This window comes from Bidens hawaiensis, unplaced genomic scaffold (assembly GCF_021521415.1).
Source record: "Bidens hawaiensis isolate Kalapana, Puna unplaced genomic scaffold, B.hawaiensis_p1.1 tig00015564_1, whole genome shotgun sequence".
Lineage (NCBI taxonomy): Eukaryota > Viridiplantae > Streptophyta > Magnoliopsida > Asterales > Asteraceae > Bidens > Bidens hawaiensis.
The window spans coordinates 19398-91486 of NW_027492395.1; the positions used below are offsets into that span (position 1 = coordinate 19398).

General features: G+C 36.0%; 2 protein-coding genes and 1 pseudogene across 2 annotated transcripts; all 3 read right to left on the reverse strand.

The window, feature by feature from the left end:
* Positions 1-9581: 9581 nt before the first annotated feature.
* Positions 9582-10453, reverse strand: LOC143549429 (large ribosomal subunit protein P2-like). Its single transcript, XM_077040328.1, has 3 exons — positions 10337-10453; positions 9879-10114; positions 9582-9778 (listed from the first exon to the last, which is right to left on the reverse strand). Exons 1-3 carry the CDS (start codon positions 10422-10424, stop codon positions 9752-9754), a joined length of 351 nt encoding a protein of 116 aa, XP_076896443.1. The 5' UTR covers positions 10425-10453; the 3' UTR covers positions 9582-9751.
* Positions 10454-13404: 2951 nt separating this feature from the next.
* On the reverse strand, positions 13405-14969 carry LOC143549430 (cytochrome P450 94C1 pseudogene; annotated as a pseudogene).
* Positions 14970-29177: 14208 nt separating this feature from the next.
* On the reverse strand, positions 29178-34877 carry LOC143549454 (fatty acyl-CoA reductase 3-like). Its single transcript, XM_077040350.1, has 10 exons — positions 34781-34877; positions 34594-34697; positions 34006-34208; positions 32452-32552; positions 31364-31559; positions 31100-31261; positions 30942-31023; positions 30196-30465; positions 29628-29755; positions 29178-29542 (listed from the first exon to the last, which is right to left on the reverse strand). The coding sequence occupies exons 1-10, from the start codon at positions 34860-34862 to the stop codon at positions 29392-29394; spliced, it is 1479 nt and encodes a 492-aa protein (XP_076896465.1). The 5' UTR covers positions 34863-34877; the 3' UTR covers positions 29178-29391.
* Positions 34878-72089: the final 37212 nt, after the last annotated feature.

Genomic DNA, 72089 nt, shown 5'->3' on the forward strand with positions numbered 1-72089 from the left:
GGGCTGAGGGGGTTTTGTGGAGGTAACCCTAATTGGGCTAGGCCCATTAGGGTACCATGATGGTGGCCATGAGACTCTCTATATAAGGAGGTCTCCACCTCCTTATTAAGGGTCATGCTCAATAAGAGCCACCACCACTTTTTGTGTCTGTGAACAAGAAATCCTCAGGATATCTTAGCAGTCACCTCCACGCCCCCGAAAACCATTGCAGGTCACTGGCGCAGCTGAAGAAGAAGATCAAGACGTGGTTCGTTCATCTCGAAAATCCGTGGAAACATCGTCATGGATCAGGTAAGATTCATTTCATGCTTCGACAAAGATATATTCCATTATATCATAATAGTCTAAAAGCCACTTCAAATGTGACGAACCTTTAAAGTGACATGTGGCGAAAGTACCAAATAGATAATAGTTAGCAACGATAAATCCTCAATAACATAAGTGTTGATTCAAACAAAGATAAACTGAACAACATATAATGATCCAACTAAAACCTCTTTATTGAACGTAGAGGTGGAGAAGACGGGTAAAAAGTACATCTACCAGGATTAGGAAGAGTGCATAGCAAATCATTGTAAACCCGACAACTCCTACATTCAATCCGTGTGCCCCTTAGAGAAGAAAGATTCGAGCCCAAGAAGGCCCAAATATGTGGTGGTGATGAAAATACATACGACAAACAACCTGCAGCACAAACGAGACATGTTAACTCAAGAACATGAATTCGTGAAAGTGAGAACTTTAAATAAAATGGCTACCGTATCGCGCTGCTTCTAAAGCTGTGTCACCAACAGGTGGTTGGACTTGCGCTTCAACCTGCATTGTTTGATATTACAGAGATGATCAGAGGTGTGAGTAGAAAACTAAATAGTCATATATATATATATATATATATATATATATATATATACTTAACATAATATGGTGTCAATAAATACAAAATTAAGTATCATGCAAAAGTAGAAAGACAACTAATGAAACCTTCGCTCTGAATTTTCTGAATTTGTCTGATTCGTTGAACCTTTTTTTAAAGAAAACACGGTGTTAGATTAAAAGCACCGCTCTTAAGGTTTTATTCGTTGTCCTCGTTAAAATAAAAAAAAATCGAGATAAGATTCTAATGAATTTCTTGAATTCCTTCACATTTTGGAAGGATTTGAAATCCCTCTATTTGAAGGAATTTGAAGAAATTGAATTCCAATTCCAATTCCAATTCTTTGAACCGAACACACCAAAATGAAACTAAGATTCCAATTCCAACGAAATGAACACGCCATATCATGGAATTTTAATTCTGATTCATTTGAATTCCCATGAATTCTGTGATACGAATACGCCCTAAATCTCACCCCTGCTGATTTCAACGCACATAAGCCCAGGGAAGTCGGGTCAAGGGCAGGGTGGACGGCCGAATGTGGCCAAACAATTTAAATATTTCGACAATGTAGTATGAATACTTGGTTCAATACACGTATGAATACTATTACTATAGTTGTAGTCACTGGAAACTTTTAAAGAAAACAATTTATATGAAAACAGTAAACATGAAATTAATCTCCCCCATTTTTTTATTAACTTTTATATTTTGTTATGTTTAAATGCTCTTGATTTACTTTAGTTAATTGTGTTAGCAAATAGCTTGAAAGTTTTACGATTTTTAGAAATTTAGAAATTAATGTCTCCTAAACAACTATATGATATTCAAAAACATAAAAAGAGAATAGATGAATAACATAAGTTTTATTCAAACAAAGATAAACTGAACAACATATAATGTTTCAACTAAAACCTCTTTATTGAACGTAGAGGTGGAGAAGACGGGTAAAAAGTACATCTGCCAGGATAAGGAAGAGTACAGAGAAAATCATTGTAAACCTGGCAACTCCCACATTCACAACGAAATTGATGTCTCTCATAATAACATAAGTTTTATTCAAACAAAGATAAACTGAACAACATATAATGTTTCAACTAAAACCTCTTTATTGAACGTAGAGGTGGAGAAGACGGGTAAAAAGTACATCTGCCAGGATAAGGAAGAGTACTGAGAAAATCATTGTAAACCTGGCAACTCCCACATTCACAACGAAATTGATGTCTCTCATAACAACTTCTCTCTCTTTTTATGTTTTTGAATATCATATAGTTGTTTAGAAGACATTAATTTCTAAATTTCTAAAAATCGTAAAACTTTCAAGCTATTTGCTAACACAATTAACTAAAGTAAATCAAGAGCATTTAAACATAACAAAATATAAAAGTTAATAAAAAAATGGGGGAGATTAATTTCATGTTTACTGTTTTCATATAAATTGTTTTCTTTAAAAGTTTCCAGTGACTACAACTATAGTAATAGTATTCGTACGTGTATTGAACCAAGTATTCATACTACATTGTCGAAATATTTAAATTGTTTGGCCACATTCGGTCGTCCACCCTGCCCTTGACCCGACTTCCCTGGGCTTATGTGCGTTGAAATCAGTAGGGGTGAGATTTAGGGGGTGTTCGTTTCACAGAATGCATGGGAATTCAAATGAATCGGAATTAAAATTCCATGATATGGCGTGTTCGTTTCGTTGGAATTGGAATCTTAGTTTCATTTTGGTGTGTTCGGTTCAAATAATTGGAATTCAATTCCTTCAAATAGAGGGATTTCAAATCCTTCCAAAATGTGAAGGAATTCAAGAAAATTCATTAGAATCTTATCTCGATTTTTTTTATTTTAACGAGGACAATGAATAAAACTTTTTAGCTCTTTTAGATTTTTTGTTTTTAATTTACATTTTAAGTTATGAATTTATTTTTAAATATTTTTTTGAGGGGTTTTTGATCTTAATAGAAAACCCATAAAAAAAATCATAACGCAAAATATAAATAAAAACAAAAATCTAAAAAAATTAAAATGCTTTCGCCGTTATCATTGTTAAAAAAACCTCTTTGATTCATATTCATTTGTCAAACGAACACATTAAGAATGTATTTGGATTTCAAATCCCCTCAATTCCAATTCCTATTGGAATGTTCAGATTCCAAATCCAATTCCTTCAAAATCCAATCCTATGCAAATTCCAATTCCAATTCCATTCCGTGAAACGAACGCGCTAGAAATAAAATAACAAAGGAAAAGAAAAACATATGAAATCATTAAAAGACATAATCCTCCTTCCATTGTTTTGAAATTACAAAGAAGAAATAAATGAAACCCATTTAGAAGATGTCATAAGTTACATAACATTTATTAGCAAACAATAAACACAACACAAAAAAACACATTTAACAAAAAGAAACAAAAAGAATTTAAGATCTGCTCTGATCACTATCACATGGTAGAAAGCAGCCAGTGCAGCTCCAATAAATGGACCAACCCAGAAGATCCACTGCAAACACAAGATAAAAAAAGTCAAATTTTGACCAATGTTTCATACATGTTGACTTTAAAAGTCAACCAAAACTTACATGGTCATTCCAAGCATGGCCCTTTTTGTAGATGATTGCAGCTCCAAGACTTCTTGCAGGGTTGATACCGGTTCCGGTAATGGGGATAGTCAAATGGACCAAGAAAACCGCGAACCCGGTTGGGAGAGGGGCCAAAATCTACAAAATAAAAAGTCAAAGTCAACATAAAGATTTGACCTTTTTAACTATGTTAATTTACAAAGGGGGGTTTAACCATACAGGAACATGAGAGTCTGTTGCGCTTCTTTATTTAATGTAAGATTGATTCTTAATTAATATGGTTGCCAAGATCAACGTGAAGTTCACGTATGTACATTTGACAATATGCGTTAACTAATTAATTAATGCTGATTTCTTTAACACTTCATTTGTTTTAAACAATAAAAATAACATGATTATTCTATATATTTGTCCAATTTAATGATCTTGTAAAACTCAAAACGTTAAGCTTCGACCCAAATAAGCAATAGCTCCTCGTCTTCTCTCCCATTTCAAGCTCACTATCGACTTAACCACACGGTCGCACGACGTTGTGAATAGAATAGAATTGTATCTGAATCTATTATTTATTTATTTAAAAAAAAGGTATTTATTTAAATTCAAACTAGCAATTAGAACCCGTGTTTCACGGAGGGACTGTTAAACCGAACAAAACACATACGTAAAAATGTCAAACACATTGCGACATGTAACTCGTAAAATTTAGACCGAGACGTAAAACATTATCGTTGAAATGAATAAGTCGAAACATCCATGTGACTATGAATTATTAAAGTTTTATTTTGTATTCTTAAATATTAGTTTTGACTTTATGGTACAGATTATTTAAGATGCAAGTTAAAAATAAAGCATGATACATAAACTCTAGAATATTATAGGGGCAAATCTGAAAATTGTGTTGAAAAATAGGTATGTATGAGGAATGAAAAGAAAATTAAATTGCACTAAGTGTAAGGTTTCTAGAATCTATATGGTAATTGAGAACTATCAAATTTATCTAAAATCGGAAAGACGCATTGATAAATGCTATGCATTTCTAATTTCTAATTGTCCATTATTGCAAATGATATTTAACGAGTGATAAGATTAGAATGTTCATTTAATTTTCAGATCAGATAATTTATGAATTTGAAATCAAGATAAGAGTAACTTTTTCTTTTTCTAAATGAAAGCAAGCTTAGAGCATCCACAACAACAAACTCCTACAAATCGCCACATCATCGCCACATCATATTCCAAACTTTTCTCAAAATCTCAATTTTTTTTCCACAACAACAAGCCTTTACAAACCAACACATCATAACCTACTACTTTATATTTAATCAATTTAAAATACTTTACAACATATTGATTTTTATAGCTAATCAATTAATATTAATATTATATCAATATATCATTACCCAACAACCAGAGTATGTGGACCACAATATATCAGTTTTATTTTACCATTTTTTTTTTATCTGAACCACCCTTCTCATTAAACACAATATGCCGGAGAATCAAATTGTTGGTTGCATACAATCGCCGGCGAATATAAATTGATCTCCCCGTAAATCGAATCGTAGTGGAGACGGTGCAGTTACCGCACCCAATTGAAGATGAACGCTCTGCAACTTCATATCGATCAGATGTGAAACCATGGCGATTGAAATAGATTTTGGTGAGGTTTCCGTCGATCGATGGTAAGAAATCAAGAATATTTTTTATATAGTAGATCTAAAGGGCCCACATCTACTCGTTCGTCTCACGTTTGTAGAACCAAACTTTGTCAGCAGACTTGGGCGCCACAACGGCAACTATCCCCGTTGTGGATGCTCTTACGAGTGCAAACGAATGAATGAGAAAAGATTGGGGGTATTGGGCCTAGGGATGTACCTTAACGTCCAAACTGAGTTGACAAAGTTAACGAGCGGTTCCGGTAATGGGGATAGTCGCCAAATGGACCAAGAAAACCGCGAACCCGATTGGGAGGGGCCAAAATCTACAAAATAAAAAGTCAAAGTCAACATAAAAATTTGACCTTTTTAACTATGTTAATTTATAAAGGGGGAAAGTTTAACCATACAAGAACATGAGAGTCTCTTGCGCTTCTTTATTTAATGTAAGATTGATTCTTAATTGATATGGTTGCGTGTTTAGAGGATTTTAAAGCCCACTAATATTTAAACCCACTTTAACATCCCTTAACCTATAAAGGGAGTGTTGTGCCACTCGTTAACTTTGTCAACTCAGCTTTAAAGTCATGGGCGTTAAGCTATATCCCTAGGCCCAATACCCCAATCTTTTCTCATTTATTCGTTTGCACTCGTAAGCTTGCTTTCATTTAAAAAAAGAATATGTTAATTGAACATTCATAATCTTATCACTCATTAAATATCATTTGCAATAATGGACAATTAAAAATTAGAAATGCATAGCATTTATCAATGCGTCTTTCTGATTTTAGATAAATGGATTTTGATGGTTCTCAATTACCATATAGATTCTAGAAATCTTACACTTAGTGCAATTTAATTTTCTTTTCATTCCTCACACATACCTAATTTTCAACACAATTTTCAGATTTGCCCCTACAATATTCTAGAATTTATGTATCATGCTTTATGTTTAACTTGCATCTTAAATAATCCGTACCTTAAAATCAAAACTAATATTTAAGAATACAAAATAAAACTTTAATAATTCATAGTCACATGGATTTTTCGACTTATTCATTTCAACGGTAATGTTTTACGTCTCGGTCTAAATTTTACGAGTTAACATGTCTCAATGTGTTTGACATTTTTACATTTTTTATGTATGTGTTTAGTTCGGTTTAACAAAAATAACATGGTTATTCTATATATTTGTCCAATATTTGTACGTTATCTTGTAAAACTTAAAACGTTAAGCATCGACCCAAATAAGCAATAGCCCTCGCCTTCTCTCCCCTTTCAAGCTCGCTATCGACTTAACCACACGGTCGCACGACGTTGTGAATAGAATAGAATTGTATCTGAATCTATTATTTATTTATTTATTTATAAAAAAAGGGTATTTATTTAAACTCAAACTAGCAATTAGAACCCGCGTTTCACGGCGGGACTGTTAAACCTCCACTGTGATTTTGGTGGGGTAAACGACAATGAGGACGCACAGATCACAAATGAAGGGCAAGTGGTTCAGCAGGTAACGAAGTTCAAGTATCTAGGATCATTTGTTCGGAGCGATGTTCTTGATTTTTAACATGTCTTGTTTGTGCTGCAGGCTATTTGCCGTATGTCTTTTCGTTAACACCACGTATCTGGGCCTTCTTGGACTAGAATCGTTCTTCTCTAAGCGGCACACTGACTGGATATAGGTAGCTTCATTTGTTTTCCACTCTGCCGGGATGGTGGTATATGTTGTGTCGCTCGTGGTTGAAGTTGTCATGAGAGACATGAACTTCGCTATGAATGTGGGAGTTGTAGGGATTACAGTGATCTGCTCCGCACTCTTCCTTATCCTGGCAGATGTGCTTTTTACCCGTCTTCTCCACCTCTACGTCCAATAAAGAGGTTTTAGTTGGATCATCATCATCATCATCATCATCATCATCATCGTACTCAGTATATCCCACCAATAGCAAAGCTATGGTAGGGTCTGAGGAGGGTGAGATGTAGGCAGCCTTACCTCTACCCCATAGGGATAGAGAGGCTGCTTCCGGTGAGACCCCCGGCTCGATAGTAGTTTTGCATCAAGCCTTGGACATAAGGCACATAGCACTCAATCATCGGGACACCGGCTGATCGGTGCATGTACCCTTATCTTTCAGCTATCAACGCCACTACATGATGCCTGATTAACCGTCCGTCACTTATGTTATCTTTGTTTGAATCAACACTTATGTTATATAGGATTTATCATTGCTGACTATTATATATTTGGTACTTTCACCACAGGTCACTTTGAAGGTTCATCACATTTGGAAAATAGATTCAAGAATAAGTGATGCTTTGGATTTCGTATGTATTGAAGTGTCTTTCAGACTATTATGATATAATGGAATATATCTTTTATTGAATAATTGTTACTGTTATCTTAGATTTTGAAACGTATATTCCATTATAACATAATAGTAAAACGTCGCATACGTTTCAAAATTTAAGATAACAATAACAATTATTCAATAAAAGATATATTCCATTATATCATAATAGTTTGAAAGACACTTCAATACATATGAAATCCAAAGCATCACTTATTATTGAATCTATTTTCCAAATGTGACGAACTTTTAAAGTGACATGTGGTGAAAGTACCAAATATATAATAGTCAGCAACGATAAATCTTATATAACATAAGTGTTGATTCAAACAAAGATAAATTGAACAATACATAATGATCCAACTAAAACCTCTTTATTGGACGTAGAGGTGGAGAAGACGGGTAAAAAGCACATCTGCCAGGATAAGGAAGAGTGCGGTGCAGATCATGGTAATTCCCACATTCATAGCGAAGTTCATGTCTCTAATGACAACTACAACTATGAGCGACACAACATATACCACCATCCCGGCAGAGTAGACTACAAATGAAGCTACCAATATCCAGTCACTGTGCCGCTTCGAGAAAAATGACTAGTCCAAAAAGGCCCAAATACGTGGTGTTGACGAAAAGACATACGACAAATAGCCTGCAGCACAAACAAGACGTACATGTTAAAGCTGCTTCTAAACAAACAAGATATACGGCAAAGTGAGTCGGTGCCACAAGATGGATTCCGAGGTGGTTTTTTTTTTTTATTTCACTTTTTTATTGTAGTTTCTTTTCGGCAACAAGATGAATTTTAAGTTTTTATTATTTTGTTTTTTGTAAGTTAACTTTTTAATTGATTTTTTATACCGATCGATGTCACGTAAACTAACTATCTTAACGTCCGGGCCTGATAATGCTCGGGTTTCACCAACACCTTTTTTTTAGTTTGGCACTGCAGCTAACGTAATGGCAACCGACAATGTCGTGTAGCCTCATCGCGCGCCTTAATGCCCAGGCCAGACAATGATAGGGTTTTACCAACTCCCGAGTTTCATCAACTGAGAGCCAGTTAGTGCCACATTTCAACTTCTTTTTTCTTTTTGTTTTTTTTTGCAATTTGACTTTTTTATTGTAGTTTCTTTTCTTTACTGCAACAAGATGAATTTTAAGTTTTTTTTATTATTTATTATTTTGTTTTTTGTAAGTTAACTTTTTAGTTGTTTTTTTTAAACCGACCGATGTCACGTAAATTACGTGTCTTAACGTCCGGGCCTGATAATGCTCGGATTTCACCAATACCCTTTTTTTAGTTTATTAGTTCAGGCACTAACTAACGTAATGGCAACCAACCAATGTCACGTAGACTCATCGCGCGCCTTAATGCCCGGGCTCGACAATGATAAGGTTTTACCAACACCCGAGTTTCATCGACTGATGTCACCCCATTGAGCCACCTCAATTGTTTCGATATTTTTCTATTTTAGTTTTCAAACCATAACAAACGTGATCGGAATCGACCGGATTCACATTGACTCACCATGTCAGCGCCCAAGAACCACAAAGCTTTATTTTACCAACGCGTCAATACCACACGGCCCACGCCCGGGTTTTACCGTTCGAAAAATAATCATCTATTAAAAAGTTTTATTTTTTATAAGTTAATTTGACGATTTTTTGGGGTTTTAGCGTTCGGGTTTAAACCAGCATTGCTTATACTGTAAAGAACGTAACTGATACCGACCGAATTCTCGCCGACTAGCCGTCATAACGCTTGGGTTTTACCAACGATGCCGTTTTACCAATGATTGAGTTTCAACGCTTGGGTTTTATCGACTGCAATGCTTAGGTTTTAACGCTGATTTCGCGGTAATAACTAGTTTTCTTGAACTAGAAAACCACCTGTGCGCCAGAGGTGCACAAACCGGGTATTTTGTAGGAACGGTTAACTGGTTTCGGGTATTTGATCGGGTGTTTTGTAAATAAACTACACAACGGAATCCAAATATCAGATATAAAATAGATCAACCGGATTACAACACGATCCCTCAGCTCGCTTATATAATCGGGTTATATAGGTCGGGATCGGGATCGGGTTCAGGTTTAATGATAAAATATACCAACACTGTAACAAGAAACCAACTTTCATTATAATAATATCTCAAATCTTAAACTAAACCTTACATTAGTCTTACACATTCATTGATTCAACAGTAAAACTAAAAAAACAAGACAAAATCAGCAGCAAAAGATGAAACCTTGATAATATGCTCCAAAAGAAGAGATATCGGGCTGTTCCGTCTAGTCAAACAAGCTGAATCCCATATCCTGCAAATCAATAACAATAAAACACATAAACACATATAAAAAACGCAATTAAATTTAATAATAATAACAATAACAATAATAGAAATATTAGAAATCTTACATCATCGGACTCCTCTTTCTCTTCAACTTTCTCTTCTTTCTTTGACTCAGCAGCAGCAGCTGCAGGTGCAGCAGCAGCACCACCACCACCAGCTGCAGCAGCAACCGCAACACTGCCACCACCAGAAGAAACAGAAGCTAACTTTTCCCTTCCGGATGCAATAAGCTCGGTAACGTCTTTTCCTTTTACTTCAGACAAAAGAAGCTCAATTTTATCATCATCAGCATCAGCTCCAACTGCAAATCATCGGTTTTTAAATCAAATGTCAACAACTTTACCAGAACATTAAACTTATTCATAAATAAAAACGCTAATAGCGAACAATCGAGTGAAAGACAAGAACAACCATTATCAATAAATCACTTAATCGCATGTCAATTAGAGTCTATGCAGTTCATAAGTATATGCAGATTATAACAATAAACGAGTAAGCAAGTACGAGAAGCTAAAAAACACACCTGAACCGAGGATGTTCTTCAAATCCTCAGCGGATGGAGATGTGTTACCTCCCAAAAGAGCCAACAAATATGCTGCAACAACCTTCATTCTGACAAACAAAACATAGAATAGTCAATAAACAACTCGCATCTCACTTAGGACTGTCTAAAAAGCTTGCGGCTCAGAGTTCACTCAAAACAAGTTTGAAAAAAACATACACAAATTGGCATATTTAAAACCGAAACAAACCGAGCCAACTATAGGTGGCTCGCTAATCAGCTCAAATCAAATTTGTTTACCTTCAATTATAAGTGCTTACATCTAAGCAGTTAACGCAGAAAAATATCAGATATCGGTCAAGTACCGATATCTCACGTACCACTATCTGAAATATCGATTATTGCGGCGAGATATCGGTAACTTGAGCTAGCAGAAAATGGCATGTTTGAAACCGAACCAAGCCGAGCCAGAGCTATAGGTGCTAGCTAATTAGCTCAAATCAAATATTTTACCTTTAAGTATAAGCGTGTACATCTAAATGCAGTTAATACGAAATATATCAGATATCGGTCAAGTACTGATATCTGAGATATCAATAATTTGAGCTTGCAGAAAGCAGAGATTGGCCCGTTTGGAACCAAACCAAACCAAACCGAGCCAAAGCCATAGGTGGCTCACTAATTAGCTCATATCAAAATATTTAACCTTCAAGTATACGTGTATACATCTAAAAGCAGTTAATGCAGAAAAATATCGAATATCCGTTATCGCGGATAAAACGACAGTGGGATATTGTGTATTTTAGTATCATGTAAAATTCATATATACTGAAATTTACTCTCCTACCATTAACAAATTAACCTTTTGCAACTTGCAAAACACTAACGGTTGATAATTAAGACTTAAAACACTGATAGTTTAATATCGGGAATATCTATAATATATTGTCAGTACAGGTATTCTAACTGATATTTTACCAAGGGACCGATTAACCGATATAATAGATATACAGCCTAAGTTCACAATAAACAATCAACATAATTACAATAACTATTATTACAATTAATCAATTCACTAAATCTAGCTTCTAGGTGTTTGAAATGAAACAAACAGCAATTATACAGTGCAACTGAAATAACTGAATAAGTAACGGATTTGTAACGGTATAACGGTGATTAAATATACGGAATTATTGTGGGCGTTGGGTTTTTGCAAGCTGATGCAAACCAAACCCTAGCCATTTGATGATGATGATCGGTTTTTTGGGTAATACCGGGTACTATTTTTAATATGATTCAAATTTTCCCTAGTAGTGAATGAGTCATCCCTAAGTAAAAATACCAGTATCTTAGATATTACTTTTACGTCTTGGGGTTGGTGGCACAGTTATATTTTGTGCATACAAAAAATATATTACTTTTATAATAATTCACTTTAATTTTTTCAACAAACTGTTACAAACTTTTTAATATGACTCATATTTTCCCTAACAAAGTTTATAATATGACTCATATTTTCCCTTAACAGTGAACCAGTGATCCCAAAGTATCGAAATAGTAAAATACCAATACCATATATATTACGTTTGCAACGTTTTCTAACGAGGATAGTTAGAAGAAACACCGAAGAACCTACACAACGAACCGTCACAAAAATATAATTGACTCATCGGCATGGAACAGATGAGAGACCTTTGATGCAAAATTCCTTAGTAAGGATCCATTAACAAGGATTATGTTATGAACATTATCGGTCCAAGCCCAGTTAACATCTATAAGACCACAGTGGACCCTACCAAGCAGCCCAATTCAAATGTTAGTAAAAGCCCAACAAGGAAAATTGAAAATTGATGGAAGCGGGTTATATGCACAGATAGAAGACGATGTTGGGCAAGAATGAACTTAAATGTGTGAACCGTCTGATTTGCCATCTCCATTCTCTGTAAATTGGATTATGTTTTCTCATCCCCTTCTTGTATCCAGTTCTTAATCTTCAATGAAATATGAACCGATTACTTTATAGATATTGTGTTTGATTATTGTTTGTATCGATTCACTTCATATTACTACTTTGTACTCTTAATTGCAACATTAACTTATGAAATCTATATTCATCAAAAATAAATTAGTGCTTGAAGGTTTATCACGAGTTTAAAGTCCGAGAACTTTTGTATGACAACCGACGGGTGGTTTGCCAGCACGTATTTAATTTTTGCTAAAGAGTACACGTGTCAAGCCCCGAAGATGCCCACGAATACGTCGGATTCACACAGACATCACAATGTGACCTACATTCTCACAAGAAAATAAATGCTCATTTTGAAAGAGTTTAAAAATAACATTCAAGTTCAACTTGAGAGAACTGACTATATTTATATGTTTATTTGAGGAATTAAAAATGTATCTTTATTTTGAGAGTGATCCCATTTATTTTATTACATATGTACATATATTAGTCACCCGATTGCATACTTCGGTCATCCATGGTTGAAATAAACATCGACCCCACCCTCCATCGGGTAACTGTCACCCAACAAAGGGCCGATATTCATTTCAACAGCGGATGATCGACGTATCGTTTCCCACTAACTAAGGGTCGGGCTATATTCGATGAAAGATATTGTTCCATGAAATCGGACCCATATGTTATATCTATACACATCATACGTGTAGTTCTTCCAAGCATATCTAGCACAAACACACACACACACACATATATATATATATATATATATATATATTCTAATTATATTATTACATATATATCATGCAAGTATGCAGTATTATATTTAGGTACATTGCATCTTAAATATTCTCGTGACAAGAATACAATTAAATGTAGCTATATGTTACATAAAAAACTATACCTTATACCAATATAATATCCGATTCAACTCTAATGTGTTACGAGTATAAAATAAATTAAATTAAATGAAAGGTATTAAATTTAATATGGGTTATATCTCCTCATTTGGGATCAAGGCATCTAACCATTTATTATATATAAACAAAACATTTAGACTGTTTAAACAAACGAAACTAATAACAAATCATCTCTCTGAAGAGTTTTCATAATATTATCGTGATCATACACATTATTCTGGCAGGTCTCTTCGCCGGACCGTCACGTGAACCCCGCCACTCACGGTGGCGGTTAGCCCCGGTTCGAACCGTAACTGCTTATGGTTCACCATTACATCAAACTTGTTGATCAAACACAATGCAACACATTGCATCTCCATTAGTGCCATTTCTTTACCCAAACAAACCCTAACACCCCCTTGATACACTGGGTACTTGTATGCACTCTCTTGCTTAAACTCCCCGTCTCGGATCCATCTTTCGGGTTTGAATTCTAATGAATCAGGTCCCCATATCCGCTCCATTCGACCCATTGCGTATGGGTGGTACGTGACCCGACTCCCTCGTTTTACAAATGTACCATCGGGTAAATGATCGTCATGTTTTGCGAACTTGGAATCAAATTGCACGGGTGGGTAAAGCCGCATGCTTTCGTGCAATGCGGCTTGCAAGTAATGCAACTGTTTTAGGTCTGCCAGACTTAGACCTAAAACAGTTGCACGGGTTTCATGGGTCCGGATGGCACTGACCTGACCCAATTCCTCACGGATCTTTTTCACGACTTCAGGGTTTTGCGAAAGTAACATGAAGAATGTCGTCAACCCTGACGCCACAGTGTCTCTTCCAGCTAAAAGAAAACTAATCACAATGTCTATCAAGTAATCGTCATCCCTTATCGAGCCCATGAACCTCGAAAGCAAGTCGTTACCCAAACCCAACCCGTTTTCTCTTTGGTTCTTAATCACTTGATTCGCGATCCGTTTAACAACCCGAATCGACGAATTAAGCTTCCTCTCACTCCCTATATTAAAAAACCTCTTTAATTTCCATATCAATGGCCACGCAGCCATGCCTCGCTCCGCGCAAAGCTTTGAGCTCGAATCAAACGCTGATTCAAGCTCGGATACAGGTAAAGATAACTCCAAACTACCCGGATCCAACCCGAATGAGAATTTACATATTACATCAAAAGAAAACCTTTTAAAAACATCCTGCAAGTCCAAAACAGCATCGCTGATAACACTGTTGACACCAGCACTGTCAACAGTGTTATCAGCGATTGCAGTAAAAAATGGAATCAGTCTGGATTCCATTTCTTCCACCACAACATGCATAGCATGTGATCTAATAGACAAACTCCCAAGTTCCAAACTAGCTAACTTTCTTTGGAACAACCAACAACGGCCGTCGGCATTGAATATGCCGCGGCCGAGAAGGTCTCCAAGGAGGGCTGAAAACGCCCTCCCTTTAGGGTAATTATCGAAATTTGTCTTGAGCATGTACTCAACATTATCCGGGTTCGCCGTAATAATGTTGTTGAGTACATGAACATGAATGGTTCCTGTGGATGATTTACTTAGGAGGTGAGTGTACCAATCGGATATATTAACAAACTCGGACGTCCAGGTTCGGGTAACAAAGGATATGCATGTGTCACAATTGCAGTAACACTTAAGGCGGATGATGAAGATTGATATAGAGAATAAGAAGAAAACAATGGTGAAGGTGAAGAAGATGAAGGAGATTAAAGCTTGGAGGTCCATTGTTGGTGATGAATATTTTGGTAATGTGATGTGTGTGTGTTTATGTATTATGGTTTATTGGGTTTTTATAATGTTCCAAATTTATTAAAAGTTGATGCTAGTGGTCCCTGTTAAAAATTACATGCATTATATTTTTTTCTAAATTTCAAATTTAGAGATTTTTTCAGATGAAGGACGCGAATCGATTGAGGTAGAATCTAGTTTAAAAATGATGCTTCAAAACGACGAAACAATATTTCAATTTGGGTGTTTAAACTTCTAATTAACAAAAATTAAATCGTTTGAATCACCTTTTCGAGCTAAGTTGTACATCAATTGACTCATGTACTTTTTACGATTAAAACGTTAGGTACTTTTTAGCGAGGGGTTATTTAAGACCAACCTTTTTAATTTAGAATAATCAGTGATGATAAACTGAGTTGAGAGTACTTTCAATTTCTTACTATTTAGGATCATTATATGAATATTAAAAACCATTATATTGTCAGTCTCACACTTACCACTATTCACCAAATTATCATTTCTCAGTCACACACTTATTAAAATTATAAACCTTTATTTATTTATTTATGTGAATAAAGAATTAGGGGTGTGGTAAATGTGGATGTGGAAATTGGACACGAGTAAGCCATGTGTGTATATTAGGCTACACGTGGCTTCAAAGTGGTGAGGTTTGACTCATGTGCTTAATCTTTTTTTTTTTTTGCATGATTTCGAGAAAGGTTTGAAAGTAAAGGACAGACTTTAAGTTTTTTTCTATGAATAGGTATTTTTGTTTATTCTTTTGTAACGTATGCATGTAGTTGGGGCTTGGGTAGTTGGTCGAATTTAGAGTATTATATTCTTAGAATAAATTATTTGTGGTGAATGTAATTAATTGTTTAATTAAAATGTTACTTGAGCATTTATAATTAATCTTATATTTTATAGTATTATTATGAATATAAGGGAGAGAAAATGAGAATGTTAATTAGTAAATTTAGAAAAATATTACGTCCCTCTTTTAGTGTAAATGTTATGATTTGAAAATACAAAGATAAAAGTAGTTGGATTAAAGCATTCCCAACCCATCCTTCATAATTATGTGAGGGGAATTGGTAAATTATAGGGTGGAGTTTTGAATGATTGTGAGAGTAAATTATAGGATGGAAAGAGAAATGTAGTGAATTTTTGTAAATATGGGGAATCAAAGTTTGTCCCTATTTATTTTTTTAATATTTGTTGAATTGGATGTGAGTAGAGGAGAGATAAAATTGTAATGATAAAAGTATAAAAAATATTATTTAATTAAATAGGAAAGAGAAGTGTAGTGTTTTGTAGTGTAATTATAGGGATAGGGATGAGGGACGGGCTGTGAATGCTCTTATTATTTGTTTTGCTTACCCAATAACAATAATATCATTGGAAATTGGGTCCATCAATATTGTTTATTAATGCTAAGTATGTTTGTTTAAGAGTTTACTTGAAAATTGACTAATAAATTTTGAAAATAGACATTTGTAATATGACAAATAAAAAAGGAAATATTAACACATGTAATGGGACAGAAAAAGTATTTACCATACACAATTTTTTTTATTACTTGGGTAGTTGGTTGGTCACTTGGTCTAGTGTAAAGTGGAATATGTAGGTTATGTTTATTTTTTTTTAACGGCCAACTAACTAATTCCGGGTACTCCGTACGCGGCCCCCATTGGCTAAAGGTAGCTCGAGCTGGCCACTAGTCCAGACAGACGGAGCCCCTAGCGGTTCACTTGTTGAGGGATTCATCGGATAAAACTCGACCCCACGCTCGCCAAACGGCACAACAGCGAGGAGCCGGTAAAACCGGGTGAGATCAGGACTCGAACCCTGGCAAGCCATGATCATCCCTCATATCTCCCATATAAATTGGTGGTAGTGAGGTTTGAACCCCCTACCTCTCACTAGTAAAGTAAGTGCTCTACCATTGAGCCACATCCAATTAACTTTATTTAACCGGTACTTAAAAATTAAACTTGACCAAAAGCTATACAAACCGAATTAGAGAATACCCGAAAAGCCCGAATCCAAATCCAATCAAAGCCGAACCTTATACAGGTTGGTTGTCAAGTCATTTTTTCTCAACAAAAAACGCAAATAGCCCAAAGCACGAATCCCGAAAACAACATGAACATTTATTACTTTTTCTTTTATTTGTAAGTGTGTTTTGGTTTGGAGTCTTTGATATTTAAAATATTATATATTATAATTACTTTTGGACTTTTGAACATTATCATATCATATTATCATATGATATTTGAATTATTATGATATTTATTTAATAGCATGATCATATTTTGTGAACAAAAATATTGTTTTTTATTTTTAAATTTAAACAAGAATACCGAACAACACGACCCGGGTTAACCTGAAACCGAATAACCCAAACCCAACCAACTCAAATTTACATGTGTCAGTTATCATGTCACATTTTTCTAGCCAGAAATCGAATAAACCTAGCAAAAAAACCCAAAAAAGCACCCCTAAATTGCTATGTGGCAACATAATGATAAGGACGAAACAACACACCCCTTCTTTCTATTCCACGCATGACGTGATGAGTAAGGTGACAAGGTCTCCTCGATGATGACCATTCTTCTATTGACTATGGCAAATTCCAATGATTCTTTAAGGCCTTTTTCAACTTTAACTAAAGTGAAAGAGTTGCTAACGTGACGAGTGATGAAGAGAAAATAAAACGAGAAATATAACATATGATCTTATGTTATTTATGAAAAATCTCATATTTAATAATTAGATATGAACTTAATTCAAAAAAAATTATGTAGTTTAGAAGTAGTGTAATTTATCATTAAAAATGTATTCATGTTGTTGAAAAACTATTATCCTGCATGTTTTATTTTATCCTACATATTATATTGATTTGTATTAATTATATTAAGTTTTCTAGTAACTCTTGTATAATTCATAAATACAAGTTCTTTTGAAAATAAAAATCTACTTTGTTGTCATTCCTTTAAGAAAACTTCATTGAATGGTATTCAATTTGTATTGTTGTTCAATTAAATCACTTATATTTTTTGTATCATAATTAGGCCACTCAAGTTTACATAATGTTCTAATCTTAGGTTCTATACCTCTTTAACAGATTACTAAGCCTGCATGAAGTATTATTAGTTCATCAATGATGCTATATGTCACATACACGTCCCCAAATACTTAATTAATAATCATTAGTAATCAAACAACTATGACTAAATTAACAAATTGTTTATTGAATAATTCACATATCAAAGACTAAAGAAGGTGAAATTTCAAAGTCCAACCTATTGAAGATAATAATTGAAGATAATTTTATAAAATGGTGACAGCTAGTTTTATAAACTTATGAAAAGTATATAAATTTATTTAAACAAAATTGCTAACAGTTTCACTTAGGGAATGTCTTTCCCTAAATTTATTTTAAAGACGTAACTTGGATTAAAAGAGTTAAGTGAAATGCAAGAATAAATGGCTAGTGATTTATGTTGTTTAAATCAAAATGTAGTTAATCTTTAAACTCTTTACTTATTGCTTTATATATTGCATATAAATTATTAAGGTGTTAATGGTTGAGACTGAAAAGTTGCTCTAAATCCATGGCATGTTATATGTTGACACATGTATTTAAATAGTTAATTTACGAAAGTGAAATTGGGCTGCGATAGGCCTCGGGCGCTGGCTTCAGCATCCCACACGTCGTTTTAATCAGCAATTTTCCAATGTTGTGCGCTGAAGGTGCTTCGAGCTCTGGCCCCCTTTTGCATTCCTAATTATCGTTTCGCATCGATCTTCATTCTAGTCTTCCAAACTTGATTCAAACATCATTTTGTGGCACATTTGGCATACTAAGACCAGAAAACAAAACAAACTCTTAGAGTAACCATGTATCATACAAATAAATAGTTAAAAACACATAACTAAACACGTTACTTATTGTAAAACCACCCAATCATTAGCCTTCACTAACCTTAAATGACCCTGATTTAGTTAAACACCCCAAATTATCCATCATTAAATCTAATAGTCGTTAGTGGTACATACGGGCTAAGCATGAGCCTTACAAGACTCTTAGCTATATTTTTTTGAAACTCGAGCTTGGCAAAGCCTTTGTTTATTGGATCGAGCTCAGATCGCAAACAAAATGTAAACATCAAGCTCAACCCGGATCAACTCGAGCTAATTCATGGAAAAGTTTAATGAGCCAAGGCTTGACTCGAGCTTAGTTCTTTACTTCTACTTTATTGGTGAAGAATTCATACATACACCACACACCCACAATCGATAAATATGAAATTAACATAAAAGAAATTTAATTTTGACTTCAATTTTTTTTTTAAACTAGTGATTGCGTTTATGACCGAAACAATTTTGGTAATTATATTTCTAACCGTTTATGCTGATAATATTTTTGAACTTTACATTAGTTTATATTAATATTATTTTTGAAGATTGGCCACTATATTTACGACTGAACAATTTCAGTCAGTAAATTGCGATTGTAGTTGTGACAATTAGTTTATATATTTTTTGGGGTTTTCTACTTTTATTAAAACTAACTGCTTTTTTTAACCAAAACAATTTCGGTTGCTACATCTGCAACCGTTTTGCAACCAAAATAATTTGTATTTTATTGGTTTCTATTTTCCAAAACTAAGCGACCATTTTTGCAACCTTAACAATTTCGATCGCTACGTACATTTGTGATTGATTAACGACGGAAAAAAATTGATTGCCATACATGCGACCATATTTGTTTTGGTCACTAATTTTGCGACTAACAATATCGGTAGGTAAAATTACAACAGTTTTAGCGACCGTTTTTGTAACCAAAAAAATTTCTAGCCGTTACATTTGCGACCGACTAATTAATGACCGAAAATTTCAGTCGTAATCTTTGTTACCGATTTTGTTTTGTTGTGTCCTACATGTTTCGATCATTAATTTTGCGACTATTTTTTTGATTTTGGTTACTAAAATTCGGTCCCTAAATTTGTGACCATGGTAGTCGGTCACGGATTTCGATCGCTTTGGCCCATTTGTGTTGCACCACAGTGCATCGGTATAAAAATATCCGACTTCTCACTCTGATTCAAGGAATAATTATTTTGAGATACTGAGTTAAAAGAGGCAATTTAATCTAAGTCGTAAAAGAATTGATATTCCTTCTATATTATGCTCAATCTGTATGAATTCGGTGGAAGTTTTGGATCACATTTTTGGAGGGTGTCACGTTGCTTCAAAGATTTGGAATGCTATCGGTCGTTGGTTGGACGTGGCTCTTCCTGGTGATAAAGGGCCTAAAAGTATTTTAGAATGGTTGGATTCGTCAGGATTGGTGAAAAAGAAAAAAAATGTTATTGAGATGATTATCTATACGACATGATGGGGTATTTGGAGAGCTCGGAATGAGATTTTTTTTTGCCAACCCAATGACATCAAAGACACTCTGTTTGATTCAATTATTTCAGTTTCGTATATGTGGTTATCATCTCGTAATTGTAAGTTTTATTTGAACTGGGTGGCGTGGCTCCAAAACCCGTTACTTAGCATGTAGTTTTTGTTTTGTGCCCGGTTAGGTTTTTCTTTCTGGGTGTGGTTTTTATTCCAAGCTTGCCTTTCAAAAAAAAAAAAAAAGTTAAGAGGCCATTAAAGTTAGTTTTGCAAATGAAAATGCTGACCTAGACCAATTTAATTTTAAAAAAAATAACAGCAAAAAGAAAGAGAAAAGGCCATGTAGATACTATAACATGTTAAACATGGATTAAAACATTAAAGAAATTTGGGTGAACTAATTGAGAGAAAAAAAAATGAATGACCTAATTAAAATATTGGTGTAAATTTATTAATATTCTTGTGTCCTATTATATGTATTATATGAAGTTTTCTCTTTTCTTGGTCGAGGGCATATATTTTTCCAATGACTTTTTAAACATATATTTTTTGCATCACATTTTGAATATTCCAACTTCTATAAAGAACCAGCATTGACAGACCTGCGGATGCATGCTACACATTTCAACAAAATCAATATTTGACAACAGGTCAAACCATTGTTTTTTAAACGTGTGTTAAAAGTAGTTACATACTAATTACAAGTCTTATATTGCGGTATTATTTCATCACTTCAATTTTGATCAAACAGTTCTATACTTTCTATAATTTGAAAATACTTTTTAACACCATAATATATTTTCAAAGTTTCTTGCTTTGTTTATTTCATTGCTTTAAAATCTAAAATTAGGGTAACCTGCTCTAAAATAAGGTGAAGAACGTCTCGTCATGTAAGTGAATAAACCTTACAAAAATGTTTTTAATGATTTCGAATGAGAAATAATTAAATAAATAAGATCAAATAAAAAGGGTGTGGTGTGTAATATGATGATTGGTTTAAAAAACAATTCAAAGAAAAAAGTGTGCAACGCCGTGCTTTGTGTTGGAAGTTTTAAGCGTGTGAATGAAGGAAGTGGTAGATGTTTGTTCCATATCGGATTGGGAACAAAATAATGAATGATTTATAAGGTAGAGACCTTACACCCATTTGAATTATTTGTGACATGTTTTACCACAAGTTCTACGCGCGCACAGGGGGGGGGGGTGCAAATTTGGGTTTCTGGACTAGAAATCCATCGAACTCGTGCGTGCCCACACGTCCCGCGTGAGACAGTTTTTTGAATTTGAAATTCAAAAGTTGAAACTGAATTGGTCAATATTATTAATAAAGATTATTGGATTAAAATAATCCACCTTTAATGAGTTGACCAATAATAATTCCACCTCAGTTATTTCCCTCTGGCAGTCTCACATTTTCCATGTCTTTTGTTTTATGATCCCCCGTTAAAAATAATTAACGGGGTTAAGTTTTTTCTTATGTGGCTAATGACTTGGCATTTTAAAATCCAACGTGGCTTTTTTTTCTTTATTATTATCTATAAAATAAAGTGTTAGATCACAACAATACCCCCTCCCTCATATTGTTCACCACCAACGGGTCATCGTGCTCATTAACAATTTAACATTAACCACCAAGGCACCAACCGGTCACACCTCGCCACCCAGTAAAACTAGTAGCCCACCAAATTATTTAAGATGGTTTAAGGTACTTTCAGGTGGGTTTCGGACATTGGCGTTGATGGGGGTGGTGTTAATAACCACCGATCGATTGCAGATGGGGTGATAGAAGCGATGGCGGGTTTGAAACCGATTGATGGAAAAGACAATCAGCAGATTTGGCAGGCCGTTTGACACAGATCTGACGATGGCGGATTTGAAACAATGGTGCTTCTTTCCGTTTAACATAGATTTGCGGCTGCGATGGCAGGCCGTTTGACACAGATCTGATGATGGTCTTATGTGTAATGATCGGCGATTGTGGCAGCGACAATCGCGGGTTTGAAACAATGGTGCTTCTTTCCGATCAAGAATTGCATGTATGTGGCCTTGATGTTTAGGTGCGGTGGTGAGGTAGGAAGAGGCGAGGAGCCGACTTATGGCGCAGTGGTGTCAGGCCGCCGGAAACTTGAAGTCGCCGGATAAGCAAAGGGGCGATGAACATGCTTGGGGGTAAAGGGTCATAGTTGGGGTTTATTCATTACTGTGCCTTTGAAGATGTGGATTCCACGTAATTAATCAGAGAGGGGGAAAAAATAAGTAAAAGCCATGTAGGATATTTAAAATGGCAAGTCATTAGCCACATCAGCAAAAACTTAACCCCATTAATTATTTTTAACGGATGATCATAAAACAAAAACCATGGAAAAGGTGGGACTGCCAGAGGAAAATAACTGAGGTGGGATTTTTATTGGCCAACTCATTAAATGTGAGATTATTTTAATCCAATAATCCTATTAATAATCATTATGATAATGATTATTATTTTCTGTTTTATAATCTGCATTAATTATCATTAAAGTGATATTATTTCAATTTAATAGTCATTAACAGGTGTGATTATGATTCTTGAGTATAAATACCAAGACCAACCATTCAGTTTAGACACACCAATACCAACACACTTTATCTTGTTCCTCTCTATTGCAACAATATTATTTTCGCTTTCGTTTTCAGGCAAGTGATCAGTCCGGCAGAGCACCGATTCTGTTTCGAACCGGAGTACCCTGGGAACATACCGCGAATCTGTTTAAGGGAATTGTGTTTAACACAAGCCCGGTTTACTGTTTCATTTATATTTGTTTCTTTTTCGGGATTTTATAATACAAGATTTTCAACAAACTTAACAGATTACTTATTATTATTCTTGTATTTTCGTTTTCAGAATGGAATCCCAAGCCATGAGTACTGCCGTTTCTGCCATTGTGACTACCGATGTTGTTGTCACAACCGGTTTGGTCGCTTCGCTGCCTGCTGCAGTCACGTCTCATGCTGAGAAACCGGAAAAGTTCACCGGTGTGAATTTCAAACAGTGGCAACAAAAGATATTCTTTTATTTGACCACTTTGAACCTTGCGAGGTTCTTGACTGAAACCGTTCCCCAAGTTGATGAGGGGGCAACGGATGTGCAGTCGGTGAGCGCGGTTTAGGCTTGGAATCATTCGGATTTCTTGTGCCGGAACTATGTCTTGAATGGCATGGTTGATGCACTTTATAACGTGTATTGTAAGGCCAAGACTGACAAAGAATTATGGGAGTCGTTGGACCGCAAATACAAAAACGAAGATGCCGGTACTAAGAAATTCGTGGTGGCTAAGTTCTTGGACTTTAAAATGATAGACTAAAAAACTGTTATGCGTCAAGTCCAAGATTTGCAAGTTATTCTTCATGATATTCATGCGGAAGGGATGTCGCTTAGTGAGACATTCCAAGTTGCTTGTATTATTGAAAAGCTACCACCAAGTTGGGTCGATTTCAAGAACTATCTCAAACATAAGCGAAAGGAGATGACCATTGAAGATCTTTTTGTTCGTCTTCTTATTGAAGAAGATAACAAAATTGCACTAAAAAGAATTGACGGTCCCGAAACAACAAAGGCCGATGTTGTTGAACATGGCGAATCTTCAAAGGGTAAAAATGGTGAGAAAGAAAAATCATGAGAAAGGCTTCAACCTTGGTCCTAAGGGGGGAGTTGGGAAGAAAAACAAGTTCCAAGGAACTTGCTATAATTGTGGAAAGCAAGGCCATAGGGCCAATGAGTGTAAGCTTCCAAAGAAAGAAAATGCTCGACAAGTTAACATGGTTCGTGAAGTTGAGGACCTTGTTGCGGTGGTCACGGACCTCTCGATTATGGTCACCGAAGTTGACTTGGTTGGGCAAAATAACAAAGATTGGTGGGTTGATACGGGGGCTACCCGTCATGTTTGCTTTGACAAAAGTCTCTTTAGCACTTTCAAAGAGGTGACTAATGGAGAAAAGGTGTTTATGGGAAACTTCGCTACGGCCGAAGTCAAAGGTGAGGGGAATGTGGTTTTGAAGATGACTTCGGGAAAGGAACTTACTTTGTCAAATGTGTTGTATGTTCCCGAAATTCGTAAGAATCTTGTGTCTGGGTGGCAGTTGAACAAGTTTGGGTTCAAAATGGTGATTGAGTCTGATAAGGTCGTGTTGACCAAAAATGGTGTGTATGTTGGTAAGGGCTATGCCCTTAATGGTATGTTCAAGTTGAATGTAACCGTGTTTAATAAAATGAATGAGAATGCTACTAGTTCTGCTTATATGCTTGAGTCTTATAATGTTTGGCATGGTAGACTAGGTCATGTTAATTTTAATTCCATTCGACGTTTGATTAAACTTAATTGCATACCAACATTCTATATCGACTCAAATAATAAATGTGAAACTTGCGTCGAAGCAAAACAAACGAGATCGTCATTCAAAAAGATTGAACGATTTACCGAACCCCTCGAGATGATTCACACCGATGTGTGTAATCTAAAAGCAATTCCTACTCGTGGTGGGAACAAGTACTTCATCACGTTCATTGATGATAGTATAAGGTATTGCTATGTTTACTTACTTAAGAGTAAGGACGAGGCTATTGATAAGTTTATCTTATTTAAAGCCGAAGTTTAGAATCAACTAAATCGAAAAATCAAAAGAGTGAGGAGTGACCGAGGAGGTGAATATGTTTCACCTTTTATTGACTTGTGTGAAAAAGAAGGAATCATACATGAAGTCACGCCTCCTTACTCCCCTCAATCAAATGGCATAGCGGAACATAAGAACCGAACCTTGAAAGAAATGATAAATGCCATGATGATAAGTTCTGGGGTAAGCCCGGACATGTGGGGAAGAAATCTTATCGGCTAATTATGTCTTAAACATGATACCGAATAAGAAGAAAGATCTAACTCCATATGAGTTATGGACGAGAATTAAACCACCATATAAATACTTGCGAGTGTGGGGGTGCCTAGCCAAGGTAGCGGTGACTCCACCAAAACGCCTACTAATAGGACCCAAAACCGTGGATTGTGTATTTATATGGTATACCCTTCCCGGTGGTGCATATCGATTTCTTGTGCATGATTCCAAGCATCCCGGAATAAACAATGGCACCATAATAGAATCAAAGGATGCATCATGGTTTGAATATATGTTCCCATGTTTGGATAAAGGAAAACCGAGCTTTCTAGACCGGTTGAGGAAAGTACTCAAAACGAGAGTACTGGAGATGAACCTCGGGAACAATCTGAAACAGAGGAGGTTGAAATCAGAAAAAGTAAACGGAAAAGGACTGAAAAATCCTTCGGCCCTGATTTCCTTACCTACATGGTAGAAGAGGAAACTCAAACGTATCAACAAGCGGTGAATTCCGTTGAAGGACCTCAGTGGAGGGAGGCCATCAAATGTGAGATAAATTCTATCTTACAAAATCATACGTGGGAACTAGTGGATCTTCCTCAAGGGTGTAAACCACTAGGATATCCATGGATCTTCAAGAAGAAGATGAAACCTGATGGCACCATCGATAAGTATAAGGCAAGGTTGGTGATCAAAGGATATAAACAACGAGAAGGTTTAGACTACTTTGATACATATTCGCCGGTTACGCGAATAACATCTATAAGGTTGGTGCTTGCCATTGCCGCCATTAGTAACTTGGAAGTTCACCAAATGGATGTAAAACGGCTTTCTTGAATGGAAATCTAGAGGAAGAGATTTACATGGAACAACCTGAAGGCTTCATAGCCATTGGGCAAGAAAAGAAAGTATGTAAACTTGTGAAATCCTTATGGGGATTGAAACAAGCTCCTAAACAATGGCACCAAAAGTTTGATCATGTCATGCTTGATGCTGGGTTCAAAATCAATGAATGTGATAAATGTGTATATGTGAAGGACACATCCGATGGATATGTCATTTTGTGTCTATACGTAGATGATATGCTCATTGCTGGAAGTGATGACAAAATCATAACGTCCACAAAGAACATGCTAAAAGCAAGATTTGACATGAAGGACATGGGTTTTGCGGATGTGATTTTGGGAGTTAAAATCACCCGAACCCAAAATGGAGTTGTTCTAAGTCAATCCCATTACGTGAGCAAAATTCTTGAGAAGTTTAATGCGAATGACTCTAATATAGCTATAACTCCCATTGACACAAGTCAACATCTAGCTAAGAATAGAGGTGAACCCGTTAACCAGTTGGAATACTCAAGAATTATTGGCAGCTTGATGTATCTTATGAGTTGCACTAGACCCGACTTAGCATACGTTGTGAGCAAGCTAAGTAGATACACAAGCAACCCAAGTTCAAGTCATTGGAACTGTGTGACTTGGTTGCTTCGGTACCTAAGATACACTAGAGAATATGGGTTACATTATAACAGATATCAAGCAGTTGTCGAAGGACATTGTGATGCAAATTGGATATCTGACACGAATGATTCCAGAGCAACAAGTGGGTATGTATTCACACTTGGAGGTGCTGCTATATCTTGGAAATCGTCTAAACAAACGGTTATAGCTAGATCCACGATGGAATCAGAATTCATCGCCCTAGATAAAGAGGACGAAGATGCAGAATGGTTACGTCAATTTGTTGAGGATATACCAAGATGGCCTAAGCCGGCATCGGCCATCTGTATACGTTGTGATAGCCAATCGGCAATTGACAGAGCTCATAGCACAATGTATAATGGTAAGAATAGACATATTAGACGTAGACATAGTACGGTACGACAACTAATATCTACTGGAGCTGTCACTGTTGACTACGTGAAGTCAAAGGATAATATTGCGGATCTGCTAACAAAAGGCCTAAGTAGAGAGTTAGTTCAGAAGTCGTCCATGGGAATGGGACTGAAGCCCTTGAAAAATTAAAGTTCATATGAAGGAAACCTAACTCAACAGACTGGAGATCCCAAGAATTGAGTTCAATAGGAAAACCTAATTGTATGAATTAGTGTGGTCACTGTGGGGGGGATAACCCTACAATTTTAAGAGGGAGTGTACCACATAGCTAGGTAACCTTCCTAGTCCATTCCTAAAGTGACTAGTGTGAGGCTAAGCATATGGCTTTTAATGATTCGACCAAGGTAGTCATACATGGTGAATCACCTATGTGAGAGAGAAGTGGGGTCGCTTCGGAGGGTGTTGTTGGGCATAATACTTAATAGCTCTTGCAGAACCAGGCGCATGTTCATGACCATAACAAACATAACTATGAGGACTTGACTTTGTCAGGGAGAGTCTTGTGTGAAGTGTATTGTCGTCTACACAAACGGCAGACGAGTTCAAAGACATCACCGTCTACTCAGAGCCAGTGGGCTAGGTATGCTTCATAAGCAAAGGTTCAAAGGATAACACCTACCTATTGTATGCAAGATTCAACTGCTGAAATCTAATCGGAATAATGTTGTTTCGGCCTCCATTCATGTGGGGGATTGTTGGAAGTTTTAAGTGTGTGAATGAAGGAAGTGGTAAATGTTTGTCCCACATCGGATTGGGAACAAAATAATGAATGGTTTATAAGGTAGAGACCTTACACCCATTTGAATTATTTGTGACATGTTTTACCACAAGTTCTACGCACGCGCAGGAGGGGGGGTGGGTGCAAATTTGGGTTTCTGGACTAGAAATTCATCGAACTCATGCGTGCCCGCACGTCTCGCGTGAGATAGTTTTTTGAATTCGTTTTGAATTTGAAATTCAAAAGTTGAAGCTGAATTTGTCAATATTATTAATAATCATTATGATAATGATTATTATTTTCTGTTTTATAATCTGCACTAATGATCATTAAAGTGATATTATTTCAATTTAATAGTCATTAACATGTGTGATTATGATTCTTGAGTATAAATACCAAGACCAGCCATTCAGTTTAGACACACCAATACCAACACACTTCATCTTCTTCCTCTCTAATGCAACAATATTATTTTCGCTTTCGTTTTCAGGCAAGTGATCAGTCCGGCAGAGCACCGATTTTGTTTCGAAACGGAGTACCCTGGGAACAGACCGCGAATCTGTTTAAGGGAATTGTGTTAAACACAAGCCCGGTTTACTGTTTCGTTTATATTCATTTCTTTTTCGGGATTTTTTAATACAAGATTTCCAACACTTTGTTCCACCCGCACGCGCCTTTCACGCCCCCAAAAACACGCACCCGTAGGCCGTAACGGTGTGCAATGAGCTTGAATCCACTGTGAATGCTCTTAATAGTTTGTTTCGTCGATATAAAAACATATACAACCTAAATAAAGTTAATATTCAGAGTTTAAAAGATTGTATGAACTTTTCTAGATGGTGGATTTGTGTTTGGGCCTCACGGCCCGGCCAGTGTGGTTCGGCCCAGTTTAAAATACGGGTTAAATAGTTCATGGTACTATAATGTTAGCAATAATGTTTTTTTAGATATAAATGCAATTTGATTAACAAAGTTAAGTATCACTTACTAAACCTGTATTTTACTCTATTATTATGTCTTATAACTTCAATTCACAAAATCTTTATAATTAGATTCAAATTATTTTTGTAAAAACAAAGACGTATTATACCAAGCTCGCGTTTTTCGTGTATATAATACATGCTTACCCTATCTTATATAGGATCATATCCTTTTACAGTTACATAAGTTTCAAGGGTTATCAGTGAACATAATATGTTATATGGTATTGAAATATGCGTAAGTGTTGCTTTGGTTTCATCTTGTAAGCAATATATTTGTTGCAATTACCACTTTAAGGCATAATTCATTAATCACAAAGAATATGACGACGAATACATGTATGTCGTACACTAACCGATACAATTTATAGAATTTGATTTACATGAAAAATAGCACAATAACTTGTTATACTGCATATTGTTGTTCAACCAGCAACGTGTAATCCGATAAAAGATAATTGTAAGAGGAACGATGCTTCTCTTCCCTCCTTTGTACAATAGATGCATGCATGATAGTATATAGTATAGGTCAAACATATGGTTGAACACTTGAACTTGTATAATGATCTCTTTTCTTTGATCATTTAAATTCTCGTCTTACGCCAGGAATGTGTATATTTTCGAAGTAATCCTCCCAATCGATTATCCTTGGATCAAAGTAGAAGATGTCTTCTTCATCTCCAGTCTCTCTAATCATTCTACGTAGCTTTTCAGTATTCGTATCGTCATAGCTGTGTATTAAGTTAAATAAACTTAGATGACAAACAAGCTAAAAATTTACAAAGCTATTAGAAACCTAGATTTACCGATACTTACAAGCTTTTTGTGAACAAATAAGGTTTGTAAAGATCAACTAGCCGCAACACAAAGTTGATCTTTCGCTTGAGATTATGGTACGTGCTCGCAAAAGCTTGGCAAAGTATAATATTCACAAATTGAAGTACCTAAAGAATGAGAAATAAATTTTAACTAAGTAGATGCACAAAATATTTTTATTGGATTAGTAGACGGTTAGGATTCATTTAACTACTTTAAGCGTTTGTTTAAAAGTTCTTCTACTTCTAATCAGTTCGCTATCCCTGCTAGCGAACTCATACAAGTTTTGATAATGTTTTTCAGAGTTCGATGGTCTGGCAAATGAGCTTGGCAAGTACGCTTACCAACAAGCGAACTCTATAGAGTTTTTCACCAAAGTTGTACAGTGTACAACTTTTCACCAAACTCGTTGCGTGAAGGGATAGCGAATTGCTTATAAGTACAAAAACTTTCAAAAAACGCCAAAAGATATTTAGCCGAACTCTAAAGTCTAAACCAAACAACTAATCCAAAAATTTTGATGCCGGGTTAAGAAAGAGTGACAAAAAGAGAAGATAAATGGACAAACCAACAACGGAAGCAAGTAGCGAAGACTAATGTATCTGTGAAAGCTAGCCATTGAATTTAACACTGTAACTTCGCCAACAATTACAGGCTTTCCATCCTTTCCAATCCATGGATGCTCGGTAAAATACCGAAAACCACATCTTTGAATTATACTGAACTTCACAGGGTTTGATACAGAAGTGCCAACATGGTATATTGTTTGAGAACAAGTTTGATTTGCATGAGTGGCTATTGCTGCAATCATAGCATTCACCACCATGTCAGCCGGTACCTACGAAGTTAATTTTTTCTCGACATCATTAACTATTTCAAAACAACAGATTTGCAAAATGTATATATGTGTGAACCCTCGGGTGGGCAAAAGTGAAATTGCACTAATTTTGACGTTATTTTACTAATCTCGTAAAAATAACGTTAAAAGTGGCGGAAGGTTAATCAGACATCATGTGGTGGCGTTGAAAGCCGAAAGACAAGGGTACATGCACCAATTGGCGGTGTCCCGATTGTTGAGTGTCATATGCCTTATGTCCAAGGATTGATGCAAAACTACTATTGAGCCGGGAGTCTCACCGGAAGCGGTCTCTCTATTCCTAAAGGGTAGAGGTAAGACTATCTGCATCTTACCCTCCTCAGACTCTACCATAGCTTTGCTATTGGTGGGATATACTGAGTACGATGATGATGATGAGATTTGCAAGAAAATATATATGGAATATGTGTAAGATATTTGAAGAAACTTGAACTCACCACATCATACACTGCTTCAGGATTACCAAGAAAACATGTTAATTGGCCTTTGCCATAACCAAGAGCCAAACTATCAATGGTCCTGCAAAGTTAAAACCATTAATAACGTTTCCTTAATTTTCAAAATCACAAACTAACTGTCTATTTGTTTTTATTACCTAATGCCTTCAACCCAGCCAGGTAAGGGCTCTTTAAAGGTACTAGTGACAATTGTCGGACGGAGAATAACTACTGGCATATCTCCCTTTAAGTGCCCGATAATCATCTCCCCTAACGCCTTGGTAAAAACGTATGTATTCGGCCAACCATAATGATTTGCTCTGTAAGAAGTTATTATGTAACGTTTGTGTTACAATGACATAAAGAACTCATGTTCAAAGACTAAGCAAAAAAAAGCATAAGATGAATGTGAGACAATGTACCTTTGCATTCCCAAATCTTTCATGGCCAATTTAATCGATTTATCGTTAGCATTATTATCTGCTTTAAGCTCTTTAAGTTTATCTTCGACGATCTTCCTCTCTTCGTCTATGTCTAGCCCATTTGTTCCATTAATGGATTCTCCCAAGTGGTATGGAGTTTCAAGCATTAATCCTGGCTTCTCACCGGATACATAGGCTGAATTCATATCATTTTAATTAATAGATGATCGATGCATCACAATGTACACACACACACACTAGCATTCATTTCGAAAACAATAATATACTGAGAATCACAAGAACCAAATAATATACTTGTACGCAGTGATCTGAGTGCTATACATAAGATGATTACGTAACTCTATTATATAATTGTACATGATGCTTTGAATGTGACACGCTTCTTTGTTTCTTTTTCTTTAAAATCACAACCAAAAGGAGTTTTTCCCAAACATTGACGATCGATTTAATGATGATAAGAGGATGAGAAGACCAACAATTCCGCATATATGTGATGATCATAGGGGCATAGCTTTCTATATGGTTTTTTCTAATGAACATAACTTTTGTAACTAACAAAGGAGTACGTGTTTCGAACGAAGAGGTTAAAGCAAAAGGATTCGATAAATAAAGAAAAGGTTTCTATGTACGTTTCAAGAGCACGAAATCATCGAATGACAACAAAGAACATGAAATCAAAGGACCGAAGAGAACACAATGTTAGATGCATGTAGTTATATTATTACACATATCTAATCATATACATATATGTAACATACTTGGTTCTTTTTTCAGCTCCTTTTAACATGATTGTTTTAGTTTTTATTACTGAAATTATATGCATGGAAGTTAACCATTTACATATACATATATGTAAATGTTATGCATGTGTATAAGTTTGCCATTTACATATATGTAAATGTTTAACAAATGGGGAATTAAATACAAAATGGGTTCTCCACCATTAGAAAAATCAAAGAAATTAAAACAATTAATAACATGGAGAAAATTAAAGAATTGATTTCCCTCTTTTAACTCCTTAATTAATTTACGTAAAAACCGAAAACAATTAGGGTTGGAAAGATAACCTGTTGACACATGGAGAAGCAGCTTTATGTTGGCACATTTCTTAGCAAAGTTCAAAACGTTTTTAGCCCCAAAGGTATTAAGATGTAGGGCTAAGTCATATCTACAAAGTCAACAAACTAATTAGTAAGCATTAATTTCAAAGACAAGTGCATATAAAACACCATGTGATATACATTCATTCCCCTTAAATCTATTCCCCTTAAATCTACGTAAACTTCACATTATTCATTTTACTCGTTTTTATTTCATATCATATAAAAGAAATACTTTAACCCAACTTAACTCTAAGTTTACTTTAAAAACAATTATTAAATTATTGTGTTTGAGTATAGAAGATTAAAACCCATCAATACTTTAAACTGCTTTGCTTTTAATGCCTCTTAACCCATAAAGACATTGATGTCTCACTCATTAACTTTTACTAAATCAGCTTTAAAATCCCAGATGTTGAAGGATACCACAGGGCATCCCAGATGTTGAAGGATACCATAGGGCTTAGAATCAATTTCAAAGGATGCATCCCACATGTGAAGAGGTATTAAATGAACATAGGTTATCAAAGAAAATAACAATATATATTTGACGAATTTCTTATCTCATAACAAATACAAAACCAACCCATTTGAGTGGTATATATATCTTTATATCATGAATAAATCATTTGTAACATAGCAATTCTGGCAAAATACTTTTATAGAAAAATAAAATTCGAACAGTACAATTGCCTTTAATTTTACCTTTGATTCATCAATCCAAAAAGTTAATTTACATATTTTCTTTAATGACAAATGCATTAAAAATAAATACATGGGTACGTTAGAACAAAAATACATGGGTCTTTTATATATAGTCATGATTGGCACTAAATTCTTGTACTTTATGGTTCACGAGTGAATTTATATATGCTTACAATTTTTAACGACGCCTACTTTACTTCTAGCTACTTTAATGTTGTTAGTTATTATAGCATCTACAATAATAAACTAACACAAAATACCATATCGTATTTCAAATTTTTCTTAAAAACCTAACTTTTTTTCACAACAACAAACCTCCATAAACCCAATAAATGATATTAAACTTGTATATATATATATATATATATATATATATATATAATATGTAGGTGTGTATGTGAGGGAGGTTGTCACATCATCCATTTGTTGCAAGTTTGCAGCAACAAACTTCTTAAGGCAAACTTGACTCCACAATTATGAAGTTTGTTATATATGTTGTTTGCTGTAGTGTCACCTCATCCAAATATCGAGAAATGGTGTCTGTTGTGGATGCTCTAAGTACTAACATTCATCTACATGCATGCATACCAAAGAATTTGAACATTTCACCCTTAAATTAGAGGATTATATTTATACCGTTACCATAAAGAAGTCCTTGAGAAAATATTTTTGCATGTTAATTAGACTATGATGAATAATAAAAAAAAAGAATATAAATATAAATTAATTATGAACTAGACCTATCACTAAATTAATCACATATTTAATGTGATAAAAACCTCTTGTCTTATTATGATTATACACATGCATGTGTACCTTTCATCAAAGTTGGTTGTGGCCGCTGCATTAACAATAACATCAACATCTTTCCACATTTCTGCCTTTAAACCAGAGTCTTGTACTCCCAAATCTTCACATGTAATGTCTCCAGCAACAGGAGTAACCTTTTCAGACAAAAACTTATGCAAGTTTGAACCATGTTTCTCTTTTAGAACCTTAAACAAGTCCTTTGCCACTGCCTACACATACATATACACATTACACATATTTACATATTAGATCAGGCAAATCACATAGATTCACCTCAAATGTATCACATACCTAAATGAAGGATCGATCACGCAGTACTTGATGGAATCGATAAACCAATATCAACACATAATAAACATAATCTTGAAGCTAATATTAATTGAATGTGACATGAACAATACAAATGATTTATTCGACCCCTATATACAAATATACATCGCGTCGATTGCTTTCAATCAACGATGTATTAGATCATTTACTAACAATACATGTTTAATTACAAATAGGTACCTAAACTTGACTATATAATAACAACTAAATAAAACACCCTTCAATAACATAACCTAAGTTTAGATTAATTATTTCTATTAGTACCTCGGTATTGAATCGTTGCAAGGCGGACGTCGCATCAGGAGCTCTAATGAGAAGATATAGTTTTTTCACATTCGGTTGAACTCTTAGTATCTTCTCCACAAAAACTGCATTTAATTATTCATATACATACATAAATATTATACATGTATGATATAGAACATATTATCATATTAGTAACACAACTTACTTTTGGCAAGAAAACCTGTGGCACCGGTGACTAACACGGCTTTATTCTCAAGAAAATTAACAATGCTACCAGACTCCATCATTATAGATAGGATATGAATATATGATTATAACTATAATTTAGGCTAGAGTTCTAAGTGAATATATATGCCCTAATTGTGTGTATGTATATATGTGTACCAGAGTACGTAGGAGGGGATTATGAAAATGATATAAAGGTATATATCAATATATGATGGACATAAGTCTAATATTACTTGAAAATATAATTATAAAATGGAAGGGTGGAGCGGTGATTAATGATAGAGTACACGAAACTGCGGTTTTTGTCCACTCGTTCACATGTCCACCATATTTATATATATAGAGAGAGTAGACCCACTTGATGATCATACATACATCATTTAGTTGGGTATTAATATTAGGGTGACATCCATGTAACTTGTTTCTCTTATATTCAATATATATTAATTAATAATATCTAATACAACAACAATACCTAGTAATACTAGATTCATATGTAGCAAGCTGATATTATTTAATAATAATACAACAATAATATATACCTAGTAAGATCCATCTATAGCGAAACCAATATATAGTGCTAGTGTGCTATTGATGTTTTTTTCAAAACCATGAGTAGTAAGCTACTAGTAATAGATGATCAATGTCGTGTGGGATTAACAATATGAATAGATACTCCATCATAGAAATGCATGTAGCATTGGTAATTGACGGGAGCAATCAAAGTCCACTTAAGTTGTAAACACTCCTAAATGTCCTTAACCCTGATCATAGTACCTCTCGATACCCGAATTCGTATCTTGGACCATGTACTCAAAGAGGTGTGTGGTTTTATCAGGTCTGCCTGACCCGCTCTTTCCAAGAAAGTCTGGGTATGCCAGTACTAACCCAACCCCCCCCCCCCCCCCCAACAACCTTGAAGGTTTCCTATGTTCTAATGATATCCTCACATGCCTCCTCTTTACATGCCTAAACCATCTTAATCTCTACTTCCTTATCATATCTAAAATACTATCTACACCTAGTCATTCTCTAAAAATCTCGTTTCTTTTCTAATCTTTGTGATCTGTTCACCTTAGTGTCCCCATCTCTTCTACTTTAGCAACCAATAATAATAATAATACAACTCACGTTTGTAATATTAATGAAAAACAAATAAGTTTCTGTCTTGTCCGAATATATTACTTTTATTCACGGCAGAACATATATGTGAAGAATATATATATTTAGGGCCCTATTAGTGATTTTTCATAGGAGAACTGGACGTGTCTAAATGTTTCAATGACAGTATAACAAATAATTAAAGGAGAGATCACTATAGATTTTACCATAGGTGAAAATTTCGTTGAAAAAACAATTTCGTTAAGACTCGATTTTTTTTTTTGAAGATTAATTAGTGACCCGATTTGATAAAAATATAACTAAATGACATAATTAGAACACTTTTGAAAGTTGGTTACTATTTTATAAGATATCCACTTTATTAATAGATATATATAATCAAATACTGTATATATATATATATAGTATATGTATCACGAAACCATTTCCTAGTGGAAACTCTTTTTTATTGTTTTCTTCATTTTGGTCATCCTCCTTCCTGTGACTTCCAACCAGATCATCTTTTTTGCTAATATGATTAATATAATTTGTTGGCCTCCTCCAAATGAATTCCCACCAAACTATTAATTTTAGCTCACCAAGAGAGTTTTCTTTATTCTTTTTCTGACAATTGCTTGTTTCTGAAGCTGATCCCAACATTATTTATATATGTTTTCTTGTGGATATATAGAACTATATACCTTTTGTTTATCAAGATTTTTGTCGTCTAAGATATGATGTGGTGATAAGATGTCTTACATTTATTCAATAGTAATGAAGGTGTAAGTAATAATTACATGAGTATTTCGACATTTAGGAGTAGTTTTGGTTTGCCGTAAAAATTTCATAAATCTTGGTTTCTGCATTAATTTCAACAATCAAGTGACTCAGATTTCTACTCCTCGCAGTCACGTTTCAAGAATGTAAAGACCGATATATACAATGATATGTAGTTAGTTTTCAACAATGATATAGAAATTCAAGTTTTCAATATCTTTTTTGTATGCGCATATGTATGTGAACCACCTTGTTGTTTAAAATGTCACATTTAAAAAACTAAAAACAATACATGACACTAAAGAATAATAAAAACAATAAATGACACATTAGAAAAAAATAAAATCAATAAATGACATTAAAAAAAACTAAAAACAATAAATGACAGTTTAAAATAAGTTTATATGTCACATTTAAAAAACTAAAAACAATAAATGACTAAATTAGTACTCTTAAACTTTATTAAGAAGCAAACTTACAACTATTCAAATTCACATAACCCAATATTATGGTCTATTTATTCATAAATGTATCATAATCCCGATTATCTGTCACACAACGTATAATCCGTTCAATATTTCGTACATAATGGAAAACTAGGTTATAGCCCGCGTGACACGCGGGTGAAATAACATGTCACTAAACATAATCAACTTAAGCATCAATTTAAACAAACATATATTTCTTTAACTATTAAAACTTGATAGATTTACATTGTCACTAAACACATCACCATGTCAACCAAAAATTAATAGATTTACATTGTCTTAATATTAAAACTTTCAAATTACAAGAAGTTAATTTGAGCATAACAACCATTACACATCAACAAAATAACTCATAATGTTCTTTGCTATTAAACCATCATCAACATCTTGAAAACTTCAACCAAAAGAAAATCACTTTTCCTAACACACCTGAAAATTGTTACAACACAATAGCAGATTATATAAAATATAAACCACACAAAACAACATGTATAATAATTAGTAGCATATAAACATTACTAAAGTTGTTATATGGAACTAATAAATCTTAACTTTCAAATTATAGTTATTAGAAAGTGTAAAGAGGTGTTAACCATCTATTACTTGTATTAAATCTAACAACAATATCTAAAGATTTTATATTGAAAATGTATATTTAGAATGGTTTACTATATTTAAGGTTAATCAAAATTAGTTAACAAAGACAATAATAAGTTGCTTAATTTAAAAATGAAATAATAATAAGAATAATATATAAACATTAAACTTTCTCCTTAATTATCGTTTCCTATAGTAAAAATTATAATATATTTGAATTTCAAATTAGTTTAAAATAAAATATTAACATTTTTAGAAACTTCTAGAATATATTATATTTGGAAAAATAAAAGATTGATCATAAAACAAAGTATATATAGAATCTATGATTATATACTATTATATAATTTTATGTAATATTATATAATTTCAGATCACGAATAAACACCTTAACAATCTTTTCTCATATAACAATATCTAGATAATTAGAGACTGTTAATAATATAATCGTAAGAAATTCATAATTAGTTTAATTGAGACAATTAATAAATAATAAAATATGTTGATTTTGAAAACGAAAAGGTTGTCCGATACATTTACCAGTTATGGGCAAATCGGTCAGTTTTAAACAATTAGAAATCCAAGGCTAGCTTTCTAGAGATCATTCTTCTTCCTATTATTTTTTTCCTAAAATAAACGATTGATTATATTCAAAATGTATATTTAGAATGTATTATTATATAATAAATTTAATATTAGGTTAATCAAAATCGTTTAATATTTAATAATAATACGTTGCTTAATTTATGAATTAAATAACAATAATAAAAAACATAATAGTTTCATTAACTATCGTTATTATAGTCAAATCTTTAAATATATTTGAATTTCAAATTTTTGAAAAAATGTCAATTATTATTATTATTATTATTATTATTAAATTATAAAATTCTGGAATAATAACGGATTAATTTAATGTAGATTAATATTTTTAGAAACTTCTAGAATAGATTATATTTGGAAAATCAATATTATACTTTTTTGTTTAATTTTAAAAATCACTATTATGATTTAGTAAATTTACTAAATTTATAATTCAATAAATATTAATAAAAATTTAGAAACTTTATGATTATATACGGTTATATAATTTTATTTAATATTATATAAAAACATAAATTATTTCCTTAATTATAGTTAATTTAGTCAAACCTTTAAATATCAGTAACAATTTGAATTTGAATTTCAAATTATAGTCAAAAAGTTAATTAATAATGGAATCAGTTATGTACATTAATATCTTTATTAAATTCTAGAATAAATTATATTTGAAAGGTGAATATTATAATTTAATATGTATTTTTATTTTAAAAATCAATATTATATTTAGTTTAGTAAATTTAGTATATTTATAATTAGTAAATGTTAATAAAAAATTAGTAATTTTATAATTAATATTTCAGGAATATTAAATTAAAGATTAAAGATCATAACCCAATAAAACATTAAAGAGTACTGAATCAAAAGTGGCCGGGAAAATATTAAAAATTGTGTAAAACCCCGTTACCGGTAGCCATACTTTCGTGTTGGATTTACTCATAAACACAGTTCTAAATATCAGAGTTAATTAAAACATTCGCGGAACATTAAAAACATTCAAACCATTACATTCCATAACCATAATTCTTGTCTTATCGAGCGTTCATAGTCATTTAAAAACAAAACATAGTCTTTTAAAAAAAAACATCATAGCAAAATCTTCAGATGCCAGCTTCGTCCACTCTGCCATGTGTCCACCTCAAGCTACCTGCCTCATTATACTCACCTGCGTGCATACTAAAAGTCAGCTACGCTGAGTGAGTTCTAGTTAATCACATACTCATACAATACCTTCTTACATTTCATACTTAACCTCTTAACTTTCTTTCATACACACATAAGTGCATATACTTTCATTCTTACCTTCATACTTTCTTTACATACATAATCATACGTTTTAAAGAGCCTTTCGCCCTATAACCTCACAGATATTATAAGGGTCTGGTCCCTAACATCACAAATATAATAAGGGTCTGGTCCCTAACATCACAGATATTATAAGGGTCGGGTCCCTAACATCACAGATATTATTAGGGTCTGGTCCCTAACGTCACAGATATTATTAGGGTCTGGTCCCTAACATCACAGATATTATTAGGGTCTGGTCCCTCTTCGTTACCATACAACCATGCCTTTCATTCGTTTGTTAACTTTATCGCGTTCATACATATAAGCAAATACATTATACTTACCTTATACGTAACACTACAACCTGACGGTACGTGCAATATCCGAAGATCGTTCACGTACTAACAAGTAATCATTCATACATTTCACATCATTCATATAAGGCATACACTTATCACTTAGGATAAGTGTATTAACAAACATATCGAGTATGCACACAGCCCCGAAAACATAACACAGAAGTGGGGCTAGAAACTCACCTGAATCCTGTTACGCTCTCCGTTAATCGTTATTCCCTTCTTGAGCTGTGCACGGCTAACTGTATAATATTTACATGTATCAATTAACTACCACTACTCATATCATCTTTCTAGTCTTAGCTACTACCCACAACGAACGGGGGTCCGGGGGCAGCGCCCCTGGCAGCGGGGTCTAGGGGCGGCAGCCCCTAGCAGGGTCCAAGGGGCAGAGCCCCTGGCTGGGGTCGAACTGCCAGGTCAGCTTGGAAAAATTTTATTTCCATTAACTGTCTTAACACATTTTTCATTAGGTTTTTAATTTATTTTCTAATTTGCTAACTCCAGCGAACTTATCATTAAGCGAACTTAACAATAAGCGAACTTAACATTAAGCGAACTTACTGTAGGCGAACTTAGTGTTAAGCGAACTTAACATTAAGCGAACTTACTGTAAGCGAACTTAGTGTTAAGCGAACTTAACATTAAGCGAAGTTAAGCACTGAGCGAACTTATCACTAGGCGAAGTTAAGGCTCGGAGAACTTAGCTTTAGGCGAAGTTACAGTTAGGCGAACTTGGCTTTAGGCGAACTTGCTTGCAAGCGAAGTTAAGCTTGCAGGCTAAGTTAAGCTTGCAGGCTAAGTTAAGCTTGCAGGCGAAGTTAAGCTTTGCAGGCGAAGTTATTCAGTTCAGCTACGGGTTTGGTTTTTATCAAGCATTTTGGCGATTTTAATACCCTTGTTATGGTTCGACATCACCCACTAACGTTCCCTAACCGTTTTCGTTCGTATATATATCCCGTATATACTATAAAGCTTGGACCTTTAAGCTTAAGGACGTTCAATACAAGATCTACGGTTTATCTTAAACGAACCGTACATGTTTATGGGTTTATTAGGTTCGTCCTAGCATCAAGTTCGCTACTTTACGCTTCGTTTAGATCCGATCTATTATCGTTTCAAGTTTCATGGCAAACCGTCTATAAAAACATGAACTTTAAGATCGAAATCTTACCTTTATGTGTTCGGTTTGCGTGTTTATCTCGTATCTAGCTCGTATATCGAAGATCTAATAATGGTTGGATCGATTTTGGTCTCGGATCCCGTTCTCTCTCTCGCGGCCGGGTGAGGTGGAGGATGTGTGTGTTTTTGAGTGTGTAGAGAATAAGATGGAAATGAATGATGGTTTAGGGTTTAAGGGTGCTTTAAGGAGGTATTTATACCCCTTAAGGCTCATGGATCTAAGGCCCATTACCCTTAATCCATCTTAATTAAATCCAAGTCCATGATCTTTTCCATATTAGACGTTAGTTAATATTATTAAACGCACGACAATTTAACGCAACTTTCTTTATTTATTAGAATATTTAGGATGTTACAAGTCTTCCCTCCTTAAAGAGGTTTCGTCCCCGAAACCTAACTATTACATAAAAAAATTAGGGTAGAAGTTGCGCATCTCATCCTCAGCTTCCCAAGTAGCATCCGATCCCTTGCGATGTTTCCATATCACCTTTACCAAAGGTATAACTTTGTGACAAAGCTGCTTCTCCTTGCGATCAACAATCTCTATCGGTTGCTCGACGTAGTTCAGTTGTTCATCAACCTCGATGTCCATTAATGGCACGTGAGACGTGTCATTAGCTAGACACTTCCTCAGATGAGAAACATGGAAGGTTGAATGAATTCCTTCTAACTCATCAGGTAAATCCAGCTTATAAGCTACTTCCCCCACACGATCTAAAATTTTAAACGTCCAATGTACCTTGGACTCAACTTCCCCCTCTTTCTAAAACGAATAATTCCTTTCCAAGGCGAGACCTTAAGCATCACATTGTCGCCAACGTTAAACTCAATCGGTCGTCGTCGCTTATCGGCATACGATTTCTGTCTGTCTTGAGCAGCCTTCATACTTGCTTTGATCTGATCGAACTTTGAAGACGTTTCTTGAACCACTTCTAGGCTTCCCATTTCTTTCTTACCAATCTCACCCCAACACACCGGGGTTCAACATCGTCTACCATAAAGCATCTCAAACGGTGGCATACCAATACTTGAATGGTAACTGTTGTTATAGGAGAACTCTGCCAGGTGCAGATGATCATCCCAACTTCCACCAAAATCTAAAACACAAGCACGCAGCATATCCTCAAGGGTTTGGATCGTCCTTTCAGACTGTCCATCGGTTTGAGGATGATACGCTGTACTGATGTTCAACCTCGTTCCCGTAGCTTCATGGAACTTCTTCCAGAACCTCGAAGTAAACCGGGTATCTCTATCAGACACGATCGATAACGTTACTCCATGCTTGGTTACAACTTCTTTAATGAACATGCTTGCTAACGTTTCTGACGAGATGGCCTCTCGTATGGGCAGAAAGTGAGCACTCTTGGTCAAACGGTCCACAATCACCCAGATAGTATCATGATGCTTAGCTGTACGAGGTAGCTTAGTTATGAAATCCATAGTGACGTGTTCCCATTTCCATTCGGGTATCTCTAGCGGTTGCATCTTCCCATAAGGCTTTTGATGTTCGGCTTTGACTTGTAAGCAAGTTAAGCACTTACTGACATAATCTAAGACATCATTCTTCATTCCAGGCCACCAGTAATCTCTTTTCAAGTCTTGGTACATCTTTGTAGCTCCAGGATGGATTGAGTACCTTGACTTATGAGCTTCATCTAAGATTCGACTTCTAAGATCACCATGGCGTGGGATCCACATACGGTCGAACCTAGTCTTAACTCCATGAGTGTTTTCCATCAACTCATCTTGCTGGCCATAAATCCTTTCTTTTTTTACTAACCCTTCATCTACTAACACCCCTGACTGCACCTTGATGATTTCTTCAAAAAGGCTTGGGTTCATGATCAACTTGTATGACTTTACTGTTGCAAGGACTTCCTCATTCTTACGACTTAACGCGTCAGCGACTACATTAGCTTTATCGGGATAGTACTTAATGTCGCAGTCATAATCCTTAATCAACTCCAACCATCTTCTCTGCCTCATGTTCAATTCTTTCTGCTCAAAGAAATACTTTTAACTCTTATGATCTGTATAAATAGTACACTTAGTACCATACACGTAATGCCTCCATATCTTAAGAGCATGCACTACAGCTGCTAACTCTAAATCATGCATCGGATAAGTACTCTCGTGGACTTTCAACTGTCTAGACGCGTAAGCTATCACCTTTCCTCGTTGCATCAACACGCAACCTAATCCCTGATGCGAGGCATCTGCACAAACAACCAAATCCTCATCACCATCGGGTAGAGTAAGGATTGGAGCTTGTGTGAGTCTTTTCTTCAACTCCTCAAAAGCTTCTTCTTGAAACTTACCCCAACTGAATACTACCGACTTTCGGGTCATACCGGTCAATGGTGCGGCTATCTTGGAGAAACCTTCGATGAATCTCCTATAGTAGCCAGCTAACCCTAGGAAGCTTCGTATATCAGTCGGATTCTACGGAGTCTTCCAATTCGTTATCGCTTCAATCTTAGCTGGGTCCAAGGTAATCCCTTCCGGATTAATCACGTGACCTAAAAATTGCACTTCTCTTAACCAGAACGTGCACTTTGAAAACTTAGCATACAACTTCTCTTTCTTCAGAGTCTCCAATACCTCTCTCAGATGCTCAGCATGGTCAGACTCGCTCTTTGAATAAATCAATATATCATCAATGAAGACGATAACCGACTTATCCAACCTCGGCCGACACACCCTATTCATCATGTCCATAAATGCTGCAGGAGCATTTGTTAGACCGAATGACATTACGAGGAACTCGTAGTGTCCATACCTTTTCGGAACGCTGTCTTAGGGATGTCTGCCTCCTTCACCTTCAGCTGATGATAGCCTGATCTGAGATCTATTCGTGAGAACCAACTTGAACCTTGCAGTTGGTCAAACAGATCATCAATCCTTGGCAAAGGATATCTATTCTTTACCGTAAGCTTATTCAACTAGCGATAGTCTATGCACATTCTCATACTTCCATCCTTCTTTTTCACGAACAACACTGGTGCGCCCCACGGGGAAACACTTGGTCTTATGAAACCTTTGTCGAGGAGTTCTTGCAGTTGGGACATCAATTCTTTCATCTCGGACGGAGCCAGACGGTAAGGTGCTTTGGCGACGGGCTAGGCTCCTGGTATTAAATCTATCTGGAATTCTATCTCTCGCTCCGGTGGTAACCCCGGAAGATCCTCAGGGAACACTTCTGGGTAGTCACACACGATAGGAACATCTTTCATTTCTTTCGTCTCGGCCGTAGCGTTGACAATATACGCCAGGTAGGCACCACATCCTCGTCGTAATAACCCTTCGGCTTTTATCATCGAAATGACGTTAAACCCTGAACTTTCTTTATCACCGTAAACCGTCACCGCACTACCATCTAAAGACCTTAGCTTTATTATCCTACTCTTACATACTATTTGAGCTTCAAACTCAGACAACCAATCCATTCCCAAGACTACATCGAACCCTCCTAAGGTCATAACATACAAAGTAACAGGGAACTCATGTCCCTCTAACTCTATCTTACAATCCTTAACATTTTTGTTATTTTAACCGAAGTGTCACTGGCGGTTTCTACTATAAAAGTTTCAGGCACTCAGCAGCCTTTCATTTTAGCTAGTTTACTAAATGTCGTAGCTACAAAACTTCTATTCGCACCAGAATCAAATAATACGGAAGCAGAAATGTCGTTTACTAAGAACGTACCGGTCACAACATCAGGAATCTGTCTAGCTTGTTCCAGGGTCAGCATATAGGCTCTAGTCCTCGGCCTTGCTTGATCAGAATCTTTCTTCCCACTACCTCCAGCCTCACCTTCAGTGCACTCTCTTGCCATATGGCCTGTCTTGCCACATTTGTAACATGCTGGCTTCGCACCGCACTCATTGGCATAATGCCCTACCTTCCCGCACTTATAACAGGCATTCGACCCCATTCTGCATTCTCCACCATGAGCCTTTCCACATTTGAGACAAACATTCGAACTTCTACCCCACTTTCACTCACCACCATGCATCTTTCCGCAGGTCTTACACGATCTCTTCTCCCACACTTTCTGCTTCTTATCTTTGGAGTTCCATAACTGAGTACCGGGTCGCTTAACAGGAGCAACCCACTTCTTATCTTTCTTTTCATCTTCCACCACTGCGTCATCCGTAGCCAGGTCAGCATAAACCACCTCTGCGAGTTCGACAGCAGAGTTAAAGGTAGCAGGTTTACTCGTCCTGACTAGCATGCGGACTTTCTGTGGCAATCCCCTCACATAACACTTGATTCTCTTGGCCTCAGTGTTAACCATATCGGGTACCAACCTAGACATTCGATTGAACTCGGTGGTGTACTCACGATGTGTCATTGTCCCAGCTTTCAAGCTCAGGAACTTCATCTCCGCCCTCTCAACCTCGGCGTCAGCACAGAACTTCTTCATCGCCAACTCCTTCAGATCCTCCCACTTCACCTATTTGATCTCTTCACGGGTCTTCCTCTGCTCCACACTCTCCCACCAATACATAGCCTCATCCTCGAATGATTGAGTAGCATAACCTACCGCTTGGTCGGGACGGCACTCGCTAATGCGGATAATTTTATCCATGGCGGTTATCCATTTAAGAGTAGCGATTGCGTCTCCTAAACCAGTCAGCTTAGGCGGGTCACAACCTTTGAAGGACTTATAGTTGCAACCGCCTCGGTCCCTCTTCCTGTCATCAACTTTCACAGACCTTACCTCACTTGAATCACCCTTTTCCCTCTCATCATTTTTCCTACCATCACCACCTGCCTTTTTCGGCAGTTCTTTCACGGCTTCCAGCAGACCCTTCAGGGGTAATATTCTTCACAGCAATGGCTACAGCTTGGACAATAGCTGCCTGAATTACATGATCCAGTTGAAACCCTTCGTTGTTGTTCGGGCCTCTTCTAGCCGCGCTTCCTTCATCTCCGGTGTTGGAAGCTGTCTCAACCGAAGGTTGTTGGACACGACGAGGCCTGCCGCGTCGTCCAGTGCGACCTCCAGCTCCAGCAATGTCTCCAGCTCCAGCCATCGTATTCTAAAAAGGGAAAACACAAACATCATCACTCAAGGAACTATTTAGTACAAGGATAATAAGGCTAACAGGTAATAACAGTGGCCAGCTGTGATTAGCTGATCACGTTACTTTCCGTGTCCTATACACTTCCCTTTATGAGTCTATTTGTGTTGGTTCTATTTAAGCAGTTAGTCAAATCAAACGATCAATTATTCCTATCCCTGTCGTTCACATATCTTTTCTTCCTCATTAACATATATCATTTAATCATACACTTTACCTTTACTGATCTTGCTTGAGCGACACATGACATTCTTGAACTGACATCTTCTTTCTTCTCTTACTTAAATCCCATTCTCTGTTCGAGTCTAAGCATGTAGGATGCTTAAATCTCTCGAACTTTGCTCTGATACCAACTTGTAAGATCCCGTTACCGGTAGCCCTACTTTTGTGTTGGATTTACTCATAAACGCAGTTCAAAATATCAGAGTTAATTAAAACATTCGCGGAACATTAAAAACATTCAAACCATTGCATTCCATAACCATAATTCTTGTCTTATCGAGCGTTCATAGTCATTTAAAAACAAAACATAGTCTTTTAAAATAAAACATCATAGCAAAATCTTCAGATGCCAGCTTCGTCCACTCTGCCATGTGTCCACCTCAAGCTACCTGCCTCATTCTACTCACCTGCGTGCATACTAAAAGTCAACTACGCTGAGTGAGTTCTAGTTAATCACATACTCATACAATACCTTCTTACATTTCATACTTAACCTCTTAACTTTCTTTCATACACACATAAGTGCATATACTTTCATTCTTACCTTCATACTTTCTTCACATACATAATCATACGTTTTAAAGAGCCTTTCGCCCTATAACCTCACAGATATTATAAGGGTCTGGTCCCTAACATCACAAATATTATAAGGGTCTGGTCCCTAACATCACAGATATTATAAGGGTCGGGTCCCTAACATCACAGATATTATTAGGGTCTGGTCCCTAACATCACAGATATTATTAGGGTCTGGTCCCTAACATCACAGATATTATTAGGGTCTGGTCCCTCTTCGTTACCATACAACCATGCCCTTCCTTCGTTTGTTAACTTTATCGCGTTCATACATATACGCAAATACATTATACTTACCTTATACGTAACACTACAACCTGACGGTACGTGCAATATCCGAAGATCGTTCACGTACTAACAAGCAATCATTCATACATTTCACATCATTCATATAAGGCATACACTTATCACTTAGGATAAGTGTATTAACAAACATATCGAGTATGCACACAGCCCCGAAAACATAACACAGAAGTGGGGCTAGAAACTCACCTGAATCCTGTTACGCTCTCCGTTAATCGTTATTCCCTTCTTGAGCTGTGCACGGCTAACTGTATAATATTTACATGTATTAATTAACTACCACTACTCATATCATCTTTCTAGTCTTAGCTACTACCCACAACGAACAGGGGTCCGGGGGCAGCGCCCCTGGCAGCGGGGTCTAGGGGCGGCAGCCCCTAGCAGGGTCCAAGGGGCAGAGCCCCTGGCTGGGGTCGAACTGCCAGGTCAGCTTGGAAAAAATTTTATTTCCATTAACTGTCTTAACACATTTTTCATTAGGTTTTTAATTTATTTTCTAATTTGCTAACTCCAGCGAACTTATCATTAAGCGAACTTAACAATAAGCGAACTTAACATTAAGCGAACTTACTGTAGGCGAACTTAGTGTTAAGCGAACTTAACATTAAGCGAACTTACTGTAAGCAAACTTAGTGTTAAGCGAACTTAACATTAAGCGAAGTTAAGCATTGAGTGAACTTATCACCAGGCGAAGTTAAGGCTCGGAGAACTTAGCTTTAGGCGAAGTTACAGTTAGGCGAACTTGGCTTTAGGCGAACTTGCTTGCAAGCGAAGTTAAGCTTGCAGGCGAAGTTAAGCTTGCAGGCGAAGTTAAGCTTTGCAGGCAAAGTTATTCAGTTCAGCTACGGGTTTGGTTTTTATCAAGCATTTTGGCGATTTTAATACCCTTGTTATGGTTCGACATCACCCACTAACGTTCCCTAACCGTTTTCGTTCGTATATATATCCCGTATATACTATAAAGCTTGGACCTTTAAGCTTAAGGACGTTCAATACAAGATCTACGGTTTATCTTAAACGAACCGTACATGTTTATGGGTTTATTAGGTTCGTCCTAGCATCAAGTTCGCTACTTTACGCTTCGTTTAGATCCGATCTATTATCGTTTCAAGTTTCATGGCAAACCGTCTATAAAAACATGAACTTTAAGATCGAAATCTTACCTTTATGTGTTCGGTTTGCGTGTTTATCTCGTATCTAGCTCGTATATCGAAGATCTAATAATGGTTGGATCGATTTTGGTCTCGGATCCCGTTCTCTCTCTCGCGGCCGAGTGAGGTGGAGGATGTGTGTGTTTTTGAGTGTGTAGAGAATAAGATGGAAATGAATGATGGTTTAGGGTTTAAGGGTGCTTTAAGGAGGTATTTATACCCCTTAAGGCTCATGGACCTAAGGCCCATTACCCTTAATCCATCTTAATTAAATCCAAGTCCATGATCTTTTCCATATTAGACGTTAGTTAATATTATTAAACGCACGACAATTTAACGCAACTTTCTTTATTTATTAGAATATTTAGGATGTGACAAATTGGACGAAAATTATGTTTCTTAATATTTAGTAAAGAAAAAAAATAAAAAACTGGACAGAAAAAAAAACATAAAGTAGACAAAATTTTAGAACTGGACAAACAAAACAATAAAAAACTGACCGGAAAATTTTAGAATTGGACAAACAAAACAATAAAAAATTGGCTGGAAAACAATTAAGAAATTTAGACGGAAATTCAATTCTGAATATTCACTAAACAAAAAAATAACAAATTCATCGGAAAATATTATTAAGCATAAAAATATGCTTATAACAAAGTGGCCGGAATATATTCATCGGATAATAGATCTGTTATAAGAATCATCAATTGAGGAAAAAACCTTATAACATCTCCTCTGACAAAGTTAATTGAACGGAATCCAAACGATTGGAGACCTGTCTAACTATGGAAGTGAAGAATAACATGGTAGATTAAAAAATTGATGGTGAATAATGTAGAAGTCGGAATATGACCGCCGGAATTAGAGTTGAATATGAGCGGCAGAATTATGGTTAGTATGTTCGTAAAGAGGTTAGAGAGAAAAATGACTGGTTGCATTGGTTGTGGGTCATGAAAAATGGAGTGGGTTGTGTATAATAGGTTTATAGTATTAGTATTAGTATTACTATTAGTATTATTCTTCCCATATACATAGTATTAGTATATTCTTTTCATATATATTATTATTAGTATTTTGATTATTATTATTATTATTACTATTATTATTATTATCATCATTAATATTATTATTATTACTGTTAAACTTTGATTTCCTTTGTATTGCTTCATACATATAGACTTTAGAGCTGAGGGTCTCTCTGGAAGCCACCTCTTTATCCCTTTGGATAGAGGTACGGTGTGCCTACATCCCACCCTTCCCAGACCTTACCTATAGCTTTGCTGTTGGTGGGACTTCATTGGGTATGATTGATTGATTGATTGTTAATATGACACGTGGCATCATTAGAAAGACTCTTAAAATGGAAATATGGTGAGTTGGAGGCCTAGGTGGAAAAGCTAGTAGAATGTCATGTGAAAGAATGTATTGCTTTAATAGTATTTATAGATAGAAAATTGAGTTTGTAATAACTTTTCTTGAAAACAACATTCGCATATTTGAAGCATTCGTGATTCTCATTTGTAAGTTTTATTATTTTATTTTATTTGTGATTGTTTCAACTATAAATTCTTTTTTATTTTATTGTAGTTATATATGTTTTGTCTTATTGTAAATTTTTGTTTTTATTTGTTAGTCGATATTTATAGGTTTGGCTTGTGGGGTGAACATCGGTGCTTGAGTTGTCCATCCTCAAGAAGCAATTGCCAATCGCTCGACAAGTAGGGAGTGAGTGGTGAAGGTGGAACCGACCCATTAAAAATCTGTTAGCCAGTAGCCAATTTAAAGGGTTCATTAACTACTCCCAGTCTTTCGAATTCTCTATTCATTCATTCGATATTTTTTAAACTTTCTCTAAGTTTAGTTACCTTTTAGTTGGTAATTTGATTCATTAGTTAATTATTTGCTACAATGCTTAATTATTTGAATGTTAGCTCGAATATAGACTGTCTGAAATTTAATTTGGTTTTATTTTTCTAACTATATGCCCGATAGACTCAAACCGGACTGAATTTCTTTTTTATATTTAGCAATAGACAATCGACTCTCAAACAATTCTGACTCAATAAAAAAAGAATTTGTGGATCCAGTACCGCTACGATAGTGTTTGACATAAATAAACATTTGAGTCATGTTAAAGTTCATTGATTTCAACCCTAATAGTTAATCCATCAACCCTAATCGTGGCCGGTGGCTCCTAATTTACAGGTTAAGAACTTAAGATATAATGTATCGTGTCGCAATCTTTAAAGCACGAATATTAAAATCCATAGACTTTCGTAGGGAGGAGGGGGCTGTAAGAATTGGTCCTGACCAAGAATGGCTGAATGCGCAAGACTAATAATTACTGGGGCCATATATATGGTATGAACAACATCAAGCCAACTTGATCGAAAGTGTCCCGAACATAGTTGTAACTTGTAAGTTCTAATTATTAGCCATGTTACGTACATAGACTTTTCCTTCATTTTGAGTTAAAAATTTAATGATGTGTTTAATGAATAAGTTTTCATTTCCAGGATGAATTTAATATAAAAAAAAATAAATAAAAGAATATAATAATTTTCTCTGAATATTTTCATAATTAGTGATCTTCCTATTTTGTTTTCAGAGATCTTTTAAATGCCCATAAATTTTTGAGGTTGTCTAAAGAGAAGGCCAAAGTACTATTTCAAGCGGTTTGTCTTATAACGACTTGGTGCTTGTGGAAAAAAAGAAATGAGTCAATGACATTGTGCATAGTGGGAGGCCGGTTAGTATCCCGTGCTTGGCTGAGGAGGTAACGGTTTTAGGCTACCTTTGGATAAAGAATAGAGGAAAAATGAAAGACCTAACTTGGAGAGATTGATGTCGCTTTAATGTGTAATTTTGCAATTGCTTGTATTGTTGGTGGCGTTCCATTTGGTGTTGGTGGTGTATTTCTTCTAGCATCTTGCTAGTTTTTATATAATTTCTTTGTTAGTCGTTAAAAAAAAGGTTCATAAACCGACTTTTGCTGTATAGGAATGTATTCTATAGATTTTAAAATATTTTTGTTTAATCAAGAAGGATAAATATAAACTATGTTAAGATTTCAATCGAAGTTTTATATAATTTACTATAAAACGATTACAATAAAGTGGCAGGCAAACGGGCAACAAGCTGCGCCGCAACCCCCTTTTGAACAGCAAAGCCAATCCTGCTAAAAACGAAACTTTGGGACCTAGAAGCTGAAGAGGTTCCGTGTACGACGCGCTGAACCCTACTCAAAAATTTCACAGCCTCTGGAGCCAGAAAACCAAATGTATCAAAGGCAAATGGTTGAAAGACATGTTGATTATCTAAACAAGCTTTCTCGTGTTTAACAACTTTGCCCGATTCAGCCTTCAACGCAGCCTGACCCACAACAAACCCACGGTCCCTGAGCCCAACAAGAGGAGACACTCCTGTAAGATCCACACAGGCGTGTTTCCCCCCTGCCCACCCGAACACAAGAATATCAGCTGGTCGTAAAGTAGACCTCCCTTCAATAGGATCCGTGAGAAAGTTAACAGGGGCCTTCGATTGAAATTTACGACTCGGTTAAACAAAAACTACAATTCAAGGAAAACACCAGTGGAACGAAACTTTACTGGAAAATGGGGCTTTGTATCATCATCGTCGCTCTTTAGTTTATTTGGAGGGCGTGATATTTTAATAACCACAAGAAGCATGCGGAGTTGATCCGAGAAGAAAAATAACCTAAGAGATGCAGCATTTTTAATATCATTGATCGAACCAATTAAGATGATGCATGTTCTTTGGTGCAATGCGCGCAGCCGACACGCTAAGTGGTTATGTCACGAAAAAGTTGATTGCATTTATATATAAATTGGTTAAACTTCAGCTCTAGCATGGCCCCTCATGCTAGCCAGGCTTGTAAATATACATCTCGTGCCCTCCATGATGTTTACAACAACATATTTGTATACCTCAACAGTGGTTGTGGCCCAGATGCTAGCTGCAGCTAGCTAGGCTTGTACTGTGAATACAATTAGGTTTCTAAAAAAAAATTCAAATCAAATAAATTAAGTAACAATCAGGTGAAGTGGACAAGTGATTTTTTAGATTGTACATGTAGATTATAACATTCCAAATTTTATATAAGAAATTATAGGAGTGCTATTTTGTGTTTTTTCTTTTCTTTTGTAAAAAATAGTACTCCGTATGTAATTCTACATGACTACATATTCTCCTACTTACCTTTAAAAGTTCTTCAAATAAGGTGATCGATAAATAAGCAACTTTTTCTGGTTCATTTGTCAGACGACAAGACCGGTTTTAAGTTTCTCTTTTCTGAACGTAAAATAAAGTATACAAAACTACCTTTTCTTTCTAGCGACTAGCGTAAATTTAAAATAATATCATATAATTTACTCATGTGTTGCAACAGATCAGGTTAAATGCATTACATGTTTCTAACTTGAAGAAAAGAAAACATAAACAGCCTAGGGCCGGCTGCCCCTTCAATCCCCTCTCTAGATCTAATTATCTAAACCCGGCCCAAAGGCCTACAAACTCAACAAGTGTTTTAACCTACGCATGCGTAGTTCATAATTAAAACTCAACCTACACATATGTACTTTCAACCTGCAAACATATGAAGTTTCACCTACATGTATTTGTTAATATGCATACACATATATAAACATATGTACATTTATATAAACATTTCTAGATATTTATGAAATTATAAGAAGAAAACACATGTAGAATAACATATAAGTTGCATTCATTGCAATATTTGACCAATTAGTTAACGAAAACGAAATCAGCCACCATTGATTTCGTACAATTTGGCAATTTGATTATAAAGCTTATGTGAGAGTACTGTTGGTGGGTGATAGCTAAGTTGCTAAGATAGAAGCCCACACGACTCTTCATGTTTAAAAACACTACGGTTATATCTTAATTACCAAACTTGTTATAGGTTTTTAGTTTTAGTATTTTAATTATAAAATATTTATGATTTAGAGAGAATTCCAGGTTCCTGTGGTTGAGTCAAATTTTATGCATGGTCCATAATGTTTAAAACTTGCATGCAACGTCCTTAACCACCGACTTAATTTGGTTTCATTATTTTTCTAAAAAGATATCTCAGTAAAATTTTGGTGTTAAATGTTGCACGTGATAGGGTAGTTTGGCACATTTAATTCTTTTCTCTTTTTCTAATCCTAAAATTAAAGATGGTTCATTGTTAAGAAATGTACCAAATCTTTATCATATATTAAATATTGTACATGTAATTATGTAATTTGACATTATGTCTTCATTTGTCCTAACTATCATGGATAGTTTCATGGAATCAACTCAATCAGATTTTAAAACCGTGAATATGTTATTCAACCAAAATGTTTCAGTAACCAAGAGTTATATCTAAACATATCTAAATAAACCAAGTACGAACCCTTATAACTCCAAAAGTTGAGTATCAATTTTCGCATGTGGCCATTTAATTGATAATTGTCCGTAATAATTAATAACATTATAATTCATCTATTTTATGCTTTACAAAGCCACCCCCACTATTGAAAATAAATGATTTCAATAAAGTATTTTATTTACCTTACCAGAAACAATTGAATTGATAGTAAAAAGAATATCATTATAAGGTATGAACTTCATCCCTAGCTTGTGCAATTTTTGAAACAAAAAATAATGATAGAAAATAATGAGAGAGAGAAAGTTGAGAGAATTAAATGGACCAAACTACTCAATCAATTGCAGTATTTAACACTAAAAGTTAACTTTTTAATCTTTTTGGTCCAACACTGAAACTAAAGTTGGTGGTTAGGGACCATGCATGGTGTAAGTCCCCCCGGGGCGTCGCCGATCGATACGAGATCCGCACGAGGTCTAGGAGTGCGGAATCCTCTTAGACTCGTTTATTGGTGTAGAAGACGAAGAACACGATTACACACATACAAACACACGAATGGGATAAACACATCTGCAGATCCTTTCATATAATAATCATAACTCGTTACATACCAAACACGAAAACAAATGACGGCCAACCCGAGGTGAGCTCTACCTCGGGCCGTCCCACACGACTCTCCCTCTCGGTTTCTCTCTAGCTACTTGAACTGATCACAAAACACTCTGACTTTCTGTATACTCAAACCTAAACAAGACACATATATATATATCGAAACAACTTCGCGGGCTTGGGCTTGGGCCAGTAGGCGAAGTTGTTATAACTTCGCATATGGCGAAGTTGTTATAACTTCGCCTATGGTGAAGTTGTTCTAACTTCGTACTTCGTTTCCGCTGATCAGAATTGCATAGCGACGGTCACAAAATGCACCAACAGACTTCCATTTGACCGTTGCTCTCAATTCTAACAAACACAAAAGATCATCTGTTACAAAACATGCACCAACACATGGAGGTGTTCAAAGTTGGATATCCGAACTTTGGATATCTGGTACCTTTCGAATAGCGGATTTCGCTATCCAAATTCAAATCTGAAAATTCGGATATTCGTTCGGATAGTAAATCGGATATTCGAAAATATAAAGAAAAAAAACTGTATAACTTAAAAAACAGTTTAATAATACGTGATACAAACTTTGAAACATATTTGTAAATGTAACCAGTAACCAACAAATCCTTGACACAAACATGTAATTACATATCTAACAATATGTAACTAAGAAATTTACATCAACTAAAAATCTGAAATAGGAGAGACGAGGGCTATGGTGATGACTGACGAGGGTTGTGGTGACGATGAGGGCTGGGCTAGCGATGTTCAGCGGTGAGATGATATATGGGTGAAAGTATGCGTTTATAGGTTGTAATCTCATGCGTTTTTTTTTGTTTATATGTTTCGAACGCGAATACTTTAAGTGGTTTAATGTTTAAAGGTGTGTGGAGCTTAACATAACTAATTTGGAGCATTAATGATGCAGTGGAAATGAAAATAATAATATATTATATGATAGAGAATTGAAATACGAAGATGTGGTCGCAAACGGGGAGGAAAATGAAGATGTAATTAAGATTTTATAAAGAAAATGATGTTCGGAAGTGATTCGTGCGCATCTAAAGTAAAACGGGCATATTCGGGGCTAGAAAATGAGTTACGGAACCCATATATATGAATTTCGGGTTTCTCGACGAGAAGAATATGAAAATGGCATAATGGGAGCCGTAAGGCAGTGATTAAGGGCCGTAGCCTACGGCCGCTACAACCAGGTCTAACGGGAATTGCTTTTAGGGGTTGTTTTCTTCCAAATTTAAGCCGGGATAAACCCCAAATCGATAATCCTTCATACCTTAACATACCGAGGTGATTTTGAAGCCATCATACACCATCTTAATACCTCTCAATCACCAAATCATCCATGATTTCATCCTTTCTATCCATATTCAAGTCAATCATGATGCATAGGCAAGGCTAGACCACTTGACCACTTCAGGTGTAGGGTTTGCATATGAACTGATTATTCTTATGAACATTACATGTATTGGGATTTAGTTTTAATTAATCTTTTGGTTGATTGAATCTATATGTTTATTGGAATTGATTAAACAGTTGTGTTTTTGGGACTATCGTTTATCATCAATTACTTGGTTTGTGTTCATCAACATTTAGGATTAAGTTCTTATCGTCATTGAACCGTTTACCATTAATAATTGGTAGATGCTAAATTTTATATTAATGAACTGGTAATTAAGTAGACCTAAGTTCTGTCAATTTTTCGGATTAAGTTCTGTGAATCATCATAACCACATACTTAGGTTAATAGCTTTTTATAACATATAAAATTTTTAAATTAAGGATTTGTTATATGCTTGCTTATGTTTAAAGAATGATCTCATTTTATAAACAATATTTTAAGGGAAAATTGCCAAAATAGCCTCTTAATAGTAAGAGATTCAAAATTTGTCCCATCAAAATGGGTTTTCTAGATTTGTCACTCTTCTAACGCATCGTCGGCGATGTGTTAGGTAGTCCCGCCAACGATTTAGCTAGCGCATCGTCGACGATGCGTTACGCCTCCAAACTCATCGTCGACGATGCGTTAGCTATCTAAACATAGGGTTAAAGATGTGTTTAGCCTTTTGTTTGTTTTTTAATAGGAAAATTGGTTTTTATTGATCTCAACTATTTTATTTTTGCCGGCGCGGGTCCCAACTATCATTTTGGCTGGCAACGGTCCCAACTTTCACATACGTTGATTCCACCAGTCCGCGACTAACGAAGTACTAACTTCGTTAGGTAAAAGCTGATGTGTCGTTCTAGTTGTCAAAATCAGATGACATGGGCATCCTACGTGGACCGGCTGTGTATTATACATACTCCCCAAATACCCAACGTTCGAATACATCAAAATCCCCAAATTACACTAAAGCCCTAATTGAATCAATTTCACTCTCAAGCCTTAATCACTAAATCCCTAATTGAACCGAAGAAGGAGTATTGTGCGAAAAGATTGCTGATTTGGAGAAGAAGTATGCTGCAAGTTTGGATAATGAAGCGGAGATGAAGAGTAGAAGTGATGATTTGGTTGAAGAGAAGAAGGAAACCGAGGGGCGGATTGAGTGTTTAGTTAATGAAAAGAGTTTGGTTTCAAAATATTTGCAGGATGCAATGAACAAGTTGCAGCAGCAGAAGCTTGCGTTTGAGCAGATTGTTGAACAGAAAACCCAATTAGGGTTCTTGAGGTAGAGAGAATTTTGGAATTTAGGGTGGTGTATAATTGAGAATTTATGTTTGTATAATGTTTAAGTATAAGACGTTTGTTATAATACACAGCTGGTTGTAACAACCCAGCTACCACCGCACCATAATATTGTCCGCTTTGGCGGGGACGTACCACCATCGCCTCACGGATTTGCTTTTGGTTGCCCAGGTGGTCACCCATCCTCATACTTCTCCCACCTGAGCACGCTTAACTGTGGAATTCTCCTCTCATCCACTACCATTAAGCGCCCAAAACGCGTTATGATGGGGAATGTATCCACCTCCTTATAAAGAAGGCTTAGTTCTCCTTCCCAACCGATGTGGGATGTCACAATCCACCCCCCTTAGGGGTCCAGCGTCCTCGCGGGACCTGGCACCACCGGTCCGGCCCTGGCTTTGATACCATTTGTAACAACCCAGCTACCACCGCACCATAATATTGTCCGCTTTGGCCGGGACGTACCATCATCGCCTCACGGATTTGCTTTTGGTTGCCCAGGTGATCACCCATCCTCATACTTCTCCCACCTGAGCACGCTTAACTGTGGAATTCTCCTCTCATCCACTACCATTAAGCGCCCAAAACGCGTTATGATGGGGAAGGTATCCACCTCCTTATAAAGAAGGTTTAGTTCTCCTTCCCAACCGATGTGGGATGTCACAATCCACCCCCCTTAGCCCTACTTTCGTGTTGGATTTACTCATAAACGCAATTCTAATATCAGAGTTAATTAAAACATTCGCGGAATATAAAAACTTTCATAAAACATTTCATAACAAAACACATCTTGTCTTAAAACAACATCTTGTCTTTCAAAATAAACAAAACGTTAAACTCAAACGTCTTGAGTCTTCCGATGCCAGCCTCTTATTCAGTGCCACGTGTCTCCTCAAGCGAGCTGCCTCATCCTATTCACCTGCGTGCATACTAAAAGTCAGCTATGCTGAGTGAGTTCTAGTTAATCATACATTATACAATACACACAAACTTATATTCTTTCATTCATACTTTCATACTTTCAAACTTTCATACTTTCATACTTTCTTTTGTATTAACTTGCTTTCATATCTTACGTTATAAAGAGCATTACGCCCTACATTCCTCGAGTATTATTAGGGCTCGGTACCCTCCTTCCTCGAGTATTATTAGGGCTCGGTACCCTCTTTCCTCGAGTATTATTAGGGCTCGGTACCCTCCTTCCTCGAATATTAGTAGGGTTCGGTTCCCTAGTTCTCGAATATTAGTAGGGTTCGATTCCCTCCTCGTTGCCATACAACCATACATCATACCTCGAGTATTATTAGGGCCCGGTACCCTCTTCGTAACCATACAACCATCCTTTCCTTATTTTATTAACTTTATCACATTCATACACATAAGCATACATATCATACTTACCTTATACATAGCGTTACAACCTGACAGTACGTGCAATATCCGAAGATCGTTCACGTACCATCAAGCAATCATTCATACATTTCACATTATTCACATAAGGCATACACTTATCTCTTAGGATAAGCGTATTAACAAACATATTGAGTATGCACACAGCCCCGAAAACATAACACATAAATGGGGCTAGAAACTCACCTGAATCCTGTTACGCTCTCCGTTAATCGTTATTCCCTTCTTGAGCTGTGCACGGCTCACTGTATAATATTTACATGTATCAATTAACTACTACTACTCATTTTGTATTTCTATCTTTATATAACCCACAACGAACGGGGGTCCGGGGGCAGCGCCCCTGGCAGCGGGGTCTAGGGGCGGCAGCCCCTAGCAGGGTCCAAGGGGCAGAGCCCCTGGCTGGGGTCGAACTGCCAGGTCAGCTTGGAAAAATTTTATTTCCATTAACTGTCTTAACACGTTTTTCAATAGGTTTTTAATTTATTTTCTAATTTGCTAACTCCAGCGAACTTATCATTAAGCGAACTTACTATAAGCGAACTTAGTGTTAAGCGAACTTAACATTAAGCGAACTTACTGTAAGCGAACTTAGTGTTAAGCGAACTTAACATTAAGCGAAGTAAAGCATTGAGCGAACTTATCACCAGGCGAAGTTAAGGCTCGGCGAACTTAGCTTTAGGCGAACTTGCTTGCAAGCGAAGTTATGCTTTGCAGGCGAAGTTATGCTTTGCAGGCGAAGTTATGCTTTGCAGGCGAAGTTATTCAGTTCAGCTACGGGTTTGGTTTTTATCAAGCATTTTGGCGATTTTAATACCCTTGTTATGGTTCGACATCACCCACTAACGTTCCCTAACCGTTTTCCTTCGTATATATATCCCGTATATACTATAAAGCTTGGACCTTTAAGCTTAAGGACGTTCAATACAAGATCTACGGTTATCTTAAACGAACCGTACATGTTTATGGGTTTATTAGGTTCGTCCTAGCATCAAGTTCGCTACTTTACGCTTCGTTTAGATCTGATCTATTATCGTTTCAAGTTTCAAGGCTAAATGTTTAATAAAACGTAAACTTTAAAGGTCAAGAACATACCTTTTTGTGCTCGTTCGATCTTGGTTAGCTTGTTTAATCACAACTAATCGTTTACTCTCTCTCGGATCTTGCTCGTTTCTCTCTCTCGGCCGCCGGCCATATATGGCGGTGTGTGGTGTGTGTGTGTTTTGGAGTGTGTCAGAGAATAAGATGGAAATGAATGATGGTTTAGGGTTTAAAGTTGGTTTAGGGGATATTTATATCCCTCAAAGCCCATGGACCTAAGGCCCATTTCCTTTAATCCATCTTAATTAGTCCAAGTCCATGATCTTTTCCTCATTAGACGTTAATTAGTAACATTAAACGCACGACAATTTAACGCAACATTCTCTATTTATTATTAGAATATTTAGGATGTTACACTGGTCCACGTAGGATGCTTATGTCATCTGATTTTGACAACTAGGACGACACATCATCTTTTACCTAACGGAGTACGGAGTTAGTACTCCATTAGTTGCGGACTGGTGGATTCAGCGTATGTGAAAGTTGGGACTGTTGCCAGTCAAAATGATAGTTGGGACCAGCGCCAACAAAAACAAAATAGTTGGAACCAATAAAAACCAATTTTCCTTTTTAATATTATATTATCATAACTGGTTTTACTTATATTTGGTTTTCTTTTATAACATTTAATATATTAAATTTTATATAATTTCGAATGTACCATTGAGACATGTTTTTTGTTATCTACGGACCTACGAACTTACTCAAAATCGAGCGTTGTTAAATTGATATCGAAATGTTCAATAAAATTTGACCCGACATGGTTTAAAAAAATTATGCCAACATGTAGATTAAAAAAAACATGTCTCGATGGTACATTCGAAATTATTTAAAATTTTATATATTAAATGTTATAAAAGAAAACCAAATATAAGTAAAACTAGTTATGATAATATAATATTAAAAAACAAACAAAAGGTTAAACACATCTTTACCCTATGTTTAGATAGCTAACACATCGTCGACGATGTGTTTGGAGGCCAACGCATCGTCAACGATGTGTTACCTAACTCGTCGGCGGGACTACCTGACACATCGTGAGCGATGCGTTAGAAGAGGGACAACTCCGGAAAAACCATTTTGAGAGGAAAAATTTGGAATCTCTCACCATTAAGGGGCTATTTTGGGAATTTTCCCATATTTTAAACCAATAATTTATTATATAAAACCGAGAACGACTTCAATATTATATGTTTAAAGAATCGATCGCATGCACGCCATTCCCACTTTAGTATAAGGTGGTTAAAATGCATAATAGGATGTCATAGGTTCAATACCTGTAGGGGGTAATATTTAGTCGTCAAAAAAATTATATATTTGCGGGTAAGTGAGATAAACATTTTTGTTATGCATCATATTCAAATAATATACAGTTTTATTTCTCTTTAAAATACAACTAAACTAATTGAACGTTAGATAAACTATTTCAGTCGACAGAGATGGAGTCTTTTAAACACCTAAAGGTCTTAGGTTCCGGTCCCAGCTAAAAGGAATTTGATACGATTTATTCGAAATAACCGTCAATATCCCAAGAACACAAGAGAAGAAGAGAAAATAGATCAAAATAAATTTTTTTTTCTTGTTCTTTTTCTTAACCGAGATTACAAAGACATAAAAATAGAAAAAAAACAATAAGAAAACATAATTTGACTATAATAAAGAAACTAAATAAAATATAAATTTAAATGATAATATTAATAAACTTATTAATATAATAGGATTGTATCAATCCCGACCCTTGAAAACGTCCTTGTCCTCAAGGACGGAATGTCGTTGTCATGGTGGTCGCCACTCGAGTCGTACAACGACAAGTGGGGAGGTCTCAACGTAGCACCACGGTGGCCACCATTTGAGTCTTCTGGTGTTATTCGGTATAATGTCAACAAACGACTACAAGGGGCGCAACACTGGTTGCCTTGTTGCACATTTTAACGGTGTCAACCCCATCGAGCTAATTGGATTGTTGTAAATTTGTTTGGCATATTTAATAACCACCAATTACTGTTTTGTTGCTTATATTTACCAGTTTCATGCCCACCTAAGGTTACATCCCCCAATCCTTGAGTAACTTCCTCATTAACAATGGTTTCATGATAAGATTTGGCAATTACATTGACGGAACTAGCATGGAATTGAGTAAGGATTGCTGTATTGAAATCATCCTAGATAAGGAAGTTTGAACTCCGAAGCAAACTATAGAACCACTAGAATGGTTCATCGTCGAATGAGTCAATGGCATAGGGAAGCCGCTCGCCGCCATAGATCGCATAAAAGAAAAAGTATCGTTCAGCTTGAGAGATAGGGGGATTAGATCCAGTCCATGTGCACCGTCTTCCCGACCACTGATTCAGCCACCACCTTCAAACTCCGACGAGCTTTAAATGACCAAAGTAATACCCACAACGTTCCATTTTGACTTGCAACCTTTGACTGAACCCCACCAGATAGTTTGAGTTTGAAAGTTGTCAGTTTCCAGTGGATTTGAAAGTTATCGTTTATGGGTTTGACCGAAATTTTTAGAACACACCGTGAAGCCTAACCAATCTACTCGTCTTTGCATTTCGAACAAAATCCCTAACATTTCTATTTCAAACTATTACTATTAATTGAAAATGAATTTCGGATTTAAATTTGGGGCGATTCTAGGGTTTGAATGTTAATTTATTTTTTTCTTTATATATTTCTCTAATTTTCCATTTAAAGTGGTGGTCTGGCCACCATACTTTCAATACGTATAAGATGAAATATTACTGATTCAAAATTTGTTTTGTTTTATTTATATTTATTTTTCAAACAACAAATTTTCCACCTAATAGGATTAAAACATCACCTCATTTTTTTAGGGGTATACTTCGTATCACCAGCAGTGGCGTAGCCAGAAATTTTTTCCTACGGGTACAAAAACTTTTGAGGAACAAAAGACCGACTGTTTACCACTTATATTTGGGTTTTCTACGGGTTCGATGTTGAAATTTCTGCGGGTTCGATGTCAAAATACACTAATATATAACACAAACATAATTTTGTATGGGTTCGATCGAACCCATTTTTCTAAGGCTGGCTACGCCCCTGATCACCAGATTATGAGTTAGATATGATCAAATGTATCTACTTTATTAATTGATTTATTTACTAATTGGAATTTTAAATTACCAACTTTGGTAGTGATATTTGAATAGTTTAATCATCTATTCGCAATGACAGTTTGTTGACAAAATAAATACAGCTTTATTGCTATATATAACTAAAGGGGGTGGTGATGTAGTTTGTTATCCGCTTACCAGTTTTTCTATTGTAATTAAATCCTTTTGTTTAATATAAATTTTATTTGTTAGAAAAAACAACTAAACTAGAGCGAACATTAGATAAACTATTTGATAATACTAGTATTAGTTTAAAATGTTTGATCACATTAAAGTACAAAGATTTTATTATAAGTATTGGTTATAACAAACATTCAAATTTCAAACAGTCATTCCAATATTCCACTACGGACTTAAAGTCAGTAGTTTATAATGTAACTAGATTGAGGCCCGTGTATTACATGGGTAATTGATGAAAATTTTAAACTTTAACCATTAAATGAATTACAATCAACAAAATGATCATATATTGTTAATATAGTTACAATTTATATGAAAATTACAAAAAATACATAACTAAGATAACACAAATACGTTACAAATCCGTCCCATTAGAAGTGTCATGGTTTGAAAAACACAAAGTTTAAGGTAGATTGAATTATTACTTTTCTTGCTTACCAAATGACAATAATGCCATTAGAAATTGGGTCTATCAATATTGGTTATTAATGTTAATTGTGTATGTTTATGGGTAAATTTGGAAATTAACTAATAAATTTTGAAAGTGGACATTTGTAACGGGACAAACAAAAAAAGAAACATTGACACTACTCCGTCCTTGTACACTACATTTGTGGTTGTATTGGTTGGTATACATTGTTTATCAAAAATCAAAATCTTTAGTCCAGGTCTGCTTGTAATTCTTTATAAGGTAACATATAAGTCTGCTTATAAATCTTGATAGTTGATATAGCCATGCATAGTTGTCTGTGTAACAAGTAAGGTTATTCAAGTACATACCGCGACCCTAGATAAATTTTAATATATATATATGAAACTAACAAAAAAATATTCATACACATAGAATAACATACATTTTGATCAATTAATATATATATGATTTCATTTGAGATCATTTGCTTATGTTTATCCCAAAAAAAACATGATTATCCCAAAAAACAAATTACCTGAACTTTGATAATATAATCATCATTAGAATCTGAAATTTAGTGATCATGATAAATTATTTGTAGTTATTAATATTCTGCATATGACAAATTTTAATTAATTTATATATTAAAATTAACAATTGTATAATCAAGAAACATATAAAACCCAAATTTTAAATATAACAAAATGATTTGTTTCATTTCATATGAATAGAAAATGACAAAGACATACTAACCTTAAAGCCATGTTCAAATAACAGTAAAATCTTTTTTTATTAAAAAAAATTGTGTATAACTTTATTATTTTGAATATAAACTCTAATAGACATTTTAATTATGTATTACCCAACAGGTAACACTAACATAACCTCAAATCATTATATTTGTCTAAAATTAAAATTACTAAGTAATATAATATTGAAATAATTTGAATGAATAACTGATTAAAACGATATTCTAGGTTTTCATATCCTAAATGATTTTTGGAAAGCGAAAATAGCGGAAAGGGATTGAAACATATTTTTTTTGTTTAAAAATTTGAATGCTTTTAATTAAGTAATTTGTCTTATAAGGCATATAAAATTTAATATATTTGAATGTATAAAAAAAGTATAAATCAAGTCATAAAATATATGTTTCTGGAGCATTTTTGTCTTGGGTTATGAAAGGAAATATTGAAAACTATATATTGATATTCTTATTGCTAGCCTTTTATACTACACAAAAAAGACATATAAATAAATGATAGATAGTTCATATAGTAAATCGTTATTCATATGAATTATAATTATAATATTCAACTTCAATTATTTAATGCTAAACACCGAGATATATATAAAATGTATTCTTCATGTTTGCAATATTTATATAAAATGGTTGGAGAAAATAAAGAAAATACACATTTTCCCGAGTTCAAATACATATGAGAAAATTTTAAATCCAAATGAAACAAATCTTATATAAAAAATTATGCACTGATGCTCAAATCCCAGTTTAAAAACAAGTTATAGTTTACCTTGATTTTAATTACCTATGATTTTAAAATTTTATTCTAATAATTCTGCAACTTTAATTTATTTTCTTATTTTATTATCTTTCACCATTAATGTTAATGAATGAATCAAATAGGATTTACATTCAAGAAAAATAAACTTCAATTCATATATATAAATGACTTAAAGTATAAGGATCAATATTAAAATGTTGAAAAAAAAAGGAAGAGAGCTATGAGAATGACAAGTGTCAAAAATGAGTAGTTATTTATTAGAATATATAGATGTTTAACAAACAAAATTTGAAATGGATCTTTTTGCCATTCAAAATAGGGTGGCAGCGCAGTTTGTTGTCCGCTTACCTGGCTCTTTATTGTAATTGGATCCATATTCAAAAATTTAAAAAAAAAAAACAAAACAAAAAAACAAACAAACAAAAGTTTTAAATTAAAGATTTGCTATATGCTTACGTTTAGTTGTTTAAAGAATCGATCTCAATTTATAAACAATATATTCAAGCCAATAACTTATTACATGAAATTAACCGGCAACGACTGTAAAATCCTATACATGCAGCCTATCATAAAACGTTTCACGGAGCTAATATTAGTAAGTTTTTTCCAGGTTAAAAATAAACTATGCTGTTGTTTTTGTAACTGTTTTTTATTAATATTAACATAAAAGTTGTTAATATACATATACAATTACTTTATGTAAACAGTATATGTTAATCGATCAGGCTTCTTAATAGTTTAGGACAAATGTGACATCTGCCCTGATCCGACCCGACCCAGGTACCCGTTTCTCTGACCCGATCTCTTTCTTTTATTATTTAATATTTATACTTATATTTTACTTTTAATAATAATATACTTTTCCTTCCCGCCTCTTTCTCTCTCTTTCTTTCCGCCGTCCCGTCCCTCTCCTTCTCTCTTTCCGCCTTCTTTTCCCTCTTGTCGCCGTCCCGCCCTTACGCCTTGTTTCCCTCTTTTTTCTTCTAACTCGTTGCTTGTCCTTTGTTCCTTTCCGCCTAAGGTTGTCTGCGCAGCTCCACGCGCCAGACCCCTTACAAGGAATCCTGCGTGAAGACCACCTGTTTCAGCGATACGCGAGACGAACTCTTCTCGCAGCGCGCTAAGAATTTTAATTCTTCTCGCAGCGCGCTAAGAACAGTAGTTCTTCCCGCGACGCGCTAAGGATTTGTAGTTCTTCTCGCAGCGCGCTAAGAATCGTAGTTCATCCCTCGACGCGCGAAGAATTATAGTTCTTCCCGCGGCGCGCTAGGAATTTTAGTTCCTCCCGCGGCGCGCTAAGAAATGTGACTCTTCCCGCGGCGCGCTTAGAAATATAGTTCTTTCCGCGACGCGTTAAGGTTGTTTCTGTCTGCCTTCGCGCTCGCGCTCTCTTGACCTTCTGTGTCTGCCTTCGCGCCTTAGCCTTCTCGCGCTCAACCCTTTGAGTTTTCTTCTGTTTAATCTAGCCGTTTGCTTTTGTGTTGTCTTATCTTTTGAGCTGTTGACCTAATCTGCTTTATGTCTGAAAAGTTACTTTCGGCGCAGCATGCGCACCAACCCCATTGGTTGACAGAAAAAGTGACTGACATAATCTTTTGAGAATCTGCTTTTGCCATGCTTGACCAGTACTTTATCTGTCCTCTCCCATGCCTTTTTCTGAATCCTGTCAGCCTTTTTCTCTTTTTCCCTGCTACCATATCTTTTGATATCTTTACTTTTCAGAACTTTTTACTGTTGATATCTTTTCTTTTACTTTTGGAGATCTTTTCTAGGGTTTGTGTCCCCTAGGGTTTGCCTATATATAGTACTATTTTCTTAACACTTCACACACTACACTTACTCTCTCCTGTTTTCCTTGCTCTCTGCCGCCTCCCTCTCTTGCCTCCGTTTTCTCCTCTCCTCTGCCCTACTTTTCTGGTAATATATATTATATATAATAATTTACTTATTAATTATGCTAACTTATAATCAAGACTTAAAACCAATCATTAAAACAACAATCTTATTTATAGGTTAACTTGTGCTTGTTTAAAGTTGGTTCTTGCTTTATCTTACACCGCATCGTTTATCAAGTGAGTAATCTCGTACCTAATCCCTTTTTGCTTTTAATGTTTTGGGATGTTCATGTGTTCATACAAACTTAGAGTCTTAAACTTGTTTATGAACTTTAGTCGCGCAGTATCCCATGTGTTGAGGACGTAGACTTGGCTGTTTATTTGTATGTGTGGATCATTAACCGTCTTGTCGGTCTATTCCGCAGTTTTCATGGTACCATTAGATGAACACGGGAGAACTATCGTTTATGATTTTCTCTTTTGTTACACTTGCACAGTTAGTCTTGTTTGTGAGCTCAATTGTGAGCACTGGCAGTCTTGTCTCTTAGAGTTGGTCCCGATCTGATTACACCCTTGTTGAAACCCAGACATACACATGTTGCGCGCAGATTTATTGTTATCTATGTATTGTATTAAACTTGATTTCTCACCAACACGCAAGTGTTTGACGTTTTATTTTAACACATGTCCAGGTTTGCAGTAGCTGTTTTGGAGCTTGTGGACACGTAGGAAGTTTTCTTTATTTTTGACCTAGATTAAAATGTATCAAGACAAGTTATTGCTGTTCGAATATTATGATTTATAATATATTGATTTATGATGATTTATGTTATCTTATGTTTACCCTGCGCGTGCGCGAATGAATGTATTTATTAAATATTGACACCCAATAGTGTCACGAGTAATGAAACAATATGTGGCGCCCCGATGTATAATCCGCCTTTGGTCGGGGTGTTACAGATTGGTATCAGAGCTCGTTGACTTTAGGATAGGTGGTTAGACGTAACGGCCTAGAATACCTAAGAGTCCCCTCTCGCGCATGAGAGAAATCTCATGTTTGCGCGCTTATTGTTAATTACTCGTTATTTATGAATATGCTCGCGCTTGCGCAGTGTATGATTTTATGTTTTATTTCGCGATATTTCGATTTTTGTTGAATTTCGATTTTTATTGATTTTACTTACATATTCGTTTGTTGGGATTGAAAAATCCGAAAAGTCATGGTGATACATGAATAGTTGATTTTCAATTTCCATTTACGATTATGTTCTGAGGTTGGAGACTTGAAAAGTCATGGTGATACATGAATTGTCAACCTCCAATACTCATTTTCTTGTATGTTTTGTATTGAAGATTGAAAAGTCATGGTGATACATGAATCGTCAATCCCCAATACTCGTTTGCTCGTATATTTTAAATTGGGAATTCGGAAAGTCATGGTGATACATGAATTGTCGATTTCTGATTCGAATTTGTTACCTTTATTAAGTCTGCATTTAGGGTCATTTAATCTACTTTTAACTTTTGATAGTATCTAACTCTGCGCAACCAAGCTTTATAAGATTAAAACTTTGCGCTAAAACCAAGAAATTAACTAAAATTAAAACTTTTATAGAATGCCTCCGCTATCTCGTCGCCATCTCAAGAAGAAAGAAGCCGCGCGCAGACGTTCGCAGCAACGTTCCCAGGAAATGGCCGCCGCGATAGCCCAAGCCTTGAGCCAAAACAATACCTCCAGTTATAACATTAAGTCCTTTAACGCGGGTAACCCTCCAAAGTTCACAGGTCTTGAAGGAGCCACCGTGATGCTCCAATGGCTCGAAAAGATTGAAAACACTTTCCTCCATACCCAATGCCCCTCAGACAGACGAACCCTGTATGCTTCCAGTGTCCTGGAATCTAGAGCGCTTACATGGTGGAATGGAGTAGCTCATGCGCGTGGCGCAGATGCTGCTTCTAGCATGACATGGGAGGAATTCAAGGAAATTCTGACGCGAGAGTTCTGCCCTCCCAACGAAATTAAGCGCCTAGAGGAGGAATTCTGGAACTTGAAGCAATACAGCGGTGAAGCGCGCGAGTACGCGACGCGCTTCCATGAACTAAGCCTGCTTGTCCCTCACCTTGTTACCCCTTCCCGCCGAGCCATAGAGAAATTCCTTGGGGGTCTCCCCATGGAAATTCAAGATTCTGTATGGGCCAGAAACCCAGTAACCCTCTCTGACGCCATCGAGTTGGCCGCTGTGCTCAGCGACAACCATGTCAGAGCAGGAACCCTGTTCCTGCGGGGAACAGAAAAGACCAAACTCACCAAGACTGTCACTGAACCAACAGAAACCAAACCTGAACCCTCGAACCGTAACAACCTCAAGCGCAGGCGCAAGGCCTATGCGCTTACCAACCCGCCCATTGTCCAGCAACCCATTTACCAACCTCCAGTTTATGCGCCTAACCCTCTGTCAACCTACCCAACACCTCCTGTAGTCCACAACTATGCCTTAACCAATCCAGCACTCCCTGCCCCGCCAACTAAGAAACCTTACACAGGAAACCATCCCTTTTGCCCGACCTGTAGATTTCACCACCCAACTCAAACCCCGTGTCGACTTTGTACCCGATGTGGCCGTACTGGTCACCTTGCAGAAAACTGTAGAGTCCTTCTCGCCAACCCAATTGCGCCAACACCACCAGTCTACCCGCAGAACCCACAACCAACCTACCAAAACCCACGACCCAGATCGTGCTTTAACTGCGGTGATCCCAGTCATTTCCGGAACGCGTGCCCGAGACTACAAGTGCAAATCACACAGGCGAATCCGGTGAGCCAGATTTCGAACCAAGTGACGCGTGGACGAGCTTTTAACATAACCGCGCACCAAGCGCAAGCGAATAATGACGTAGTTAATGGTACATTTTTGCTTAACGGATTTTATGCTTCTGTACTTTTTGATACTGGCGCCGATCGAAGTTTTATCTCTCGCGCCTTCGAGCAGAAGCTTGCGCGACCGCGCAGCGATTTAAAAGAAAATTTTTCAGTTGAATTGGCTAATGGTGAAACTGTTTTAATTAACTCGGTGATTAAAGATTGTACGCTTAACCTTAACAAAAACGATTTTCTGTTTGACCTCATCCCTATGCCTCTTGGAAGCTTTGATGTTATCATTGGTATGGACTGGCTTACGCATAATCGCGCCGAAGTTATTTGCGCCAAGAAGATGATTCGCATACCTCGAGAAAATGGTGATCTTCGCATCTACGGCGAAAAACCCTCCCGCGGTCTTAAGCTTATGTCTTGCGCCGAAGCCCGAAGGCTCATGCGGAAGAAGTGTATTGCATTTCTAGCCCATGTGGTTAAACCTGCTGAAGAAGAGAAGAAGCTTCGCGATATCCCTGTTGTGCGTGATTTCCCTGAAGTTTTTCCTGATGATCTTCCTGGTATCCCTCCCGCTCGTGAAGTCGAGTTTCGTGTTGATCTTGTCCCTGGTGCTTCCCCCGTAGCTAAATCTCCTTATCGTCTTGCACCCGCTGAGATGCAAGAATTGGCCAGCCAACTTCAAGAGTTGACTGCTAAAGGATTCATTCGCCCTAGCTCTTCGCCCTGGGGTGCTCCGGTGTTGTTCGTTAAAAAGAAAGATGGATCGTTTCGCATGTGTATCGATTACCGCGAGTTGAACAAACTCACCATTAAGAACCGGTATCCCTTACCGCGTATTGACGACCTCTTTGATCAACTCCAAGGTGCCTTTTGTTTCTCGAAGATTGATCTCCGCTCTGGCTATCACCAGTTGCGCATCCGCGATGAAGATGTTCCGAAGACTGCTTTTCGAACTCGTTATGGCCATTTTGAATTCTTGGTCATGTCCTTCGGTTTAACCAACGCACCCGCCATTTTCATGGATCTAATGAATCGGGTGTGTAGGCCTTTCTTGGATAAATTCGTGATTGTGTTTATCGATGATGTTCTGGTGTATTCTAAGACCAAGGCCGAGCATGAGCAACATCTTCGATTAGTGTTGCAAAAGCTTCGAACCGAGCAGCTCTTTGCCAAGCTCTCCAAGTGTGAATTTTGGTCTGATGAAGTACAGTTTCTTGGTCATGTTGTAAACAAGATGGGTATTCATGTCGACCCATCCAAGATTGAAGCAATCAAGAACTGGATTACGCCATCCTCTCCTTCCGAGATCCGTTCCTTTCTGGGCTTAGCTGGTTACTACCGGCGATTTATTTCGAACTTCTCAAAGATCACTTTGCCTTTAACAGCTCTAACGCACAAAGGTAAACCGTATATTTGGGGCTCGAAGCAAGAAGAAGCCTTTCTAACGCTCAAGCGTTTGTTGTGTGAAGCTCCTGTTCTTGCGCTACCTGAGGGTAATGATGATTTTGTCGTGTATTGCGATGCATCCAACCAAGGTCTCGGTTGTGTTCTTATGCAACGAGGCAAGGTTATCGCTTACGCATCAAGGCAACTTAAGGTTCATGAAAAGAATTATACAACTCACGATCTCGAACTTGGTGCAGTTGTTTTTGCCTTGAAGATCTGGAGACACTACCTTTATGGTACTAAGTGTATCCTTTACACCGACCATAAAAGCCTTCAGCATATCTTTGATCAAAAGGAACTTAACATGAGGCAACGCCGATGGAACGAACTCATCAGCGATTACGATTGTGAGATCCGGTATCATCCTGGTAAGGCTAATGTGGTAGCCGATGCGCTCAGCCGAAAACCCTGCCACTTTAACTGTATCTTGCCGCGCACCCAGCTTCACTTTGCGCCGATTCAAAGCAACCTTGAATCGCGTATTCGTGACGCGCAGCGCGCATCCATCAGTAATGGTAACCTTCGCGCCGAGTTAGCGTGTGGCGCGGAAGCACATTTTGTGCCTAATCTGAGTGGAATTCTCTGCTATCTCAATCGCATCTGGATTCCCTTTGATAAGAATCTTCGCGCTGATATCCTGAGTGAAGCACACAAATCTCGGTATTCCGTTCATCCTGGCGCCGATAAAATGTACAAGGATTTGCGCATTACTTATTGGTGGCCCGGTATGAAGAAGGATATTGCTGTGTTCGTAGCTAGATGCCTGACTTGTTCTAAAGTGAAAGCTGAACACCAACGCCCATCTGGTTTGCTCGAACAACCAGAAATTCCTACGTGGAAATGGGAAGGTATAGTGATGGACTTTATTACCAAGTTACCTTTGACAGCAAGCAAACATGATAGCATTTGGGTAATAGTGGATCGATTGACTA

Coding starts and splice junctions, on each gene's coding strand:
- LOC143549429 (XM_077040328.1), bottom strand. CDS start 10,424: ATGAAGGTTGTTGCAGCATATTTGTTGGCTCTTTTGGGAGGTAACACA. Junction 10,115..10,336: donor GAAGAACATCCTCGGTTCAG/GTGTGTTTTTTA, acceptor GATGATTTGCAG/TTGGAGCTGATGCTGATGAT. Junction 9,779..9,878: donor AGAAAGAGGAGTCCGATGAT/GTAAGATTTCTA, acceptor ATTGATTTGCAG/GATATGGGATTCAGCTTGTT.
- LOC143549454 (XM_077040350.1), bottom strand. CDS start 34,862: ATGATGGAGTCTGGTAGCATTGTTAATTTTCTTGAGAATAAAGCCGTG. Junction 31,560..32,451: donor GCTTCTCCATGTGTCAACAG/GTTATCTTTCCA, acceptor ATATGAATTCAG/CCTATGTATCCGGTGAGAAG. Junction 29,543..29,627: donor TATTTGTTCACAAAAAGCTT/GTAAGTATCGGT, acceptor CTTAATACACAG/CTATGACGATACGAATACTG.